General features: G+C 42.7%; 8 protein-coding genes and 6 non-coding genes across 16 annotated transcripts; 9 read left to right on the forward strand and 5 right to left on the reverse strand.

Annotated features, from left to right (window-relative positions):
- Positions 1-2,374: 2,374 nt before the first annotated feature.
- Positions 2,375-4,940, forward strand: LOC122012231 (fasciclin-like arabinogalactan protein 15). Its single transcript, XM_042568703.1, has 2 exons — positions 2,375-3,861; positions 4,667-4,940. The coding sequence occupies exons 1-2, from the start codon at positions 2,499-2,501 to the stop codon at positions 4,738-4,740; spliced, it is 1,437 nt and encodes a 478-aa protein (XP_042424637.1). The 5' UTR covers positions 2,375-2,498; the 3' UTR covers positions 4,741-4,940.
- A 484-nt stretch (positions 4,941-5,424) lies between these two features.
- On the reverse strand, positions 5,425-9,176 carry LOC122012230 (calcium-dependent protein kinase 10-like). The gene is made up of 7 exons (XM_042568702.1): positions 7,935-9,176; positions 7,369-7,512; positions 7,079-7,231; positions 6,736-6,851; positions 6,188-6,355; positions 5,780-6,004; positions 5,425-5,689 (listed from the first exon to the last, which is right to left on the reverse strand). Exons 1-7 carry the CDS (start codon positions 8,749-8,751, stop codon positions 5,579-5,581), a joined length of 1,734 nt encoding a protein of 577 aa, XP_042424636.1. The 5' UTR covers positions 8,752-9,176; the 3' UTR covers positions 5,425-5,578.
- Positions 9,177-12,789: 3,613 nt separating this feature from the next.
- On the forward strand, positions 12,790-18,255 carry LOC122012886. 2 transcript variants are annotated; one of them, XM_042569546.1, is made up of 4 exons: positions 12,790-13,427; positions 15,793-15,939; positions 16,292-16,933; positions 17,057-18,255. In XM_042569546.1, exons 1-4 carry the CDS (start codon positions 13,101-13,103, stop codon positions 17,990-17,992), a joined length of 2,052 nt encoding a protein of 683 aa, XP_042425480.1. In that variant the 5' UTR covers positions 12,790-13,100; the 3' UTR covers positions 17,993-18,255. The 2 variants fall into 2 exon arrangements, with proteins under 2 accessions (XP_042425480.1, XP_042425481.1); XM_042569547.1 differs by lacking the exon at positions 15,793-15,939.
- Positions 18,256-18,468: 213 nt separating this feature from the next.
- Positions 18,469-19,063, reverse strand: LOC122010481 (RING-H2 finger protein ATL70-like). Its single transcript, XM_042567022.1, has one exon. It carries the CDS (start codon positions 18,967-18,969, stop codon positions 18,469-18,471), a length of 501 nt encoding a protein of 166 aa, XP_042422956.1. The 5' UTR covers positions 18,970-19,063.
- Positions 19,064-20,359: 1,296 nt separating this feature from the next.
- Positions 20,360-23,323, reverse strand: LOC122012232 (dnaJ protein homolog). The gene is made up of 6 exons (XM_042568704.1): positions 22,954-23,323; positions 21,832-21,997; positions 21,620-21,761; positions 21,250-21,526; positions 20,957-21,155; positions 20,360-20,822 (listed from the first exon to the last, which is right to left on the reverse strand). Exons 1-6 carry the CDS (start codon positions 23,101-23,103, stop codon positions 20,503-20,505), a joined length of 1,254 nt encoding a protein of 417 aa, XP_042424638.1. The 5' UTR covers positions 23,104-23,323; the 3' UTR covers positions 20,360-20,502.
- Positions 23,324-23,887: 564 nt separating this feature from the next.
- LOC122012234 (peroxisomal membrane protein 13-like) lies at positions 23,888-27,461 on the reverse strand. 2 transcript variants are annotated; one of them, XM_042568707.1, is made up of 5 exons: positions 27,202-27,461; positions 25,044-25,268; positions 24,672-24,967; positions 24,447-24,539; positions 23,888-24,361 (listed from the first exon to the last, which is right to left on the reverse strand). In XM_042568707.1, exons 1-5 carry the CDS (start codon positions 27,299-27,301, stop codon positions 24,158-24,160), a joined length of 918 nt encoding a protein of 305 aa, XP_042424641.1. In that variant the 5' UTR covers positions 27,302-27,461; the 3' UTR covers positions 23,888-24,157. The 2 variants fall into 2 exon arrangements, with proteins under 2 accessions (XP_042424641.1, XP_042424642.1); XM_042568708.1 differs by having other exon boundaries at positions 27,252-27,459.
- Positions 27,462-28,509: 1,048 nt separating this feature from the next.
- On the forward strand, positions 28,510-28,583 carry TRNAI-AAU. Its single transcript has one exon. It is a non-coding gene; the product is annotated as a tRNA-Ile (tRNA).
- A 67-nt stretch (positions 28,584-28,650) lies between these two features.
- TRNAI-AAU lies at positions 28,651-28,724 on the forward strand. The gene has a single exon. It is a non-coding gene; the product is annotated as a tRNA-Ile (tRNA).
- Positions 28,725-28,792: 68 nt separating this feature from the next.
- Positions 28,793-28,866, forward strand: TRNAI-AAU. Its single transcript has one exon. It is a non-coding gene; the product is annotated as a tRNA-Ile (tRNA).
- Positions 28,867-28,933: 67 nt separating this feature from the next.
- TRNAI-AAU lies at positions 28,934-29,007 on the forward strand. The gene has a single exon. It is a non-coding gene; the product is annotated as a tRNA-Ile (tRNA).
- A 68-nt stretch (positions 29,008-29,075) lies between these two features.
- Positions 29,076-29,149, forward strand: TRNAI-AAU. Its single transcript has one exon. It is a non-coding gene; the product is annotated as a tRNA-Ile (tRNA).
- A 68-nt stretch (positions 29,150-29,217) lies between these two features.
- TRNAI-AAU lies at positions 29,218-29,291 on the forward strand. Its single transcript has one exon. It is a non-coding gene; the product is annotated as a tRNA-Ile (tRNA).
- A 1,400-nt stretch (positions 29,292-30,691) lies between these two features.
- LOC122012235 (50S ribosomal protein HLP, mitochondrial-like) lies at positions 30,692-34,287 on the forward strand. Its single transcript, XM_042568709.1, has 4 exons — positions 30,692-30,875; positions 31,267-31,328; positions 32,492-32,592; positions 33,774-34,287. Exons 2-4 carry the CDS (start codon positions 31,295-31,297, stop codon positions 34,146-34,148), a joined length of 510 nt encoding a protein of 169 aa, XP_042424643.1. The 5' UTR covers positions 30,692-30,875; positions 31,267-31,294; the 3' UTR covers positions 34,149-34,287.
- LOC122012233 (probable inositol transporter 2) lies at positions 34,239-36,645 on the reverse strand. The gene is made up of 6 exons (XM_042568706.1): positions 36,435-36,645; positions 36,201-36,271; positions 35,762-36,097; positions 35,571-35,678; positions 34,892-35,497; positions 34,239-34,823 (listed from the first exon to the last, which is right to left on the reverse strand). Exons 1-6 carry the CDS (start codon positions 36,643-36,645, stop codon positions 34,341-34,343), a joined length of 1,815 nt encoding a protein of 604 aa, XP_042424640.1. The 3' UTR covers positions 34,239-34,340.
- Positions 36,646-68,509: the final 31,864 nt, after the last annotated feature.

The following is a 68,509-nucleotide window of genomic DNA, read 5'->3' on the forward strand; positions in this document are numbered from 1 at the left end:
CATTGTTCTAAATATCTCTTACAATGATGATATTTTGACCTAGTCAGGTCCTATGAGTTTCTAAAATGAACATATGCATAATACATACCTTTGAAGATGATTAAGAGCAGAGGTTGAAACACCTGCCACACTTTCTCATTTCATTTTGAAAGGAGAGTTTGAAGGCAAACAAAACCCTAAACCCTTGATTGAATAGAGTCGATTTGTGTGGATTTCTTTGGAATTGATGGCTCCCGAGAGGGACATACAAAAACACTTGTGAAGGCTTTCGATAGGAGGACGATCTCGCCAACTAAAATCGAGCATCGTTTTTTTTTTTTCAATTGGAGATTTAGATTAAGTTTGCACGTGTTGAAAGAGGGAGGGAGCAAAATATTGATGTTATATGTATCTGAACTATTAAAGTTATTTTCAAATTAAAACGATGTAAATGTGACTGGGATATTTTAGAAAATGACGTATGGAAAGCGGAGGCCGGTAGGAGGATAGAAAGAACATAACGCATAGTGAGCTCGTCCTTTAGAAAATAGCAAAGAATACTGCACCTTTTACTCAATATAAAATTTTGAGTGCGCGTTTGGTCAATTTCAGTAGAAGTAAGAAAGATGATTTTGTTCATTAGTTCTACTCCAAAATTTTGTTTTTAATTAAATCTATTTCATTTTCAAATTTGGAGACCGATTAAAATATCATTTTTTAGTTTTTGAAATCATAAGTTTATATATATTTGGTTTGATTTTAGGAATTTTATAGAAGTAATATTAATTAGTTTTTTCACTCCAATTTGTTTTTTTTAGTGTTTTTATAAATCCTTGGAATCAAAGGATCATCATACACTACATTTTTTGATTTAATCATAATCTTATTTATTTATCATCATATACTGGTAGTTAGATTAATTAATTAATGTGCAAGAGAGATCCTTTATTTTTTGTTCTCATCTTTATATAAGAAACTTATATATTACATAATATTTAAAATCAAATATCAATATATAAACATTTTCGTGTCACATTTACAATTCAATTTATTTGAATTAACTATACTTTTATACAGTTAATTCAATATATAAGAAGCTTATATATTTACATTATATTTAACTTTTGCAACTTCTTGAACTTTTTCGATCATTCGTGTTGATTAGAATGAGTTCCTAAATATTATTTCTTCCAATTTCAAACATTAAATCCGACTTACAAATTTTAATATCTAGCAAAAAAACTTTGATTGTGTAGTAATTTTTTTATAACATTGAAAAAGTCATTTAGATTGTGATAACAACTTATAAGGCTAATGCTTAATTTTTGTTGACGGTCTAATTTTACATTTAGTAGAAATGGGCCTTCCGGTTCCATGCTTGGTTAGGTTAATCAAACATTAAATAAAAAAAATGTGTCAAAATATTTGTTTTAAAGACCAAACTAAAAAATCCATATTAATCGAAAAAAAGCAAAATATTGCCATGCGAGACAAAAATTTAGAATCATCAAGCCTCAGCATCATTCCCTTAAAATTAGAATTATTTGTCGGTGAAAATTTTGATTTAGTATTTTTTTTTCTATTTTATTGAAATTTCTTCACATTATTGGTGAAAATTTCCCTTTGCTTAGTGCAGCACATTTATTTATCTGTCTGAAATTCAATATTTGAAGTAGAAGCAACGCGGAGAGAGAGCGCCACCGACACCGACACCCACACCGACAAGTTCCTTACTCCGACTGCCCATAATAAAACTACCACGTTTAGGACCTTCACTTAATTATCCTTCAATCAGTTGGGCCGACATATTTCACCAATTGGATCGACAGTATGCAATGGGTGACGGATGAACGAGTACCGGTGAAATTGCCTTTGCCTTCGAACAATCGGGCTGGAATTAAAATGGAAAGGATGGCTCACCTACCGTTGCACCCGTTCGTGAACTCCATCTCCGTTTCGGTCATGGACCCCACTGCGTGTTAAAAAATAGCTTATATAGAAAGCGGCTTCCCTCTGCGGGTAAAACGTCTCCATCAGTTACTTACCACGCATTTCCACGATCTCACGTACAGTTATGTTATGTCCACCCAGTTATTCTTGCCATAGCATTTAATTAATTCAGAAAATAATTAAGAATTTATTTTTTCATATTTACTAAACTTTAACGGAGAGTTACGATGATGACTGAGTCAATTTACCATTTAACCCATAATGGGCAGAAGAAGAGAGAGGGGGAATAGCCGTAATTGTGAGAGTAAATTGGTCTTTTTGGCGATGGATTTATTTACCTCAGCGTAGCAAAAAGTGACCGAGTAAAGCTCGCGTGGGGACCATCCGCCATCACCAGCCTGTTGCGATGCGTTTCATTGGGCCTCGTGTTCATTTGGCATCCCGGTTCTACCCCCATCATCAAGTCGTCTTCGTCCCCCCTCTTCTTTTTTTCACTCGCTCCTAATCAGGAGGGGAAGAAATAGGCGATAAGAGGGATCACAGAGATCTTCTCCGCTGTACTCGTCGCCATGAATTGCCCCTCCGTCGGTGGTGCTTGTTCTCGGTTACTGCTTTGCGTTCTCTCTGCTATCGCCGTTGCTGTCTCTGCATCGACCTCCTCTTCTTCTTTGCCAGCAACTCCGGGATCTGAGTCCTCCGCTGTCACATTGGCCGGCGCGTCCAATTCTAGCGGGCAGATTAACTCCAATTCCGTCCTCGTCGCCCTTCTCGACTCCCACTACACTGAGCTGGCGGAGCTGGTGGAGAAGGCGCTCCTTCTCCCTTCCCTCGAGGCCGCCGTCGGAAGCCATAACCTCACCATCTTCGCCCCTCGAAACGAGGCACTCGAGCGTGACCTGGACCCCGAGTTCAAGCGCTTCCTTCTGGAGCCTCGCAATCTTCGCTCCCTGCAGACCCTGCTCCTCTACCACGTCGTCCCCGCCCGTATCGCTTCTGGAGGCTGGTCTCAGACCCGCCATGCCACTCTTGCTGGCGATCACCTTCATTTAGAGGACAATAAAGTGGGCCTTGCCGCCGTCGTGCAACCGGACGCGGTGATTCGCCCCGATGGTGTGATCCATGGAATCGAGCGGCTGCTGGTGCCTAGATCCGTGCAGGAGGACTTCAATCGTCGGCGGAGCCTCGCTGCCATTTCTGCTATACTTCCTACCGGTGCGCCAGAGGTGGACCCGCGCACCCATCGCCTAAAAAAGCCGGCGCCGCCGGTTCCGCCTGGTGCTCCACCCGTGCTTCCGATCTACGACGCTCTGGCCCCTGGCCCTTCTCTGGCACCTGCACCCGCGCCGGGGCCCGGATCTGGCAAGCATTGGTTCGACGGGGAGAGCCAGGTTAAGGACTTCATCCAGACTCTCCTCCTCTATGGAGGCTACAACGAGTTCGCAGACATCCTGGTTAACCTCACATCGCTCGCTACGGAGATGGGTCGGCTGGTGTCTGAGGGTTACGTGCTTACCGTGCTGGCGCCGAGCGACGATGCGATGGGGAGGTTGACGGCGGACCAGCTCAGCGAGCCCGGGGCACCGGAGGCCATCATGTACTACCACCTCATCCCTGAGTACCAGACGGAGGAGAGCATGTACAACGCCGTCCGACGGTTCGGAAAGGTGCGCTACGACACGCTGCGGCTGCCGCAAAAGGTGGTAGCGCGCGAGGCTGACGGCTCCGTCAAATTCGGCTCCGGTGAGGGCTCTGCCTACTTATTTGACCCCGACATCTACACCGACGGACGCATCTCCGTACAGGGTATCGACGCCGTCCTCTTTCCACCTGACGAGGAGGCGCCACCCGCCACTCCTCTCTCCCCTGCCGCCCGCAAGGCTGAGCTCGCCCAGGTCAAATCCAAGTCCAAGCTCAAAGCCAAGCTCAGAAGAGGTAACATCTATTCTCCACTTCTTCTTACCTGCCTCTGGAATGTGGTCTATTATTTTGCGGTGCCTTCCGCTGGCGCGCGCATTCCGGCATATTCCGTTTTTATATTATTTTTTCTCTATTCAAACTCACTAAATATTACCATCGATCGAACATGTTGCAGTCCTTTAGATTAGACTTATTAGTAGTTTGATTAATTGTTATACCTATTGGCCTGTGCAATGTGGTTCGTATTAGTTCGCTGCTTTAGAATTGGTGGAAAGCATAGTCGTCGGTGGAATTTTTGCTTTCTGGTGAAGAATCTCTTTCATCTTTCTTGCAAATAAAGTCTTTCGCCCTTTTGCAATTTCATTTTGACCTCCATAATGTATCTATTTATTAATTTATCCTTTATAGTTTATATATCACATTTTTATTAGATACTATAAAGGTTAAAATTTTAAAAGTAAACTATGGGGGCCAAAACTAAATTTTCTCTTACCTTGTTTTTTTTTTGTTATTGCTTGTTTTTCACATAACATTGATTTGTGGATGTCAATAGATGCTAAAGATGAGAGTGTTTGTTCACCATCAGTTCTATCGTTTTTCATTATTAGCACGTTATATTGTTTAGTAGAAATAGTTGATTTGTCACCTATAACGTTTTAGAATAGAATTGCTTTTATACTTTTGGTAGCTTTTTGAAAACAACCCAGCCCAGTTTTGTTTTTAAAGCAAGCTGATAAATAGATACTTTTTCCATAATATTTTCTTGTTAATACGCAGTAATTCAGAATAATTAATACATGTTTGCTATCATTCAATGCAGGTAAATTATTAGAAATGGGATGCAATTTGCTCGGGGTGTTGGGTCAGCGCTCTAAGTTTGCCACCTGCCAATAGAGGAATCAAAGAGGATTGATGGTGAGAAAATGATGCACACCTGCCCTGCTCCATTCTTTATATAATAAAATTGTTGTTGCATAGTGTTTGTATTGTCGATACTGAGGTATAAGAATTTGTATAGGAAATGTTCATCATGTTTGTTTTGACACAAAGTCAAATTCCAAATAATGGCCTCAAAAGTTTTATTTTCTTGTTCATTTGTTTGTTTAACAAATATGTCTTGTCTGATCTTTGGTCATTCTGATTAATCCTTCAAGAATCATTGCCTTTACTTTCCATTTAGCAACAAAACCTGATAAAATCTAAGAAATGGACGACTTAGTGGTAAGGAACCGTAGGATTTATTTATTGACTACAAATGATTAGATTTATTGCTCAATGCACAACTAGAACACTAATTATGGAGTTTTGATCGTAATCCATAGCTAGCTGTCTTCATATAATATTTGTCTTCACTCTTCCGTGTTCAGCCAGCCTGGCTTACACATGGAGATCATTGTGTCCAGTTGTAATCCAATATAATTCTTTCCATTTGTAATTAAAAAAATGGCCATCTGGGAACAGAGGAAGGATAGTTCATGGCTATTTGTTTTAGTGCCATAATTCTGAAGTGCAAGAATTAGTTCCTAAAGTCATAACTCTATGAATGATAATTACAAAATAATAATAATAAAAAAAAAACAAGAACTAGTCATCTATGTGTTGGATACTGACACTCGAACAACAAAACACCGAGTGAACATTTGACTTTCCTATCGATCGATCATATGTAAATATTTCAGAAATAATTGTGTTGGAACATTTAGTAGTCCAAAACTACCTTGTTAACTAATCTTTAAAGCCCCCCAAAAACAGTGCCTAAATTAGATTGCTTCCCTTTCTTGCCGAATCCAACATTTCCTTTATGCATCATTGCTACAAATTCGTGGTAATCTATGCGTCCATCCTGCAAAGAGGTAAAAGATGAAAGGTGAGGAATTTCTTCTCCTAATAGAGTTTATCGGCAAAAGGTTATAGTAGATGACATAAAATTTACATTATCTTGATCGACGTCTTTGATCATATCCTCTAGCTTGACATCTTCTATACCAAACTCTTCACAAGCTTTTTGTAGCTCATCTTGAGTTATGTAACCACTCCCATCTTTGTCGAAATAGGAGAAGGCAGCAAACAAATGGTCCTCCTTCTCTATCTTGTTTAGGTGCAAAGTGGCAGCGACAAACTCACGGTAGCCGATAGTGCCACTATTATCAAAATCTGCCTAAAATTTCCAAAGTCCAAGAAATAGAAACAAGATGATAAGAAAGAGTTTTGAGTTAATATATTTTGATGAAGTTAATACACAACATCGGTAGTGGACGATAATGGCAAAAGGATATGTTTCTTTAACAGAATCCTTGTTGTTAATTACACATCATGATAACTTGCATTTTTGAATACTTACCGCCTGCATAAGTGCATAAATCTCGGACTCCTTTAGATTAGCACCAACTCTCTCTAGACCAGCCTTGAGTTCTTCAAATGTTATTTGTCCACTATTGTCTGTGTCTATCATCTTAAACATTTGCTTTAGGCCAGCAATTTCATCCTCCGAAAGTTGTTCAGCAATTACCTTCAAAATCTCATCTTAGAAAACAGGTTGAACCAGTGTAATGACAAGGAAAGAAAATAAGATGTTACGTTGGAAGAACATGAATATGGTTGAGTCAACTTGTGCATTGTGGCAATAAAACTGAGCTTCAAATAATCACAGGAATCATTGCCATGTCAATATAATAAGTAATGAGAAAAGAAACTACAGGAAAACTATCTTTGTTATGTAACATGCATACGTACGCATGCAATGATCATAACCAAAGCTGGAGAAATACTATGATTTTTTTGGTGTTAATTGATAAGCTCTTCAGTTGATTTGTCCAAGAATCATCCGTAAGTAAACATCCTAGTAGTATCAACATCTACTGCATTTTCCCCGACAGTTTGAAAGCTTACTCTTATAGCCATCTTTTTCAGCTTGTTCATTGCACAGAATTGCTTCAACCGAGATAGGACAGCAGAGTCCAGAGGCTTATCAGGAGCCACTCCATCTATCTGAACCCATGGATGACCTGATCAGGAAACCAAGAACAAGTTAAGCAAATAAAATTCATCATAAAACTAGATCATCCATTGTTCTCGTGAAATATCTAAGTGCTGCTTAATCAGACTCAAAGGTACATTTACCGAGCTAGTCAAATTACTTGTCATGTGGATGTGTTTTGTATCATGAAATAGAGAGAACGAGACCAAACAACGGAACTACATTGATGCATCTGAATTAATAATAATTACTTACGCAAAACATCATGAGCATTTAACCGCCTCTTGGGGTCCCTAATAAGCATTCTTCTTACAAGATCTTTGGCGGTTTCGGAGATGCTTGGCCATGGGTCTGACTCAAAATCAGGAGTACCATGTAAAATCTCTTCAAATATACCTTGTTCGGTTTCTGTGAGTGTTGTGAATTACAGAAGATATTAGATCAGAAAATTATAGACAAAATGGTGCTTATACAAGTAATGGGTAATATATAAACAGTATAAATTTGCTAATACAAACTGACAAGAATAGAGAACAAATTCTCACCAGCCCAAAATGGAGGAACACCACTAAGAAGAATATAAATGATAACCCCAGCACTCCAAATATCTGCCTCAGGACCATAACGTTTTTTTAGGATTTCAGGAGCAACATAATAAGGGCTGCCGACCACATCAGTGAATCTCTCTCCTGAACAAGAGAACTCGCCCATCAATAAACTAGTTGAAAGAATTTAAGCAACTTCATCCATTTAGATGTTCTCAGATGATACTGGGTATTTGGAAGGACAACAACAAAAGCTTTGTAAGTGAGACAAAGCAACTAGTGAAAATATGAACAGCATCTGAAGTCCATGATAGAATAAAATTCTTTTACCTCAAATTCTATCTATATAAGCTAATCAATATCTACATGGATGTTGAATAAAATTCTTTTAGCTCAATTTATATATAGCTAATCAATCCAGCATCTGAAGCCCATGATTAGGACCATAATCTATCTAGATGCAAAGTAAAGCTAACTACTAAAACTTTTGCGTGATTCAAAATAAAATCACAAGCAAAGATGCATCTTGAGTTGCATAACAATATTAAGAAGAAGAAGATCAGCACCTGGTTTGAAGAAAATAGACAATCCGAAGTCAATTGTCTTGAGAGGTGAATCCTCCATTTGGTTGACAAAAAGAAAATTTTCCGGCTTCAAATCACGATGCATGACCCCCATCGAGTGGCAAGCTTCTACAACACCTATGATTACCCTCGCGAGCTCTGCCGCCTTTCTCTCTGTGTAGTGCCCCTTCTGAATGATTCTGTCAAACAGCTCGCCCCCAGCGCATAGCTCCATGACAACATGAACAGCCATTGCGTCTTCATAAGCCTCCTTGATGGAAACGACAGTGGGGTGGCCGGCCAAGTGATGCATTATCTGGATCTCCCTCCTAACATCTTCCACATCCTCCTCCGTCGTCAACTTTCGCTTCAAAATGGACTTGCAAGCAAACTCATTGCTAGTCGCCTTCTCTACGCAGAGATAGGTGGTACCAAATTGTCCTTGTCCGAGCTTCCTACCTAAGCTGTAAACATCCTTCAAATTCTCAGTTTGGCGCTTCAAAACGAATTCTGCTTGAAGCCCTGCGATACTGGTGGCTCTCTTGACATGCGTGGGCCTGTTGGGTCGGTCCGTTGACGACCTGTCGGGTGCCGGTTTGACAGGCTTCTGCTGCTCATCTTCATGGATGTTGACCGGTCGGGGCGCCTGGGTGTCCGCTTTAGCTGATGAGGACGAGGTTGAGGAACCTTCGCCGGAGCCTTTGCTATTGGAAGTTGGAAGAGCGTCCTGATTTGCACGGCTACGCCAAAAAGTAGAAGACAGTGATTGAAAGATTGCACTTCTCGAAAGGGTCGTCGGTCCAACGCATAAATTCCCCATCTGGATTCAAGAATCAATGTTCCCGGCGATGCCTCTTCGGCATTGGATCGAACTGCTCGTGGCGAATCCAAACGAAACTGAATCCCACGCCCTAGGTCGGTCGATCAGATTCCTTGCTTTGCTGGAACTCCGAGACGAGACCACGTAAAAATTGGATCTTGCAACGCGGATGCGCATTCAATTTTACAAACCGAGAAAATCCCCTTCATGCGTAAAGAAGCGATTCAAAAATCATTTCGAGGCATCGAAACAAAACGAAGGGGGAGATGTCGACAAATCCCCCGTCCGGTTCACAAGGGGCCCTCTCTTGCGACTAATCCCGCGAAGAGAATGCGGAGGAGAGGAAGGGAGGCGGAGGAGGAATCAGCGGAAACCGGCAGCTTTCCGTCGCATCGATTGGGCGATTGCCAACCAATTGAAGAAAATTGATTGATTAATTTTTGCTTAATAATCATTCACATTAAGGAATTGGAGGAATATGCATGGTCGAGTAAATGATAGTATTATAGAATGAGAATAAGAAATTATAGAATGAGAATAAGAATAGAATGATAGTATTATAGAATGAGAATGAATATGAGTTTGGGTATCATTCTTATAAATGATGTTTGGTTAGTTAAATATTTTCAATCTGAATGAACCTAAATTTCTTTTTTATCCTTACAAGAAAATAAGACAAAGAATTAGATGGGAGAGAAAGTTGAATGTGTGATGAGAGAAAATGATGAAAAAGAAAGTGTGATGAGAGAGAAAGTGTGTTGGGAAAAAATGAAGAGAGAGAAAGTGTGTTGGGAAAAAATGAAGAGAGAGAAAGTGTGATGAGAGAAAATGAGGAGAGAGTACATAATAGGAGAGATTGAGAAGAGAAAAAGTATGATGAGAGAGAAAGTGCACTGAGAGAAAAAGAGTGATGGGAAAAAATGAAAAAAAGAAAATATTATGAGAGAAAATGAAAGAGTGAGGAGAGAGAAAGTATGATGAGAAAGAAATAGTGATGGAAAAAATGAAGAGAGATAAAGTATGATGAGAAATTGAGGAAAGAGAAAGTATGTTGAGTGAGAAAGAGTGATGGGAAAATTGAAGAGAGAGAAAATATTATGAGAGAAAATGAAAAGTGAGGAGAGAGAAAGTATGATGAAAGAGAAAGTGGGTTGAGAGAGAAAGAAGGAGGGAAAAAATGAAGAGAGAGAAAGTGTGATGAGAGAAAATGAGAGAGAAAGTGTGATTAGAGAAAATAAAAAAAAGAGTGTGATGAGAGAAAATGAAGAGAGAGAACGTATGATGAGAGAAAATAAGGAGAGAGAGTATGTTAAGAGAGATTGAGGAGAGAAAGTACGATGAGAGAGAAAGTGTGATGAGAAAAAAAATATGATGAAAAAATAAGGAGAAAGTGTGATAGAAGAGAATGAAGAGAGAGAAAATGATGAGAGAAAATGTATGATGGAAAAGAATGTAGAGAGAAAATGATAGAGAATGTGTGATGAGAGAGAATGAGGAGAGAGAAAGTATGTTGAGAGAGAAAGTGTGATGATAAAATAAGGAGAGAAAATATTTGAGCAAAAGGTGGAACCGCCACCCTAGCGGCCCCCTGAGCTTGGCCCCCCAGGATTTCAGAGGGAGTAAATCAAGGTGAGTGCTGGGCTGGAAAGTTGACTGAGGTCTTAGGAGTTTTTAACCAGCAGACCAGGAATATTATTCCCGTGTGCAACTGGTGACCCTCGACCTTTGGCCATTTGAGCAAACAACCAGGCAACTTACCAGCTGATCCAGCCTGTGGGGGCAATAAGGAGAGAAAATATGATGAGAGAGAACAAGGAGAGAGAGTGTGAAATTAAAAAAAATTGAACAAATATACTAAGGGTATTTTTGTTTAAAATTTAATTCACATTCCTATTCCATCAAAACCCAAGGGAGTGAGTAAGTTTCAACCATACCCAAATTTTTAGGTTTCATTCCAAAATCTTGATTCCATTCCCATCAACCAAACACAAGGTTTGGGAATGAATCTATTCCCTCATTCCTAAGCCCATAAACCAAACGTTTGGTTAAATGATGGGATTCACTATGGGTATGAGTTTGATAGTAGGGTGGAATGAGAATAGGAATGGAAATGAAATCCATCAAGTTATATGAGTTTGGTTGATTCCCATAAATCTAGTAATCATTCTCAAATCTACAATCCAAACATTATTTTTTACTATCAGTTCATTTCCTCATTCTTAAACTTATCAACCAAACACCCCCTAAAATTTAGAAATGAAACGGAAGTAGAATGACTTTTATTCCATATTTTAGAGATTAATCAATAATGTCTTTACAAGACCACATTCCATCTTAATAATTCATTAAAAAAAACTACAAATCACCACCAATATTGAAATTGATATAATTTCAGCTATATATATATATATATATATATATATATATATATATATATATATATATATATATATATATATATATATATATATATATATATATATATATATATATATATATATATATATATATACCTGTAAAAAAAATTAAACTTTCGTACCGTAGCATTGCCCGGGGCTCCAATAATTTTCCTTGGTGGTCCTTGCTACGTGCGTTCTGGATTTTTGTTTTCTCTTGTGATGGCAGTGGCTGTCAGTTTAGGACTAGATGCAGCTCATCTTCTTTTGCCCTCTCCTTTTGGACCTTTCTTCCTTCAGCTGTCCTAAGTTTATATGACTGCCCATCATCTTTATTTGTTCTGTATATGTTCGAGGATCATTTTGGATTTGCTTGTCTGTTTCACGGAGTTTGTAGTAAAAAGCGATCCAGTAATTTTCAGTATCATTTAATCGTTAATAAACAAAATACAAAACCTGATTGAATTGATTATATTGTTAATTTGTGAAACTAAACCCAAGATAGAGAAGTAAACAAATATTAATTAGTCTATTAATTCCTAAACATATTTATTTTACTTTCTTTGAACCATTTTATGTAAATATTTAATTCATTATCCATTTCATTAATTAATTAGTATATTATTGTCCAGGATCAATAGTGCAATGATTAAGTTTTCTATTAAATAATTAAGAAATTTAATATTTGAATTGCAGCAGCGCCCACTAAAAAAGATTTCTTTGTCTAAGAATATTGATCATTTAAATGAGATTTCATGAGAACTTATCGTTTTATTTTTGTGGTCAACTAAAAATTTAATTATTAGATTATTATACTGTCTAAATCATTTTGATTTAATTCTCTACCATTATAATATTTATATTTAAATAAATTTTATTTTATAATCATTAACTACATTTTCTTTAATTTTTTCTATTAATATACATATTTATCATAATCTTAAATCATCTAATTAAAATATTTATTAATTATTTAAATACATATCTATATTATCTCTTAAAATTTTTGCAACTCCAACTTTTTAATTTTTTATTTTATTATATCCACATATTCATCTTTATTTTTATAACTTTTGTGTACTCAATTCATAATCAAACATTCAATTTTATATGACATAATAGGTCTAAATATCATTTTATAAAAAAATTGTTTAATTTTTAAAAGTGTTTTACTATTATTAAAAAAACTAAACGTGTTTCTCCATTTTAACTAATTTACCGAAAAATGAATCTTGATTTTTATTTAGTGTTGATTTGACATACATATATATTATTTTTACAATTTTATTACATCATATAATGGAGTCTTAAATAGTTGTATATTATAACTTCAATTTTAAATTATTATGATCTTGAAATATTTGTACTGTAGTTTTACATTTAACCATGTACAAAATTATAGTATATTAATAAATTATGTGTCCATCTATTTATGTCATTATCAAAATGAGGCTAAAGCCATAGTTACGCAACCGGAGAAAATAATTTCACCGCCGTTAATTTGACGGAGTTCTACCCTCGTTTTCGTTGAGAAATATTTAAAAATTAACGGCATTATAACAACGTCACGCCGGCCGTGACTAACCGTTTGTTTTTACTAATTTGTATTTATTTTATTTTCCTAATATTTCTCCTCGTGCCAATGCAATGTTCACATCGTTTCTTTGCATATTTTCTGCTCTTGGTCGCGGTCCTTCTCGATTCCTTCGATCTCTGTACAAATTTTCCCACAAACCTCTACATTTCTTCCTCCTGCCGATCGATCCATGTGCTCTCGGCTCCCTTTGATCGGAAAGGAACAGTTTTGTCTCACGATTTCAAGCGCATTTTGGTGGAAAATTGGCTTTTTTTTCTCAGCAATTAGGGGGGGATTCTCGGTGCTTCCGTCTCGAAATTGTCCGCCAGCGGAAATTCTAGGCATTCTTCTCCTAGGCGGTTGGATCATCTGCGGTGATGGTGGGAAGGATGATGCGATGGCGGTCACGGCCACCGCTGCCGAATAAGTTCAAGGTGAGGCTACAGGTGAAGAGGGTCGAAGGGGTAAGAGCTGAGAAGGAGCCGGACGTGGAGAGAAAGGTGATTGCGGAGGTAAGATGGAAGGGGCCGAAGGTGACCCTGAGCTCGCTCAGGAGGACGGTGAAGAAGAACCGGACGAGGGAGGAAGAGGTGGGCGATGGAGGCGTGGTAGAGTGGAATGAGGAATTTGAGTCCGTGTGCACCCTGACTCCTAACAAGGAGAATGCATTTTATCCATGGGAGGTTGCCATCAATGTGCTCAATGTGAGTCTAAAAAGGCCTTCTCGAATTCTGCTGTCTGTTATCATTTTTGCTCTTCGACCTTCTGCAAACATTTCTTCCAGAGTTATGTCTGAAAAATGGTGATTGTTAGGGTTTTCTTGCCCAGATTGCATAGTTTGGGTCCATAATTATAGTTGATGCACGATTCATCTCAACACTGATGTCGAATTTCAAAATTTTCGCATAGGTGAAAACTCTTAATAGTTTCAGGTTTTGAATTGTCATTTGTGAGTTTTCTGGTTGATGCATGTTAAGTAAATGTTATTCTTTGTCGTTGAATTGTGAAATAATCAAAATCTTGCAATTTTAATCTGTATGCATGTTCTATTCTCTTTTCAATTTATTTTGTTTAATCCTTTTCTTCCCTATCCTTTTCCTTTCCCCAGATTTTTCATTGTTTTAAGTTTTGCTAATCTGACTCTATCGTTTTCCTTACTTATTCTTCTTATTAATTTTGTGAAGCCTGACAGACTTTAATTAACAGTTCTCTTTTGAGAATTTTATATGTTTAAATAATACTGTTAGTGTTGGTATCTTACAGCTGGAGATACTCTATGCTTTATTTTAAAAGCAACAATTTTATCCTTGTCTTTCCTGCTTAGTCAACTATTGCATGTGTCCCCACCGCTTCACCATGTTTACTACCATTTTCCTGATAGATTTGTTTAGAATCGAAGATTTAGTTTGGCCATTTTCAACATTTCCTATCATCATTTTCGAACATGTAAATTGTTTAGACTTTGATATTTGTCAAAATGATTAACACCATCAACAATTCTTTTGCATCCATTTTTGAGTTATTTGGTGGATGGTTTCAAATATATGCATATATACTGATCCAATCTGAAATCGGAGGAGACGGCGTGTTGGGTAGATGACTCTGATATAGACCGTGAGAAGATTTTGAAGTGAAAGAATATGGCTTTGAATGCTCCTTTTTGCACACACTAGAAAGAGCAAATGGAAACGTTAGAGTGAGAACCAGGGAGGGGTCCCTGCCGCAGGCACTTCGACGCTCAAGTCAGAATAGTGGCCAAAAATAGAGAAGAAGATAAATAGTAGTGTAGATGCGTGTGTCCGTGTAGTGTAAAAGTTACCTGGCCAACGTAGAGGACTCCTTTTTATACCAACCCTCAGAACCTCCATAACAATGAGCGTCAGAGAATGTTTGGTGTCAGAATATGTCGAATAATGAAAGATGTACAGTCATCCTTCGAGGAAGGTTCTATTACATGTATATGAACCGTTTTTCATAACCTCCGCAATAATGAAGAATGTCTGATGTCAGAATATATCAGGTACCATCGGGTAATGGAAGAAGTACGACCACCTTTAGAGGAAGGTTCCATTGCAAGTATATGTTATGATAGCGGAATATTCTTTAATGAATAGCTGTTATTTTATGACAGGTTGTTGCGATTCTCTGACAATGTTGTCTCCTAGAGCCAGTTCGACCGGATCTTTAATCGACTGGTTATATACTGTGACATTTGCCTTTGAAGAGCAGGGAGCTAAGTCCCAGAAGGTCCAACTGGCACTCTGGGCCGACCAGCCATATGTTGGAGGCCTTGTCTCTAAGGAGTAAGGAACTGATCTTTGAATGCTCGACCGACGCGGGGTCCGACCGGCTATATGTAGTGCACCTTGGCACTGAGAAGTAAGGCACTGAGCTCTAAATGCCCGACTAGTGTAGAGAAGTGAGGAGTTGAGCCCCATAATTCCAATCGGCTCTAGGGTCGGCCGGCTATATGCTGAAAGAGGTCCAACCGACACTTTGGGCCGACCTGTTGTATGCTAAGAGTCTTGGCGATGAGAAATGGAGATCTAAGCCCTAGTGAGAGTTACTTATTCAGCTGTATATACTCTGACCCTGACCATCATCTCATCTTTACTTTGACTGCCATATCATCTTGACTATTGATCCTAGGTTACCTTTGGGACCACTCGGAATACACCGTATCCTATACCTTTTACTTTTTTGTTCCATTCTCAAAATGAAAAATGGAGAACGGGATCTTGTTTTTTTGTCTCACAGTCATACAAATTTTTTTTTCGGCAATAAGTCCTAACTTATAAGGTTGAAATTCGCTATGTGCTGTGAACTTGATGGCTTAGTACTTCATTGAAATTCTTAAATCCTTTCATTCTTAGATTTATTTAATTTTTTCAAGTAAATAAGTTTGACTCCATTCAAACCTTCTTGAAAGAGTAATGTAGCCAGTTTACTATCTGGAATACTAAACCTACTTTGCTTGAAAACATATCACATAATAAATATTTTCTTGGATCTACTTATGTTTGAACTCAGTATCTTTTACTAACTTAAATAGATTTCCTTCTGGTCTAGGGCTCAATCCCTGTTGCAAAGAACAAGGTATCTCTTCTTGGGGTGGCTTCAATGAACATTGCAGAATTCATAACTGCTGAAAAGGAGGTTGATCTAAGTCTTTCGTTGTCATTGCCTAGTGCTGCAGAGTCTCAGCTATCCCTTCACGTATGTTAAAAGCTTGGTCGATACTGAAGTTTGATGTTAGAATGTATAATATTGCTATTTCATTATATCTTACAATTAATGATAGAGGCTAGTAGAATAGTAGACTAGTTCCTCTTAACTTGCTTAATTTCATTAAAAGTTGTTCTTTTTTTGGTTTGCAACGTGAAATGCGTGGTAATTAGTCACAGTTTATTTTTTTTAGAGTAATTTTCATGGAACACCCTCCCTTATATGCCTATGCTTATTTACTTTCTCTTTCAATTTTTGCTTAGCTTCTATGAGCATTGTCTTGAACATTTTATCAAATTGCACACTTCCACAATGTGACATTTGAGTCGGGTTCATTTTACAGGTAGCTCTTAATATATTGGAATTTAGAGTTTCTAAATATTCACATGATATGATACAAAGGCCACGTACATCTCCCGTATCACCTCCCTCTGTAGAAGTTATCCCTTTTGAAAAAGACGAGCTTCCTACTCTCAAAGCTGGATGGAAGAAGTTTGTGTCTATTCGGAGATCCAGTAAGGCATGCCAAGATGACGATGGCAGTGAGAAATGCTCTTCTAGGAGTGATGATGCAGAGTATACTTATCCATTTGATATGGATTCCACTGATGATGATGATGACAAAGAAATAGAAGAGAACAAGGAGGATATTAAAATTAGGAAGTCATTTAGTTATGGCACATTAGCAACTGTTAACAATATTAGTTCTGAGATGAAATCAGATGGAGAGTTTGAGGATTGGGTATATTACAATCATCGAAAATCAGATGTAAATTCTTCACATGTGCAGGAAATATCATCATCAGTTCCTGAACTTAAGATGCCAAAGAGGAGCATCCTTTCTTGGAAGAAAAGGAGGTTGAGATTTATATCACCTAAGCCTAAGGGGGAACCATTATTAAACAAAGCAAATGAAGCGGGTGGAGATGACATTGACTATGACCGGAGGCTGCTTAGCTCCTCAGATGAATCTCATTTTTCAATCGTATGTTTTTTCCCTCTTGTTTGACTAATTTTTTCCTATCTATTGTCGGTGAATTTCTTATGCATGTAGTAATAAATGAAGCATCCGGAGGGAAATCAATAATGTTATCATGTTCGTTTGCAGGGTTACAAAGGAGAGGAGGAGGATGCTACAGACCAATCATCCGTATCCAAATTCGACAATGACTGCTTTGTCGTCGGGAGATGGGAACCAAAAGTTATAATGAACCGTGACGGGAACATGAAGCTTGCAACTGAAATCTTTTTTGCATCTATCGACCAGAGGTGCGAGAGTGCATCAGGTGAGAGTGCTTGCACTGCTCTTGTTGCAGTTATTGCTGACTGGTTTCTAAGAAACCAGGATATGATGCCTGTCAAATCACAGTTTGATAGCCTCATCCAAGAAGGCTCCCTTAAGTGGAGAAAACTTTGCGAGAACCAGGAATATATGGAACGCTTTACCGACAAGCACTTTGACCTTGAAACAATAATTGAAGCAAAGATTGGGTCAGTTTCTGTGGTTTCAGATAAATCTTTGATTGGTTTTTTCCATCCCGAAGGCACTGACTGCAACAATGCCTTTAACTTCCTACATGAAGCCATGTCTTTTGACAGCATGTGGGATGAGATCTGCCATTCTGGTTCAGAATGCTCAAGTAATGGAAGCAAAACCCAAGTATATATAGTCAGTTGGAATGATCATTTCTTTGTCCTCAAGATTGAACAAGATGCTTACTATATAATTGACACACTTGGTGAGCGGCTCTACGAGGGGTGCCAGCAAGCATACATCCTAAAGTTCAATGACAACACATCCATTCGTAAGGTTTCTAGTAACACTGAGTCTGCAAGCGCCGTTGCTGAGGGCTTTGATCAGGAGAATGACATGTCTATGGAAGGAGATCTTGTGTGCAGGGGGAAGGAGACATGCAAAGAATACATCAAGAGCTTCTTAGCAGCCATTCCAATCAGGGAACTGCAAACCGATGTCGAGAAAGGGCGGATCACTTCAACTCTCTTTCATCAACGCCTTCAGATTGAGTTCCATTACACTCAGTGATCCAGTGAGCTCAGTCGCTCGACTCCGTATCAACATGCAGATGCTACAGCTCGAGAATTTACGCAACCGCCAGATGTTCTTGTTGTATAGAATTTATGATCTTCCAGGCTATCATTTTTGTGGTTTTGGGTGATGGCTAATAGAGATTAGTCTCTTTTTTTTTTTCACTTGACCTCAACTAACAATATAACTTTGTGGTATGTTTCCGGCCCTATTATGAAGCTGGTCTTCTAGTAACAAATGAATACAGAATTTGGTTGGAATTTGTTCTTTAATTTGCTTGGTTTGGATACATATTTTGATGTTTAATTTTGCTAATTATGTTTCAATGTAAACAACAGAATAATGTGTCAATTTCAAAGCTCAAACTCTTACACTGATCAATCAAATGTCATTTGTGCGCAGGTCAATCGAACAAGACAAAACTCCTACCACGACCTCGCAATTCTTACAATTGATTTCTTCCTTCCCCGGTGCTATCCATGTCTTCCCTCACCGGAAAGAGGCACAACCTCAGCGAGCGGCGACGGCAGGGGACTGGGGAGCGGCGACGTTCGGCAGAGCGGGCACGTCGGTCGCAACCTCAGCCACGGGTCAACGCACCGCAAGTGGAACACGTGCCCGCACTCCGGCAGCACGCGCACCACGTCCGACTCCTTGTAATCCGACAAGCAAATCGAGCAGCACGCCGCCGCCGGCGCGCTGCCACTGATCCCCGCCACCTTCGCCTGCGCGTACCGCATCTTCGGGTAGCTCTTCAACGTCGCTTCGTCGACGCCGCCCTCCACGTCCACAGCCGGCGCCGCGCCGTCTGCTGCTGCTGCTGCAGTGTTGGCCCGAGTACAGAAATAGGAAGCGAGAGTAAGCGTGGTGATGAGGACGAGCATGCCGATGGAGACGCCGATGCCGTAGCCGAAGCCCCCGATCTTGTCGGATACGAACACGCCGGCGCCGCTGGGCGCGGTGGCGTTCTCCATCAAAGATTGCTTATTGAGCGTCCACAGCTATTAATCAGAGAAGGTAATTATTACATTCTGGAGAAGATTTGCACCAGATGAAGCTTCTGCGTCCAGGGAGTTAAGATCTGAGAACAGAGCTGGAATTAGCTGAGTTGACTGCATGGGGGAACATGAAGGAAGAAGCAAAAGCTTGATCGGCTTGAGGATGGATTCATATAATAAACTGAAATAATAATAAATTAAACAAGTTGTTGCATTAATGTAGATTTTTAAAATAGAAGTCATGATGCATATGTGATCGTGTTCCATAGAGTTGCAATGGAGATGATATCTGGATATGTATGAAATTTGCTTGACTCTATGTTTTTATCTACCGCCATTTGTGCAGTTGATGGATGCTGCCAGATGAGATTTCGTGCTCTTTCTTGGTTTCATATTCACAACAGCCTTGTTTTCTTGTAATTTGGTCCTACTGACCTCGTCAACTAAAAGATTTTTTCTTTTTTTTTGAAGGAACGTCATTTTAACTTGTAGGAGGAATTAAACCAGGGCTACCATTCGGCATACTGCATCGTACCCGGTCGTGCCCCTTTCCTTCGATAATATTTATGATTGAGTAAAAATAATAATAATATGTAGACCTCCTGTGGGGAAGGTGAACTTGAATGCTGCAAAATGGGAAAAAAAAAATCAGGAGCGGCCAGTCAGGATTTAACCTGGTTCGATCTTACGGCATGCGGGCTCCTTCCATGTGCTTAGTTCTATTATATGAGATAAACATAAGTATGAAGCCTTCCGGCTCCAACTTCTTTCGACGTGTGGCTCACGTTGCACTTCACGCACAATGACCACCGTCCCTTGAATACTTTTACACAAAAATCATCCCTTATTATTATTTTCCTCAAAAGTATCTTCTTGAATTTTTAAAATTAAAATAATACTTTACTATGTTTATAATCTTTAAAATACTCTTATTCCATCTGCTTATAGGACATTTGCCCCACCACTTTTGTCTTCCCATTGATAATTTGTATGAATAAGCCATTTTTAGTTAATCTTTCTATAATCAATTTATCCGCCCGGGTTATATTTGCCAGACTACTGCCTCTCCAGTCCCACGTTTGATTTGTAACCGACCTCCGGGAGCCACAAATTGGCCGTCCCCTTTTGACTGCAAATGTTTTCTCAGAAAAGAATAAGATTTTAAATAAGACCAACTCCCCAGTTGACTCCATGTAGTCAATCGCATAGTAAATAAACCAAGAATTCGTTAACAAATGTTCAAACTCGCTCCGATCGAACAACATTTTCTCAACAGCATCTAAAACATCACTTGAAACATAACTAGAAACGGGATGTAATGGTGTAAAGCCAATCCAAGCATTAACCAAACAATGCACAAGAAATGTAATTCAAAGGTAGGCGCAGATGGTCATAACTAGTATGAAGCTGCTAAGCACATTGCATTGCTGATATTGTACCAGAATTTAGTAAGTACCAATAGCAAAATGCAACAAAGCAAGTTTGAGGATTCAATACTAAGTATTCTGCCTATTGCTGTGCACATTGCACTCTCTGGGCACCACCTCCTTGGAGATCATCCTCTTCATAAGCTTCTTGTGCCTGAGCTTGCTTCCTTCGCATTTCTTCCTCAATATTAACATCATATAACGTTGTTTCTTCGCACTCATCCAGCTCCATATCGGTCATCTGTGAATGGGGCCTTGGTGGGAGTACTGCCTCGAGAGCTTTGCGTTGTTCTGGTGCTAATGAATCAGGAAAATCAACATTAAAATGGATGTACAGCTTCCCCTTCATGAAGGGCCTCTGATACATAGGCATCCCCTCATCATTTATCGCTTTGAATTGATCTGCATCAATCATTAATTTTCAAGCAGCAAGGATGCGTTAGAACCAATAACAGAAACAAATATAAACAGATTTATAGCAGAGTTTTTGAAAAAAAAAAAAAAATACTGACACAGGGTTAAACTTCAATGCTTACCGGGCTTTACAACTTCACCAGGGTTTGATTTGATAAGCAATTGTCGGTTATCTAAGTGGGTCAAAACAAATTGGAAGCCACAAAGTGCTTCAGTGAGAGACAGATTGTGCTCATAATAGAGATCGTCTCCCTTTCTCTTAAACTTGGGGTGTTCCTTTTGTTGAAGGACAAATATAATATCTCCAGTCACCGTCTCAGGCTGCAAAACCATAAGCAATCATCATTAGATTCAATTTCTATTGAGTTGGATTGGGCTATTTGAATCGCTCAAATGCAACGGGAGTAGAACATACTGCTTCATCTGCCTCTCCAGGGAAGGTAACCTTCTGGCCGTTCTGCATACCCTTCTCAACCACAACCTCCATTACTTTCTTTTCCTGCACAACTTTCTCACCTTTACATTCTGGACATCTATCCTTCTCATCGATCGTTTCCCCAGTTCCCTTACACTCATTGCAAGGATGCTGCATTTGCTGGATCATGCCAGGCCCTAACTGCCGAATTGTTACCTTCATACCGGAACCTTGACAGCCAGAGCACTTCGTCGAAACACCAGACTTTGAACCTTTCCTGCAGAAAATTAAAACAAGAGTAAACACTCTTGTGCTAAAAAATCTTTGATATTAGCAATTGCCACAATTGCAACCACAACAGACAACTCACCCACTGCATTTTTGGCAAATGACGTTCCGAGAAAGAGAGAGCTTCTTTGAAGTTCCATTGTACAGGTCTTCCAAAGACACCTTAAGGGGATGGATGACATCCTCTCCCCTCCTTTGCCTGCGTCCTCGGCTGCTTCCACCTCCTGCTCAACAAATTATTGAGGCACATTAGCACACAACTTCTGTTGTTAACTGAAAGAACTCAAAACATACCTCCAAAAGGACTTCCTCCAAAAAATGACTCAAAGATATCAAATGGATTGTGATCACCGCTGCCACCACCCATTCCCTCCTTGAGAGCATCTTCTCCATACTGATCATAGATTTCACGCTTCTCGGGGTCACTTAGAACCTCATAAGCCTGGGCCAACTCCTTGAACTGTAAAAGCATACAATAGATCATTATCATCATCTCAATCTTCATAGTAAAATTAGTTAATTGAATTATCAATTAAGAGATTTAGAACAGAACAATCCATACAACAATAACCAAGTCTTATCCCACTAGATGAGATCGGCTACATAAATCCTTCTACGTCATTAGACTCTATCACCTACTATATCACCATCTATATTTAAAAAAATTCTATCTTATTTTATTTTCACTAATCAAATTATTATTATTTTTTTATCAATGTGCATATCTAATCGTAATTTCATATTATCTAACTAGAGTATTTATTGGTCGTTATATGTCCATACCATCTTAAACATGTCTCTTGGAGTTTTCTTTAAATAGTGCTACATCGACTTTCTCCCGACCCATGGAGGATAAAAACCAACACAACTTTAAAAATTCTAAGTGAGAAATCTATGCATCCCAGGGATTGTGAAAAACCTACATCAGAAGTTTGCTTGTTTGCAACAAATCAAATATTGAACTCCTCCAAGGGACAGACTGAACTACTGTTACTAGAACCTAGTGAGATGAGGGGAAAACTAGGGTTCCTCTAGATTGATCAGAAAACATGGTTAGGAGGCATCTAAAAACTATGGCCGAATGGGAAAAATGCAGAAATTGCATCGTATGCTCAAAATCATTATGTAAAAGAGGAATCTTTCGCGTGTTTTTTTCCGATCTCTAAGTGATAAATTTGAATGAGGTCTCATACAAGAAAATTCTTAAATTAGAACATGAGAAACGAACCAACTTTTCGAAATTAGCATCCAATTCATTCACGGGTAAACATTAGTAGCATAGCTGCATAAAAAGCTAACACACAAATGGCAGTGGGCGGATAAAAAGAAACAACAAATGACAGAACAATAAAACTACATGCATATAAACACAGATCGCGTCGACGACCTTCTGAAGAAAGATCAGCAAATCCTTACCTTCTCGGGATCGCCACCCTTATCAGGATGGTTCTTGATAGCAGCCTTCCGATAGGCCTTCTTGAGATCCTCTTGCGAAGCCGTCTTCGGCACCCCAAGGATCTCGTAGTACTTGGTGTTGTCGCTCTTCTTCGGCGCCCTCCCAAACATCTTGCCGACGAATCCTTAATCGATCAAACAAAACCAAGAACAAACGAAACGAGGAGCCGCAAGATTAGCACCGCAGTCCGGAAGCAGCTGATACAATGCCACAGCAGCTATCACGGTCGCAGAGGCAAGGAAACCGCGCGCTCGAGAAAACTCTATCGATGGGAGGCAGGAAGGGCCAACCCGGAAGATAATATGGCGTCGGTGATAGATTTCGGGTCCAGAAGACTCCAGAAGGAGACGATTCATCGAGTTAGTGTCCGGGGGAAGAGCATTGACCGTATGATCTGTGATGGACAGTCGGATTACGGTGTTCTAGAGGTTTCTAATCGTCCTTGTTCCATGTGGAGGATGCCTCCGTCCGCCCAACCACCCGTTTTATCGGTTTAATATAGCGCTCAAATTTGACCGTACTGAACAATCGAGAGCCGTCGAAGTTGACTTGACTTTTCATGTTTCACGCTAAAGTTTTATGAGAAGAAAATTTGAATTGGTTAACAAGTCGGGTGGGGTCCATAAAATTCTAGTTATGAAAGCATCGAAGCCCATAAAATTTTATCTATAAATGGATTGATCCATCCTCTAAACCGTACGTTATAATCCAAAGGATCGGTACTCTCAACTGAGGCAATGGCATGCCATGATTTTATTTTGGTCGCTTTTTACCTGTGAAATCTGATCAAGTCAACTTGCCTACTCAATTGATTTACCGTTCATGACATCTGCGTTAGTTATACTGCTGTAAAACTAAGTTAACAGGAAGATCCTCGACGTTTAAATCAACAAATTGGATCAAAGCATTTCGTCCTTGATTAACTTAATTGATGTTTTCTCAAAAGCTAAACATGATTTGACGATCGACAGCAAAATATTAAATATTTTATTTACTAAACCAAGACAAACTGAAAGGTGCAGGTTTTACTTCGTCTGTGACACGGTGCTCCAACCATATGCTGTCATTCCTTTCTTACAAAGGGAAATATTGCGCAGGTCTTAGAAGGAAAGTAACATGCCGTTTTATTATTCACCATTCCGCTTCCAGACGCATGGCGTTTGTCTAAGAAAGCCCCTTCTTATTGTCAGCCCAAACATTATCCCATGAAGCACTAGTCTTAGGGCCCTTGAGGAAATTCTGGCCAGCACGGTCGAGCAATTTGCCCTGTCCCAGTTGCTTATGTTTGTTAGACTTTGTTCGGAAGCCCAGTATCCTGAATACAAATCTCGCAAGCTCGCCATATAACATTCCAGATCGATCGAAAAGCTATAGGTGTTAAACAATTGGTCAACAATCTCCAGTAAAAGTAAAGATAGAGACAAATTTGGCTAAAAATAAAAAGAAAACTTACCTGGAGAAGAGCAGTCATGAACAAATGAAAGGCCTGAGTATTCTGATCGATGAGTATAGCAACTCGACCAAAGAAACTCACAACGCCTTGCATCTAGAAAACACATTTCCAAACCGTAAGCAGAATAATAACAACCAGTTAGCATTGTGCTGAAACAGAGAGATAATTCCAAGTTGGTTTTGATAAAACTAAACAGATAAGTTTACAATGACAAATTTCTCTTACCACACGAAGAAGGGACATCCAGAAACTTGGCGGGGATGGTGGGGAACCAAATGGATTATTTGGATCTTGGTTACCATAAGGACCTCCCATGCTCATGCCATAACCGCCTATAGGGCCACCAAAAGGTCCAAAACCGCTATTGTACATGCCACCTCCATACATTCCAGAACCTCCATACAAACCCCCATGGCTGGAGTACATATTGTTACCATAAAGACTGCCGTATGATCCAAGACCCCCATAGGAGCTGTACATGTTAGAACCATAGCTCGAATTGTATATACTTGATCCATAACCTACAATACAATAGGAGCTTCAAGGCATAATGGTGTTGAAAAAAAAAACAATTTGAAGAATATCCTGACATGGTACCTCCATAATTGGCCCCATTGGTTTGCCATGGCCTTGCTGGAACAGGCATTGTTAGAGTACTGTTGGTAGTAGTGACATTCCTGTCAATGGTTGGAACAACTTCACCAGGTTTTGCAGTTCCGGATGCTTCAACAATATCACTAGTGCTGCCAGAAGATGGGGGCTTAAATGGCCCAGGACCTGATGAACCACCAGCTCTTTCCCAGGGCTTTGGAGGTGGAGCACCTGCAGAGAGAGAGAGAGAAAAAAAATTGCAATTCAATTCACAATTTTTTGCATTTGTGAATCCACAAATAAACAGTTGGAGGCTTGATCTAATTTCTGTATCCTTACACTTGACCATAACATTATATTTTGTATACATTTTTTTTTTTAAAAAAAGAAGGTAGATCTGATGTAAGAATTCGCAGTCAGTAGAATGCTGAGTCATATCTCATAGAATGAGAGTGGTGGTTGAACAAGATTAGCAGCTGTGTAACATTCAGAAGCTATGTATGACCGATTTCTCAAACTTAAGAAGACCAGTTGATATTTTAGATTAAATAGACAATATAAATTTAGATGCTAATGTCTTAGCAGACAATATACTATCCAATACTTCACCTTTAGAATAAAAAATTAATTATGACAAATAACCAAATCGTAACTCAGAGCTCAAAGTGAGTAAAACTCTGAGGTTACAAGGGAGCAGCACCTTTGTTCAGATTTATTTATTAGAAAATAAATAAATATTAATCAAGCACACATTTTTATGTTTTATCTTGTTTGAGATTGAACTCACCACAATCTTTTTACCAAGCTTAAGTAGACACAATGTTATCCTTATTAGCTATCCAATATTCAATCCAGGAAATAACTGAAACTTATTTTTAGATAACTTGACACAAATAATATCATAAATAAATAAACATGAACTTTGTATATGAGTATACGATTATATTATATTCTTTTATAGCATAGACAAACAATATAAGACCAAAGAGAAATCCTAGAAAAGAGTGTAAACTAGTATATTCATGAATATAAGCTAAGTTCACAAGAGTAAAGTCTTCAAGATTATTCATTAATTTTATCAAGCAAAAAAAAAAATGCTCAACCTTTTTATTTATTTCTCATAGTGATCAAGCATAAATCTGCTTTTATTGAATTATAAGATTGTTCACAATGCTTGGCTCATTTAGATCCATTAATGATCACTTGATTTCCATAGTCCATTCAAATTTAGGCTTACTATGGTCACATAGATGGCAAAGGTGATGATCATTAAAAAGATTCAACAAAACATGCAACCCAGACTTATGGCCAGAAATCAGAATACAGAAGGTCTTGTACAGCAAACATCAGCAGGTTAATGAGAAGCCGTATGTCTATAGCAAAGCAACCATTTCTGGCTACCCTGGACACTATAGTTACTAATGAGTTGTCTTGGTATAATGAATGTAGCATTAGTACAGTTGCTTTCCGATATCTGCAACATTACAATGTAATTAGACTAATAGCAAATAATAACTGATTTATCAGTAACCTAGTGACCTATATAGTAGGCAGACTAACCAGACAATCTCATCGAAAAGTCAAATTATTCTAGTTTCATTGAATTTTATAAAGGAGAATTTTGTAGGCAGAAACACGTCTAACAGGAAACCCAAAAAGTGTGCTTAACGATAACAGAAAGTACCAGAGGTGAACCTATAATATTACAATTAGGTAAACCAAGCCTCGAACTCTTTTCATGATTGAGGGAATTGGAGAAAGGAACGCAGGGAAAGGAATTGAACTACTTGTTTAAGAAGCTCAAATAAATAAGGGAGAGGCCAGGAGCGTATGTCTTTACTTTCATCTTCACCCTTTCTCTCCCTTGCTCAAATCCCAATCAGGAATCAGATATACCAAGGATCCGTAGAAAGATGGGAAAACAAACCTTGAAATCCATTTGGAATATCAAGACCCAAGAATTCCAAAAGTAAGACCTTTCTTTTGAGTTATCCTAATTTCATCCACTTTCGCATACACGCTACCTCTACATGTATCGGAATCGATATATCAAGCATGCGAAACCTAAGATTAGATTCGAACAGCATATAGAAAAAATCGATCGAAACCCTAATAAGATCCTTGCACAACGGCTTCAAAAATACAGGGAAGAATGCAAGATTACCTGAGCGGGGAAAAAAAAAGAGAGGAGAAAGTAACCAAAGAATCACCAACCTGCAAGTGGAGAATTGGATCCCATGTCGATGGCACAGCGAAATCCACATAAAGTGCCCACTACAATCGCATCGTCCTTCCCCCCCTCACCTTTACTCCTCTTTCTCCATCCGACAAAACCGACGGCCGACGAGGAAATCGCCGACCGCTTCGCCCCACCAGTGCGCGAAAAAATAATACGTCTAGTGATTCATTATTCAGACCCCTTCCGAACCGATACGAATAGCATCATGATTAGGGATGGCAATTTTCCCCGCGGGTTTGGGGCCCCGCGGGGAAAACCCGAAATGGGGATGGAGATTCCCGATTTTTCGGGGATGGGTTGGGTTTGGGGCGGATATGGGAATGCTATCCCCATCCCCGAACCCGCCCCGAATATTATTATTATTAATATTAATAAATAATAATATGATTTTTTAAAAAAATACTAATAATAGTGTTAATATTAATATTAAAATTTTCGAAAATATTATTAATAATAATATTATTGATATTGATATTAATATTAATATTATTATTAATAATTATTATTAAATAATAATAATAATAATATAAATTAATTTAGAAATGGGGCGGGGATGGGGAATCCCCGAACCCGAAAAAATGGAAACGGGGCGGGGATGGGAATGGCAAACCCGACCCCGCCCCGCCCCGCCCCGCCCCGTTGCCATCCCTAATCATGATTCAGATCCTATTGATCTGGAGTTCGAATTTTAATAAAATCGAGATAAATAATTTTTTTTTAATGTTAGTTACTATTTCAAAATTAATAATCGTTTATGATTTATCTTCTCCCCGTATTATCCAGAGACAAATTGATGAAGATATTAGGGATAAATGTATTCATTTTTTTTTTTCAACAATGATTCATATCCCATTGGGCACTTTAGCTAATGCGGTCGGATTAAACTGATCCATAATTACCGCTATGGACTGGATGAGCATCATCAATTTTTTTGATAGTTTTAAATAATAAAAATGAAATTCTTTAAACAAGTAGTGAAAATTTAAAAGAAGATTCTAGTTTTTTGAAAATATTAAAATAGTACACTTTTAAAAACCAAAATACATTTCATATCTAAGTTCTTTTCAATATCTTATCAGTGTTATTTATTCAATAATTAATAATAATAATTGGCCTATTAATTGGTTAGAGCGTTTGCTAATAACGCAACCTTCAAAACATGCATGGGCCATTAAAATTTTCTAATAGTTCGATTTAAATAACATATTTTAATTATTTTTAATTCAATGTACTGGCCTATTAGCTCAGTTGGTTAGAGCGTCGTGCTAATAACGCGAAGGTCGCAGGTTCGAAACCTGCATGGGCCATTATATTTTTTCTAATAGTTTTATATATATACTATATTTGAATAAATTTTAATTACTTTAACGCGCTGGCCTATTAGCTCAGTTGGTTAGAGCGTCGTGCTAATAACGCGAAGGTCGCAGGTTCGAAACCTGCATGGGCCATTATATTTATTTCTAACAGTTTGATAGAAATACTATATTTGAATAAATTTTAATTATTCTAACGCGCTGGCCTATTAGCTCAGTTGGTTAGAGCGTCGTGCTAATAACGCGAAGGTCGCAGGTTCGAAACCTGCATAGGCCATTATGTTTTTTCTAATAGATTGATATAAATAGTATATTTAAATAATTTTTAATTAACCTAACGCACTGGCCTATTAGCTCAGTTGGTTAGAGCGTCGTGCTAATAACGCGAAGGTCGCAGGTTCGAAACCTGCATGGGCCATTATATTTTTTCTAATAGTTTTATATAAATACTATATTTGAATAAATATTTAATTATTTTAACGCGCTGGCCTATTAGCTCAGTTGGTTAGAGCGTCGTGCTAATAACGCGAAGGTCGCAGGTTCGAAACCTGCATGGGCCATAATATTTATTTCTAACAGTTTGATAGAAATACTATATTTGAATAAATTTTAATTATTCTAACGCGCTGGCCTATTAGCTCAGTTGGTTAGAGCGTCGTGCTAATAACGCGAAGGTCGCAGGTTCGAAACCTGCGTAGGCCATTATATTTTTTCTAATAGATTGATATAAATAGTATATTTAAATAATTTTTAATTAACCTAACGCACTGGCCTATTAGCTCAGTTGGTTTGAGCGTCGTGCTAATAACGCGAAGGTCGCAGGTTCGAAACCTTCATGGTCCATTATATTTATTTCTAATAGTTTGATAGAAATAATATATTTAAACAAATTTTAAAGAACTTAATGCATTGACCTATTAGCTCAGTTGTTTAGAGCGTGGTGCTAATAACGCAAATGTCGCAGATTCGAAACCTGCATGAGCCATTTTATTATTTCGAATTGTTAACTTAACATATAAAAAACTTTATTTTGTTCTTTATAACATTCCAAATGACCTGCCTATTAGTTCTGTTAATAAATAATATGTCGCAGGTTTGAGAGTTGAGACCTGCATGAGGTGACCTAATAAGTCGCAGGTTCCAAAATGGGCTTTTCTGAGATTCTTTTTACTATTTGGTCCATTTTTTTTATTGAAATTTCAGTTGGTTATTGGCATCGTAGAAACCTTTGACGAAACACATAATATTTCATTTAAAGTAGTTTTTATAAAAAAAAAATATCTGCCCTAATCGTGTAGTTAATAAAGTCTCTATATTACTCTAAAAAAAAAATAGTGTCCCAATATCTTAAATCCTATTGAATCAGTATGGTTAACAGTTTAAAATCATTTTAATTATTTAGAATTCAAATCACGGCCCTTAAATTATAACCTAATGTTCCGACTTAATTAGATAACTTAATCCTGCTTAATTCAAAATCTAAATATTGTCATGATATAAACGAAATATATAAATTGATCGATGCAAATCCAAGTGTTTTAAAAGTCAACCACTCGAGAAGTCTTCCACACACTAGTGTCAAATTCGGGAGCAGATCCAATCACAATTGGATTATGATCGTGATCCAATCGTAATTGATTATGATTTCTCATTGAATTTGTCATCCCCATTAAATTATAGTTTGGGTCGAAGGGTACGGCCGGATCTCACCTGGAGGTCGTCCCTCACTCGACTCCTGGTAACTTGGACATTTACCTACTTTCGACTGCCTCTGTCCGTCCGGTCTAATCTAAACTATAATATGATGGGGATGATAAACTTAAAAAAAGATCACATATAATTATGAGAGGATCATGATGATTACGATCTAACCACAATTGAATCCGATCCATATTTCAATTCATTTTTTCATGGACCAGGAGATCTGGTCTCACCCAATTCAGTCCGACTCAATCCATGGAGAAATTGGTCCGATTCATTCAGATTTGAAGCATTTTATCTTGACAAAAATTAATTCGCTGTCAAAATTATGAATTTATCATTTTATCTAATTTTGTGGTGAATAACTTATTTCAACTCTTTTAATTATTTGGCATGATTCGTAAAATTTATATTTTTGGAAAACCCTAAGCCCATTTTTGTTCCAGCGTCTGTCCTGCAACCGCCGCGCTCCTCCCTGGTGCTCCCTTCCTCTCGCGATCTCTGTCTCACTGCCGTCCTGCTGCTGTCGCCCGCCTCAGTCTTCCGTCCACCCGGCTCCGTGGGTCATTGTCCTATCTCTCGCAGGTCAGTCCTCCCATCCTCTTGCTCCGTCGCAGGCCAAATCTCCCCCTCTCGATCTCCTCTCCTCTGCCCTCTTCTCTCCGTCGACATAGTTCTTCTTCAACTCTGTCGCAGCAGGATTAGGTGATAGAATCTTTTTTTTTTGTAGTGGATGTATGTTTTGGAAGTATGTGTATTCATCACTTATTTTGGTCAAACATTTTATGATTTTGTTGGAAGAAGAATTTTCTGGATTTAGATGTTCGAAGATCTGGATACGAGTCCTTCAGAAATTGTTTAGATGGAATAATAAATAGCTTTAGACACAATTTTTCATTAAATTTTAGTTTGCTTTATCATCTCAGACAGCCATTTTAACTCTTGAGCTAAGTCGTCTCATACTCTCATGTTTCAGGAAAGAGGAATTCAATCAATTTAGGAAAATGAATGCATTATTTTCTCAAAGATTGTCCACAGGTTTGTGCCACCTCGCTCTGTGCTATTTCTCATCAAATCATTTTTATTATTGTCATTCTTATTCTGTCTTGTTTTATTTTATATTCTGTGTTCATGGAAATGGTCAGTTGGTCCATTTGAATCCATGTTTAACGATTTTGTTCGAGTAAATGAGATGAAAGATAGATAATTATATGGTTCAATGTAAAAGTTATTTTTCAGTAATGAGTTGGCCTTCACTTTTCCATGGCTGGGAAAATTCTTCTTTGTCGTTACCAGTATTTGGGTCATTTATAAGAATGCCCTTAATCTTTATTGCAAAGGGGTGCCATTGTATAGATTACAGATGCTTGAATGCATGTGAAGCCTTTGGTTTGTTAAATGATCTTTTCACTCTAGATGATAGGATTGAATTCATAAGTTGATGATTTGCAACTGTGAGAGTCCAATAAACTACTTACTGACTTGACATATGCACTCAGAAAGTGGGTTCTTATGCGATGTCGGAGTTTCTACATGGTTCCTATTTGTCTTACAACTTTTGCTATCTGACTTTTGGGTATAAGCATTTATGCATGATCATTGATGGAAACATCATAATTTTATTTTATTGCGTTTTTCAAAATGAAGGTAAAGGTCAAATCCTCTTGGATTTGTTAAATCTGTTTGATATGTAGCCATTGATATGAATCATTTAGAGTCAAAATTGATAGGAGACTAAATTTTGTTTAATGTGACTCAGTGATTTGAAACTATCTAGATAATAGGAATAAGTAACCTTATTTAGACTTTGATAGCCTACCCTAAATAGTTGAGACTCCTAGCTCATCGTTGTAGGTAATTTAGTTTTTTTTAAGAAATATTCTCGGTTACAGTTTTGGGAGGAAAGCCAATATATATTACTATGTAAATCATCAAATGAATATCATACTTAGTTGACTATATTTTGAAATAATTCTTGTAGTTTTGACTATAGTTATATGTTAACCTTAACAATGCTACGTTCAGTGATTTTACATTTAAAATAAAGTTCCAAACCTATCAATCAGTTGTGAGACAGTTTTCTCATAGAGTTGAAAATATTTTTGCATTAGATCAATGTGACATTGATTAGTCTGCTTCATGTGTTATTAAGCAAAATATGGTACTTCACATCATCTTAACATCTGTGCGTACATATGTAGTTGGGCGTTCTCTATTTGGGAGCTTTGGCAACAATTTGTTAGATACAAAGCCTTCTTTCGAGACAATAGGCAAGCTAAATTATCAGTATATCTTCTCTCAGGTATCCTAATGATCTCTTACTGTTCCTTTATTCCTTTATGGTAAATGTTTATGCTGCACTATGATATATTATATTTTCATTTTGCATGTATATAATAGATTTTCTGGATTTTTTTTTGCCAAAACTGACATGTCCAAATTGTTGTGTTTCTCTCTCTCTCTCTTTTTTTTTTTTGTTGTTGTTGTTAGCTTTTAAATAAACTGTACAGGCTTATTAACTCAGGAGACTTCCTCCTATAAAGTGACAAAACTACAAATTCCCCAAACATAACTGACTTTTTAAAACCTTGTGATATTGACTTTGATAGAATGCTCTGTTTAATTCTTGAATATACGACTGCTAAGAAACACACATCAGCTACTGTTTTACTAAAGCAGTAAACTCATGTTTCTTATTCATTGATAGTCTCTACCATTATTCTAGCTACTCTTCAGACACCACATAAGTAGTTTTTTATCTTGATACTAGTAGCTATTCCTCTGAATCCTCTCCACCCGGTCAGAACTTCCAAATAATGTCTCTCCTACCTTTCTAGCTCGACCACTAGCCTATTGTCTGTTACTCGTGAACCTTTGCGATTAGTGAAATGCAAAAAATGAATGAAAGAAAGATTGGTGAGAATGAGAATTTTTTAAAGAATGCCTTTGAATTTCAAGATACTATTAGCATCTTATATATCAATTCGACTTTTCTTCTAGATTAGGGAATATTAATAAGGATTTATTAAATGCCCTAGTTGGTTTCTGAAAGAAGCAGATTTGTTACAAACGATTTTCCTTCAGAAATTTATTGGCACCCTTTCCACGTGCTAGATTTTAGTTGTCTAATCATTGTCTCTAAATTTATGGAAACATAATATCTTCCAATTGCCCCAAAATTTTCTTCATTCATCTACAAAGTTACAGATCAATGACAAAAGAACTATAAAACAAGAAACATTTGAGGTATGAGGTGTGTTTTGGAGTTGAAATTCTGTACGTCTGAACATGTCTTTTCCATGCCTTGATCGCATGCACTAATGGTCAGTAGTTACCCATAATTTATTTCTTTTGTATTAGTTTAGGGACAAGTTAGCAGGGATGTTGGGATGAGCGAATTGCCTTTTCGCTATAAGAAACATTTTATCTATAAATAATTTGTGAATTAAGAAATGCTGAGGCTTCACTTTCTCTTTGTTGCAGCAACAAAGATCATTCATACAGATGAGGACTAAACTCAAGGTGGTCGACAACTCTGGTGCAAGACGAGTGATGTGCATACAAGCTCTGAAAGGAAAGCGTGGAGCCCGACTCGGTGACACTATAATAGCATCGGTCAAGGAAGCAGCACCTCGCGGTAAAGTAAAAAAGGGGGACGTTGTTTATGGCGTAGTGGTACGTGCTGCCATGCAGAAGGGACGCTGTGATGGCAGCGACATCAAGTTTGATGATAATGCCGTCGTCCTCGTCAACAAACAGGGAGAGCCCATCGGCACTCGGGTTTATGGGCCAGTACCCCATGAGCTTAGGAAGAAGAAGCACATCAAGATTCTAACCTTGGCGGAGTGCCTAGCTTGAATATCTCATATCTTGCCATGCCCCCCTTTGACTTATGTTCAGGGTTTTGCTAGCTAATTCAATTCTGGCTCGAGAGATCTTTCTATGGGATTTGTGTTCATGCAACCATAAACATGATAATGGGATTTGTGTTCTTTCAGTCTAGCCGTTTCACAATCTGTGATCGAAAAGTATTCATAAATTATTCTCATCTTACGCACTCGAATTCTTCCTCTCATCATCATTCCCTTTTTTCCATAGCCTGAAACGAAGAGCCCTGTGCTCCAGCATCTTCTCCACCTCCTCGATCGGCAGGCCTTTCGTCTCCGGCACGCACGCGATGACAAAAACTAAAGCCACCACGGATATCACTCCAAATATTAGGAAGGTCCACGAGGCCCCGATCGCTTCGGTCAGGGAGAGAAAAGATTGTGCGACGATCAAGTTGGAGATCCAGTTTGCCGTCGCCGCGATCCCGCCGCAAACTCCTCTGAATCTCAATGGGTAAATCTCCGAGTTGACGATCCACGGCACGGTCCCCATCCCCGGGGAGAAGAAGATGATGTAGAGCGCCAAGCCTATGAGAGCCAGCCACCCGTACCGGCTCGGGCATCCTCTCGTGTACCACAGCCTGCTCTCTCCGTGACACAAGTCCTTCACCGTGGAGTTTGAGATCAAGCATGCTCCCGGATTCAGCTGCAGATTTACGATCACACTCTTACACACCAAAATGCAGATGATTAGGACTAAAGTTGCGATCGCACCTTATCGGCCGAAGCAGCGCAAAATCCACAGTCAGGAGAAGACGCCGTCAAGCACTTCATACAGTCCCAACTACTGCTACCGCTACCGGCCGAATCGTAAGCCGGGCAAGTGTAGCCCCCAAAGCGGGCCGTTTCCTGCCGGCCGATCGCCGGCGAACTCGAAGTCGTCTTGTGAAACACCGTCGACAGAAGCCCCAGCGAGAGCACGACGCCGCACAGACTCACGATCAGGAGCCGCCGCCTCCCCGTCCGATCGATTAGGTAGATGCTGACGATGGATCCCAGGGCGTTGAGGCCGGACGTGACGAGGGAGAGCGCGAGGGCGGTCTGGTTGGAAGCGAAGCCGGCCAATTGAACGATCGTCGGGCTGTAGTACATGACGGTGTTGATGCCCACGAATTGCTGGAACACCTGGAGTCCCACGCCTGCGACGAGCCCTCTTCGCACCGTCTTGGTCTTTAAGAGCTTGCCGATGTTGATCTTCTCCGACGAGCCTCCTTCTTCGATCTCGGCCTCCACGGATTCTTTCAGGGCTCTGATTTCGTACTCCAGCTCGTTGGTTGGATAGATTTTGCGAAGTATGGCTTCGGCTTCTTCTACCCTTCGCTGAAGATTACGAAAATTGATTAGGGTTTCCATACTTTCTTTCAATTGTATTTGAAAACAGAGACAAAATTACCTTTCGATAAAGCCACCTTGGTGATTCAGGAAGTAACAGCATCAGAACAAATTGTACCATGGCTGGAATCGCAGCAACTCCAAGCATCCATCTCCATGTTCCTGGTGCCTGAAAAAAGAAAGAAAGAAAGAAAGAAAACATCATCATCATCATTATTTGTTATTATTTTGAGTGACGTACTGATTCTTTACCTTTGTGAAGGCCAAGTTGATGAGATAAGAGAGAAACTGTCCCCCGGTGATGAGGAAGCCATTCGTGCTGACGAGAGCGCCGCGGATGCCGGCCGGCGAGGCTTCCGATATATAAAGCGGCGACGTCATCGAGGCCATGCCCACGCCGAGCCCAACGAAGACGCGGCCCACGATTAAGACCCCCGGATTGGGCGCCGAGGCCATGATCACGGAGCCGACGAAGAAGAGGAAGTCCGCCACCAAAATCGCGCTCCGCCTCCCGAGCCGGTCGTTGGCCCAACCGCCAATCGCCGCTCCGATGATCGCTCCGGCCACCGCCGTGCTCACGATGCTCTCCTGTAAGTGCCTTCCGCGTTATTTCACCTTCGACGGCGATGGCAAATCTAGGGCTCGTTTGTTATCTTGATCAAGTAGATAATTCTAGGGTTCATTTCATCACCTGAAGCCATGTCTTTCTATCCACTGACGAGAAATCGTCTCGAATGTAAAGTAATGCTCCCGAAATCACACCTAACGAACAAGGATCAAAGCTCTATGTTTTAGCTTACTTTGTCAGAAATTTGCAGACTCAAGAATCTAATTATCCATCAGATCAGATCTAACCCTTTCAGATTTCAGAGGGAGAAAAAGGTTCAAACAAATTACGAAAGCATAGAAGAAACCAAGAGATTACCAGTATCATAACCAAAGAGTAGGCCTCCAATTCCTGCAGAGAAGGCCAACCTAAGCACATAAGGGTTCCTCCAGGCCAAGGAGAAACACTCCCTGAAGGCAGAGGCATCTGCTTGATGAACTGTTCCTCCTTCCATGATGGCTTGCAATTGAAGAAAAACAAGAAAAGAGAGATCTTCAAGTGAGCATATACAGTGGCAACAAGTCAACATCAAGAAGGACGTGCAGCTCTGTTTGATTGCACAAGTCCACACTTTGGAGTGATATGATCTTTTGACCTTCTTTCACCACAGATTGGAAAAGAAATATTTTTAAAAGGAGAAGAAGAATCTAGTGAATGAGGCTTTGTCTGCGGCATGGCTTTGGCTTCTTGCTCTCGACGACCTCATGTAACTACCACGAGTTATCTGGTTTGAACTCTCCAGCTGCCAAATTGCAGCACGATTCTTTGAGGCCTTCAATTATTGGTTGATGATTTTAGTGTTGCTCGATCCAATTGAACTCTCGTAAGAGGATCAATATCTTTGTCTCGGCTCCAAGCATGCGAAGACAAACATGAAAAGACCTTTATCCAGATTTTCTTGTTTCTTCTAGTTATTTATGCATAATATCCAGCACGTCACACCCTCAGAGCAACCAATGCTAAAATTCACACAAAAAAAATACATCGGCATTTAATAATATACTGGAAACTTTATTTGAACAAAAATCTAAATTGTTTTGTATTGTATACAAATTCAATTAGACAAACCCGTTATTTGGAAGAAATGATAAAAAATAACAAATAGCAACGAGAAAATGACCTGTAATACAAATAAAATAGAATCAAATTGTAAAGAACTTGCTACTTGTTAAACGAATATGAGGAATATCATTTTCTATATGTCTTATTACATGATAGATTTGTAGGTATATAGAGATCCTTAATTAATTATGATTAATTATATTCATAGTCTATTTTTATATGTACATTAATACCTCCTCAATCTTAACGTGAAAAATCATTAAATAACTTGACGTTATAGACAAGATTTTGAGATCGTCGAGGTGGATGAGATTTGATAAAAATGCCTACGATATGAGCTTGTGATGATATAGAAATCAACCGTAAAGTACCATGAATAACATGATGTCATACCAGATGACAATCAATATCAATATATTTTGTATGTTTATGGAAGACATCATAGTGAGCAATCTACAAACACTGTTGTTATCACAAAGGAGTTGGAAAGCAGAAGACAAAGAAACACCTATATCTTGAAGTAATCACCGTAGCCATAAAAGCTCAGAGGTAGTGTTTGCAAGGGATCGATATTTTACTTCAGTACTAGCGCAAGACACAACAATTTATTTCTTGCTACACCTGAAATGAGAAATGTACTTAGAAAGAACAATATCTAGTGGTGTGTCGACTATCAGTTGAGTTACCAGTCCAATCAGCATCAAAATATACTTGCAACTCTAGAGAAGATGAGTGAGAAAAATGTAGCTCATGAAATAAAGTTTCTCGAATGTACTGCAATATGTAAAGAATTGTTGAAAAATGAGTGGTACAAGGGGTTGATATGAACTGACACACAATATGAACAATATAGACAATATTCAATATAGACATCCCCAGCTTCCGTCTCTTCGACTTTCGGACAGGATCAACTAACATAAAGTTAAAGTAATAATTTTGTAGTTAAAGTGCAAAAATTGAAAAAAGTTTAATCTACTTCCCCCTAAACTTAATCTTCCCTTTTCCCCCTTTTGATCGCATAAAAAAATGGGATATCAAGAAAAATCTAAGGGTAACTTTTTCAAAAAACTTTTTGAAAATAATATATATATATATATATGATTTTCAACATTTTGAAAAACTTATCAAGTTTTTGAAAATTTTGAAAAATAATTTTGATAGCAATTAAAAAATTATAATAATTTTAGAAAAAAAATTCTAAGTAAAAAATATTTTTGATGTCACAAAAATAAACATCAATAATTTTTTAAGTTTGCAAAAACTAATTTTGTAGAAATAATTTTGGTAAAGTAAAGCCGATACTTCCAAAAAAATTTTAAGCCTTTAAAAAAAATTCTAAGTTAAAAACATCGAAAAAAATATTTGAGTAACTATTTAAAGTATTATTTAATTACAATTAAATGTCTTATTAGTTAGTCAATTAAATATTTTATTTCATTAATTGACTTTCAGGCTGTGGCGAGACACTAGGCCTTCTTGGTTATTGGAGCAACGACCAGTTTCTAGACAAAGCCTCTTAAGTAAATTCAAACATTTAATTTTATCACTAAAAGCGCTAAGTTCAATTTAGACAAGACTTTGAAACCCAATATAGGTTCCAGCTAACTGGGTTAATCAAAAATCTGTTGGACCCCGTGGGTATTTTGATGTGATCAACCAAGTTAGGTTAGATCTTGCTTGTTATTTGATCCCTGTGTCTAAGTGTGCAGAAACTTAGGAACGTAGGAAGTTGAGCAGACGATGCAGCTAGCGAGAAGGACGGCACGGGAAGGGAGTCTATGGGCTCAGTGCGTCCAAAGGACGAAAGAGCTACGGAAGAGTACACCGGTGGACAAGAAGAACGTGCGCGACATTCGAGGGACGAGAAGCTGAGTCGGAAGCCTGCTCGAGGAGAAGGCCAGAAATTGGGTTCGAGTGAGCCCTATTTCAGTTGACTGAAATCACTCAAGCGATCGGAGCTCCGAAAGAAGAGGAAAAAGAGAAGCTGGAAGTTATTTATACCATGCAGGTTGAAGGCAGTATTTATACCATGCAAGTGGAAGACGCCCTCAACATCATTGAGGGCACCCTCAACATCATTGAGGGCGCCCTCAACATCATTGAGGTGCCTCCATCACCTTGAAGGCGCCTCAGACCAGTCTGAGGCGACTTCAAAGCCATTGGAGGTGCCTTAGACTCAGTTTTCGTGACCGTTTGCAATTGGATAGAGCTTTATCCGATCAAACTGCTTGGAGGCGCCCTCAACCCTCTTTGAGGCGCCTTCAGCATTCACGATAAGATTTCCAGAAGCTATATAAAGACCCCTGGAGCTAGGAAATTAATCAATCAACTCAGTATTCAATTCCTAGCAATAGTTTAGAGCTTTCAGTGTGTAAAAGGCTTCTCCGCCTTCAGAGAAGAAGATCTTTCTCAGCTTTTTCATTGTCTTGGATTAACAACCCCCTGGGTTGTAACCAAGTTAAATTCTCTGTCTCCTCTTTATTTCTGTTAGTTTATTTCTTTATTATTATTACATTTTTTTAGTTGAAAGAAACGAGGAGGGTATTTTTATTGTGCAGACAATTCACCCCTTCTTGCCGCCCCCGCTGCACCAACAAAATCTATTAGGAATATTTTCTGAGAAATTTTTCTAATTTGTCCCTTGTGGTAAGTAAAATACCAGTTCAATTTATTATATTTCCTAATATTTTGATTTTTAACATTTAAGCATGCATGATTTTTCAAGTTCTTTATTTCTTTTTGTAAATTATCATTTTCTAATTTTATTTTATCAAATTCTTCTAATGAACAAGATTTGCTAGAATTAATTTTAACTCTTTAATTTCTTTTTGTAATTTGTAACAATCTTTAGATAATAATTTAACAAATTTAAATAACTTGTTGGGAGGAAGAGATCGTATCTGACTTATCTTGTCGATCTCGTTATCCGTAGCTTTCCCTGAACTACTGCTCTCTTCCGATGTCGCTCCCCCTTCATTGATGCTCCACTTCTGACGATCTGGTCAACATAGAGGACAGCTCACCACCGGGTCAAGAGGATGCGGTCAACCCTCCAGACACGTCATACCGGCAGGTTCGTCTTCTCAGCTTCCAAACAGGATCAAATTCAAATTGATCCTGTCCGAATGGCCGAACCAAAGGACGCTGGGCACGTGGCGCACTTCTAGTAGATGGTGTAGGCCTCCGTCTGGTCGCACGAATCTCCGGCAGACCTGCACAAAAGTCGGGCCGGGAAGGGGTTCCCGGCGGCGACCCTTCGACGCTCAAGTCAGGTAAACGGACAACAAAAGGGTGGCTCCCAAGCTTGTAGAATGCGTACCTCTGGCAAAGAAAGAGGCTCTTTATATAGAGCGATGAAAGAACTAATGCACGTCCCCCGGGGCGCATACGTGTCCGCAGCCCATACCTCGGTGTGTACCTGTCAGAGAGCTTACCTGACACCATACTGCTACAATTCAATCATGTCTTCGATGGGACAACAGAACACCTTGTTGTCAGACTTAGAGTATGGCCGGGCTATAGGACTTGACGGCTGTCAGAAGATGTTCCTACCCTTCACCCACCGCCCGGCCGGGACGTCCGTCCGGCCGACCGGCGTGAATAGCGTCGTCCGGATGACCTTAATTTCCCGCGCCAGCTGGGCGGCGCGCCCATTATGACCTGCCCTCTCTTAGCCCTTCTGCTCAGCCATTTACTACTTCATTGAGCGTCGGAACCCCGACCCCTGTCAGGGCGTCTTTCACTATCAGACGTGTATGGGCAGGCCGACCGGCCTGCCCTTTTGTCATACGTCCAGTCGGTTCACCCTTCTCCGACGGACCACTTGGCCCTCTGACCTCCACGTGGCACTGACCCCTCGTTAGGGGGTCCCGGGCTCTTACCACCGGATCACTTGCCTCCCCCTCGAGTCTAGTCGAAGGAGACGAAGTCCGACTGACTGGACTGCCGATCTGACTGAACAATGATTGCTGCATTGGGCCGATCGGCCAGGCGTAAGGATGCTCATCCGTTCGGCTGTATCTTGTCCATGCCTTTTGTTTTCTTGGCATCCTTGTCCGATGCTCTCCCATTACCCATTACGTGCGCTGCGCACAGTAAGGGGGTTCATTAAATGCGGCCAATATCCTGCTGACACGTGGCGATCGTGCGTTTGTCAGCGTATGGCAGTGGCGTCACTTCCGATGGGACAGCCGCCGTTTGAAATGAACGACTGGATGATGGCCTCGTTATCAACGACCTGGATCGGACGGTGGAGGTTGCTCCCGGGCGGCGATATAAAGCTCACGACTTCTTTTCCGCCGCAATGTTGGTTCCTCCTCCTCCGGCGCTCCTCTGCCCGTTTTTTTCTCCGGCGACCTCGCCCCTCAACTTTTCGGCAATCCCAGGCCCCCGTCGATCATCTTTCTTGCTCGTAAGACCCTCTTTCTCGTTCCCAACATTTTCTTCTTGTTGTTAATCGTTTCCTTCATTCGGTTTTCCTCCATTCCTTGCTTGAACCTTCCCCCTTTGTCCCGCATTCCTGTCTTTCGATCATGGCTAGTACTTCGCAGTCAACCGGCAGTGCTCCGGGTCTATGGTACTCGACCATGGAAAGTCGTTTTGACGAGGAGGACGCGTTGCGTCTCGCTCGGACTTACGACATTCCTTCCGACCACCAAATAGTATTAGGCACACCGGCCGATAGGCCTCATGAACCGCCGATCGGCACAGTTCTTTTCTTCCGAGACCAATTTCTGGCCGGACTACGCTTCCCACCCCATGAATTTTTCCTGCAAGTCTGCAATTACTTCCGCATTCCGCTCGGCCAGGTAGTTCCCAACTCTATTAGGCTGCTGAGCGGAGTAATAGTTTTGTTCAAACTGAACAGCATCCCCTTAGACCCAAAAATCTTCCACTACTTTTACTATCCCAAGCAAGCCGAGTGGGGAACTTTTGTTTTTCAATCTAGGATAGGTTTCGTCCTCTTCGATGGCATGCCGAGCTCCAACAAACATTGGAAGGAGCACTTTTTCTATATACGTTTTCCCGAGCGGCCAACTTTTCGTACCAAGTGGCAGACGGCGATGCCAACGTAGCCGGAATTTAGAGGCGACGCGGCCTACCTTCATGCAGCCGAACGGCTAGTTGGCCAGCGCTATCATATTGACAAGCTACTCCTCCCGGGAGTAATGCACATATTCGGCTTGTCCTCTACCACAGCCGACCTGCCCTGCAGCATGAGTAAGTTCCCTTATCTTCCCGTTTGTTTTGTTCTAACTGATTTATTTTTTGCTTCTGCAGCTGAAGTCATGTGGCGCGCCAAAGCTACCGAGAAGCTCAAATTGAAGGCCGCTCAGATCGAGGCGGTGACGAACAAGGAGGCCGCCGAACGGGGCCTTTCTCCAGCTGATCCGGCCGGTGAAGAAGGTGAGGGGACACCAACTGTCCCCGAAGCCTCAGACGCCCCTGCCTCTCACGATGAGGCCGCGGGCGACATAGAACCTCCTACCGAAGCCGAAGTGGAGGGCCGTTCGGCCGATGACGTGCCGCTACGCACTCGTAAGCGCCGCCGACCAGAATCTGCGTCTGCCTCCACTCCACTTGATGAGCCACCGCCCGAGCGGGGCACGGATGCACCGGTGTTGTCCGAGACGGTTTCCCTCGAGAGTACTCCGACCCCTCGTGGTTCTTCGAGGGCCAGCTCTGAGGTGCCGCCATCCAGCCCTTCCAGAACTCTGCGCCGTATCAGGCGTTTGGGCGACCTCCCCTCCTCGTCCACCGGTAAGGCCGATGCCTCTCAGAGCGAGCCGAGCGGCTCAAATTTAATTAAGACTCGGAGGCGTACATGGCTGCTGCTGATCGGCCTGTGGTCCCCGAGTAGCAGATTACCTTGACAGGCCCTCTGGCCCAAGCTTGGGTGGACGCTCGGTGTCGAATAGCCAGGCTGACTCCCGGGCAGCTCGGCGACAACAATCTACAACAGGCCACCGGAGTATGCTCTGTTTCTTTTTTTGCGTATTTAAATTATGTTTCTAACCTGTCCACATTTGCTAGCAGAACTGGGTGGAGCAGATCGCCATTAGCGATCGATTGGCCGAACTGGAGGACGAGTTGAAGAAACAAAAAACTGCGGGGGGTACCGAGCAGTCGACGACCGCTCTGGAGAAGGCCAAAAAACTACTGGACGCCGAACGGAAAAGGGCTTCCGATTTGGCGAGCAAGGTCGTTCAGCTTGAAATGATGATCAAGCAACGAGATAAGGAGATCAAAACGGCGACCACTCGGAAGCAACAGGCTATCAATGATATGGACCGCATGAAGGTGGAGATCAGGGGGCTGGAACAACGCATCAAAGATTTGGACGCCCTGCTAGCCACCGAGAAAGAGAGCCGCTCGGCCGACCTCCAAAGATTTGATGGAGATTTGAAGGATCTTCAGGCCGCCAGCGACGCTGCCCACGCCGCGCTCAAAGAATATCAAGAGGGGGAGTCAAGAAGGGAGGAAGGCGTTCCTCCGCTCGGAAGACTTCGGAGAGAAGTTTACCGACAAGATATCCCTCACTTTCGAGGAGGCGATCAAGGTGGCGGTGGGCTATCTGAAGACCAAAGGCCACCTGCCTGCCGAGCTGACCATCCCTCCCGAGGACCTCGCGAGCGTGATGGACTCCATCCCCGACGCTCTTTTTGATTTTGATGCGTGAGGAGCGTTTTCATGAACTTTTTTTTGTATTCCCGCCGTTCGGCCCAACTTATGACTTGTTTGATTTACCCAATGAGTAATAGATGACCTTCTGCTCCTTTCACTTCTGTTTTAGCAAGGCATTTTTCCCTCGTAACGCCAAGGTGTTCTTTATATCCTTTCTGCTCGGCTCAATTCGATCGTCTTAATTACATCTATCATGCGACCGCGCAGCCGCTAAGCTTTTGAACGTAACCGCTCGGCATTTACATGCTAATATCCCTAGCTTTCACCCCAAAGGGATTTTCCATACATTTTTGATGAGCGAGCCGCTCAGCCGTATAACCAGGCTATCGTTGATTGTATCATGTGACTGGCTATCCGCTCGGACGTTTATAGACGCCGGCTCGTCTCTCGATATTTAACGTCGGAGCTCGACGACCTTCCGCTCGGACGTTTATAGACGCTGACTCGTCTCTCGATATTTAACGTCGGAGCTCGACGGCCTTCCGCTCGGACGTTTATAGACACCGGCTCGTCTCTCGATATTTAACGTCGGAGCTCGACGACATTCCACTCGGACGTTTATAGACGCCGGCTCGTCTCTCGATATTTAACGTCGGAGCTCGACGGCCTTCCACCCGTTATAGACGCCGGCTCGCCTCGATATTTAACGCCGGAGCTCGACGGCCTCCGCCGGACGCTTATAGACGCCGCTGCCTCGATATTTAACGCCGAGCTCGACGCCTTCCGCCGACGCTTATAGACGCCGCCTCTCGATATTTAACGCCGGAGCTCGACGACCTTCCGCCCGGACGTTTATAGACGCCGCCTCGCCTCTCGATATTTAACGCCGGAGCTCGACGGCCTTCCGCCGGACGCTTATAGACGCCGGCCCATCTCTCGATATTTAACGCCGAGCTCGACGGCCTTCCGCCGACGTTTATAGACGCCGTCTCTCGATATTTTACATCGAGCTCGACGGCCTTCCGCCGAGACGTTTATAGACGTCTCTCGATATTTAACGCCGAGCTCGACGGCCTCCGCCGGACGCTTATAGACGCCACTCGCCTCGATATTTAATGCCGAGTCGACGACCTTCCGCCGGACGCTTATAGACGCCTCGCCTCGATATTTAACGCCGAGCTCGACGGCCTTCCGCCGGACGCTTATACGCCGCTCGCCTCGATATTTAACGCCGAGCTCGACGCCTTCCGCCGGACGCTTATAGACGCCCGCCTCGATATTTAACGCCGGAGCTCGACGCCTTCCGCCAACGCTTATAGACGCCGCCTGCCTCGATATTTAACGCCGAGTCGACGACCTTCCGCCGGACGCTTATAGACGCCGCCGCCTCGATATTTAACGCCGGAGCTCGACGGCCTCCGCCGGACGCTTATAGACGCCTGCCTCGATATTTAACGCCTGAGTCGACGCCTTCCGCCGACGCTTATAGACGCCTCGCCTCTCGATATTTAACGCCGAGCTCGACGGCCTTCCGCCGGACGCTTAGGACGCCTGCGCCTCGATATTTAACGTCGGAGCTCGACGGCCTTCCGCTCGGACGTTTATAGACGCCGGCTCGTCTCTCGATATTTAACGTCGGAGCTCGACGGCCTTCCGCTCGGACGTTTATAGACGCCGACTCGTCTCTCGATATTTAACGTCGGAGCTCGACGGCATTCCAGGCTAATTTTAATACTGCCGATCGGCGGACCCATGGGCCATCCTTTGAATTAGTTTTGATTCCTGCATTACAAGGACACGGGCGACTAACATATACAAAAATGATTTACATTCGTGCACCTTTCACCCCGCTCGATAAGGCTGGAGATGATTCGCACTCCACGGTCGATCCAGCTGCCGCCCGTCTTCATCCTCCAAATAATATGCTCCCGATCGGAGCTTCTCAATAACCTTGAAGGGGCCCGCCCAGGGGGCTTCTAACTTGCCAACGTCGCCGACCGGCTTAACTTTCTTCCAGACAAGATCGCCGACCTGGAATGATCTGGGGATTACACGGCGGTTGTAATTTTGCTTGCCGGTACGCCATCAGCCGAACGGACGCCTTGGCTCGCTCCTCGTCGACCAAATCCAGCTCCATGTTCCTCCGTTCGGCGTTGCCATTATCATAACTCTGAATCCGGACGGACTCGACGCCGACTTCAACCGGGATAACTGTCTCGCCACCATACACCAAATGGAATGGTGTGACACCCGTCCCTTCCTTCGGAGTCGTCCAGATGGCCCACAAGACGCCCGGCACTTCATCAGGCCAACTTCCTCCCAAATGGTCAAGCCGAGCGCGCAGGATACGAAGAATTTCCCGATTGGCTACTTCGGCTTGACCGTTGCTCTGGGGATAAGCCACGGATGTGAAGTGTTGTTCGATGCCGTAGCTTTTGCACCACTCCTCTAGCACCTTCCCTGTGAACTGCCGCCCATTATCGGAAACCAATCGGCGAGGGATGCCGAACCGACAGATGATGTGTTGCCAGATGAATTTTTTGACCATCTGCTCGGTGATCTTTGCCAGCGGCTCGGCCTCCACCCACTTGGAAAAATAATCTACCGCCACTAGTAGAAATTTTCGCTGTCCGGTCGTCATAGGAAATGGACCCACGATATCCATTCCCCACTGGTCAAACGGACACGAGACCGTAGATGCCTTCATTTCCTCTGCCGGTCGGTGGTAGAAGTTATGGTACTTCTGGCACGAAAGGCACGTCGTCTGCTTGTAAGGTTGGCCAGAAGTACCCGGCCAACAGGATCTTCTTAGCCAGCGATCGTCCGCCCGGATGTCCTCCGCACGATCCTTGATGTACTTCTTGGAGGATGTAAGCCGAGTCCTCCGAGCTAACGCATTTCAACAATGGGCGTGAGAAAGCCTTTTTGTAAAGCTGCTCACCGATGAGTGTGAACCGATCGACTCTTCTCCTTAGCAGCTGAGCTTCATACTCATTGGTGTTAGGATCGATGGTCGCGGCTAGAGAGGGGGGGTGTGAATAGCCGACCCCAAATTCATTCTTTTCGTTCTACAAATCAAGGTTAGCGCAGCGGAAATAAAACAACGAAACAAAGACAAGAAATCAAACCTCAATACGCGTCGACGTAACGAGGTTCGGAGATGAAACTCCTACTCCTCGGCGTGTCCGTAAGGTGGACGAAGCCTATCAATCCGTCGGTGGATGAGTCCCCGGAAACCCGGCTAATAATCACTCCTTCTGGGTGGAGAAACCTCGCCACAATGTCTTGCAACAGCAAGATGAACAGGAGTACAAGAATACAGCAAGAAACTAAGTACAATACACAAATGTAATAACCCTAGCTTGCCTTCTTGTCGACTGGTTGAAGCAGCAACTTCACGAGATGCCTACAACAGCAGGAACCCAGTCGAAGAAGCTCACATGAAGCTTCGGAACTCAGCAAAGCTCAAGAGCACACCAGCAGCTCAGCAGAAAGAAGAGGAAGAAGCGTTTTGAACAGTAGCTCCTCAATCCCTTTTATAACCTGCGAAGAAGACACAGAAGAAACTAGCCGTTGCTCCGCAACAGCTAGGATGTGGACCGATCAGGCTTCATCCTGATCGGTCCACAAGGGTCCTGATCGGTCACAAGACCGATCAGGCCCTTCCCTGATCGGTCATGGACCGATCAGGTCCTTCCCTGATCGGTCCCATGACCGATCAGGCCCTTTTCCCTCCCGAAGGTGATCTCCTTCTGATCGTCTCCTGATCGGTCTGCAAACCGATCAGGAATTTCACTGTATGCTACTGATCGATCACTGATCGGTCTGCTGACCGATCAGATAAGCAACAGAATGCTTCTGTTTGGTTACTGATCGGTCACCAGACCGATCAGATAACCCAGCGTATCACTGGATCGGTTACCAGACCGATCCAGGTTTAGAGCTCCCAGCCCTAAACCCTACCTCGTCCGGAGAACGAGCTACCGAGCCCTCTCCGACTTCGTCCGGTCCAGAGAACGAGCTACCGAGCCCTCTCTGACCTAGTCCGGAGAACGAGCTACCGAGCCCTCTCCGACTTCGCATGCCAAGCTTCCATACTTGGACTTTTCCCGTGCCAAGCTCCCTGCTTGGACTTTTCCGTGCCAAGTCTCCATACTTGGACTTTTCCCCGTGCCAAGTCTCCATACTTGGGCTTTTCCCGTGCCAAGCTCCCTGCTTGGGCTTTTCCGTTGCCTGGCTTCACTCACCAGGACTTTCACTTTCACCTAGCTTCACTCACTAGGATTTTCACCTGGCTTCACTCACCAGGATTTCCCGACTGCCTGGCTTTACTCACCAGGACTTTCCGAACTGCCTGGCTTCACTCACCAGGACTTCCCGAACTGCCTGGTTTCACTCACCAGGACTTTCCGAACTGCCTAACATCCCAGTTAGGACTTCCCAGTCAAGTATCCGGTCAACCTTGACCTACTTGACTCTTCTTCATCCAACCTGATCAGACCCTGATCAGTATCTCTCCGCATGGACAACTGTATCTGCATTGTCCATGTCTACATGTCTTTCTGTATTGTCAAACATCGAAACCATGACCAAGGTTTACGCTTGGTCAACTAGGTCAACCTTGACCTACTGGAAATTGCACCAATAATCTCCCCCTTTTTGATGTTTGACAATACCTTTAAGTTAGGCTAATCCAATAGCCTCAACTCTCTCCATGCCACTAGGTAATGAAGCATAAGTTACAACCTTACATTCTCCTTCTAAGAAGGCAACCTCCTTCTTAGATAATGAAGGCCTTTTGATGTTTGACAATACCTTTAAGTTAGGCTAATCCAATAGCCTCAACTCTCTCCATGCCACTAGGTAATGAAGCATAAGTTACAACCTTACATTCTCCTTCTAAGAAGGCAACCTCCTTCTTAGATAATGAAGGTCTAACTTAAACCCTCAATTCTCCCCCTATTGGCACACATCAACAAACTCTCCCCCTGAAAAGTAAGTTATCGTTGTTCACAACTTCACTCGTTGTGATCAACAAACTCTCCCACTAATTCCAATGTTCTTCCTTGAACATTCTCTAGACATTCTCCATTCTCCCCCTTTTTGACACACATCAAAAAGGAGTGAATCAAGGTCAAGAGTTTCTTCCTAATGAAAGTCCCATACCTTTCATTGAAACCCTTAATTTCCCCCTTGATACTAAATTCAACAATCAACTTAGTGATAATCCCATATCACTCAAGTCTTTAGGAGTAAAAACTCCCCCTAAACGTCAACTCCCCCTTGACCAATAGGTAAAACTCCCCCTAAAGGTCAACTCCCCCTTGACCATTGCACCAACAATGTCTTGGAGAGTTTCAAACCTTTAGAAATCCAAAACACCAACTCCCAGCTGAAATTTCAGACAAAACAGTCGAAAATCAGCAAGTTGGCACGCGCTGATCGGTCACCAGACCGATCAGCCTTAACTGGATCGGTCACCAGACCGATCCACACTCTCCTGGATCGGTCCAGTGACCGATCCAGAGTGACCTGGACCGATCAGGCTCCCCTCTGATCGGTCCCCAACTCTGATATCAGAAGTTTCTGATTTTCCTCCCGAAATTCAGAGACTCCTAGAAAATTACAGAAAATTCCAAAAATTGTGAAATTTTGAGGATACATTCCTCATAACATATACTATCATGGAAAAATAGTTTTCTATGAAAATAACTTCCATTTTTCAATCTTGATACAAAGTTCAAAAGTCTTTGAAATAGATCAAAGTTAAACCAACTTTGTATCAACTTACTCAATGATGAATGCTATCACAAGAAGAGCTTCATCAAGGTTTTTCAAATCAATTTTGAAATGATTTTCAACCATTTAATTTAGGACCACAATCTTAGGGCTAAATGTACATGACTTGTACATAAGCTTTCCCTATGATCCCCAATTAGAATTAGGCTCATCTAGGTACAAGAACTATGTACCTTGATCCTAACTCACAATCCTAATATCTCACACACATCTAAGGTGTATCAAACACATCCAAGTCAATTTTGATGTGAGATATGGGTTTAGGTCATCTTAGGCTAAGTTCTCATGCATTTTCTAAACAGCAATTTGATCTCCATATCAAATTGTGTTTTTGTCCTTAAATCAAGTTAATTGATTATAAATGCAAAAGATGATGACATGGCATATAATGATATCATAAGTGAAACATGTGTCAATGTCATGATGTCATGGCATAAAGTATGAAACTTAAATAAAGCATGACATTTAACTAACCTAAGCACTATCATGACATTTTAAATGATCATAAATTAAATATGATGTCATGACATGGCATATGGCAAACAATATATGGCAAATAACATATAAAGGTATAGAAAATACCTAACTCTAGCCTTAGTTGCCATGTTTGATGATTTTGATCATTTTGCCATAAATTCTATATTCCTAAGTGTGATAGACCTCAAATCATATACCAAAGATGTTTAGATCACTACGTGCCAACTAGCTTGACTCTAGAAAACTCCTCAAATTTGATTGGCACATTCTACTCACCTTAGGAATAATTCTTAATTTCATTTTCAAGGCTTGATTATACCTTGAAAAATCCTAAAGTGCCACCTTTTGCCATGATTAGGTTAACTACCTATTCAAGTGAGGTTGACACACCCTAACTAATCTAGCGTGATGAAATCACGCTCCTAGGAACCCAATACCTATTGGAGCTCATTGGGTTCACTAAGTATTCACTAGGGATGACTTCCCTAGCAACCCTCCTAATGACCCTCCTAGGCTTTAAAGCCTTGGTCATTTGGGACTCATCAAGATCAACCCTAGGGGTGACTCCCCTTGTGACCTTGGTGATGGTCTTCCTAGCCCTAGATTTTGTTCCATAATCGAATGGAACATTGTGATAAGTGGGCTTGACCACTTGGGACTTAGGTTTGTGACCCAAACCTTTCTTGTCCTTGGACTTGGATTTTTGACCCTTAAACCCTAGAGATGACTTCTCCAAGTTCTTAAGAGCCTTTTCCAAAGTATCAAGTCTTGACCTCAAGACTTGATTCTCCTTCTCTAATACCTCAATTTTTAATTTTTCATTATTCTTTGAGGTACTCCTAGGCATATGTCTAGTAGTTTTGGGATTCCTATCTAGGTTTTCCTTAACCTTAGATGAGTTAATCCTAGGGTTGACATTTCTAGAGTTATCCTTATCTAGGCTCACATGTTTGGCACCTAAGCATGTGTATCGATTTCTATAATTATCATGCTTATCATTATTGTCAATTGCAATCAAACTACTAGCATGCATCTTACTAGTATTGCAATAATGTGCCTTAGAGATTACCTTAGGGTTTGCCTTAGCTCCCCCTATCGATGTGCTCGGTCTCTTGTCCTTGTGAGATTGCCTTCCCCTCGGACATTGGCTCCTATAGTGTCCCCTTCGCTTGCATTGGAAGCACACCACGTGCTCCTTGCTCTTGCGTATCAGGACTCCGGCTTCCTTGACTTTTAGTGCCGGTGGAGTCTTCCTAATCCTCCTTGGACACTTACTCTTGTAATGTCCATACTCCCTACACTCAAAGCACATTATGTGTAATTTACTTGAAATTAAATGGCTTGAGTTACCTAGGGTTGAGGATGGATGTGAGCTCTCTTCTTCATCCCTTCCGGAGATAGAAGCTTCTTCTTCTTGCTCCGATTTTGAAGAAGAACTCTCCTCCTCTTCTTCTTTAAATGTTGAGTGACCCTCAACTTCTAAATCCATTCCTCCATGAAATGAACTCCTTGGCTCACTTGACTCCTCTTCATGACTTGAAGTGGAGTTCCCCTCATGGAACTTAGCCAAGTTGTTCCACAACTCCTTGGCATTGTTGTATCCACCTATCTTACACAAAACATCATTAGGTAAAGAAAATTCAAAAATTTTCAATACCTCATCGTTGACTAGGGATTGATGGACTTGTTCCTTGGTCCACTCCTTCTTCTCTAGGGTTTCTCCTTTCTTGTCCATCGGAGGCTTGAAACCTAATTGAACACAACTCCAATTTTCAATGTTAGTCATAAGAAAGTACTTCATTCTTACCTTCCAAAACGCGAAGTCGTCACGATCGTAGAAGGGTGGAATTGTGACGTCTTCTCCAAATAGATCCATTCTCTAGCTCGTGCTCCCCCGGGTGTTGATCCAACGAAGAGCGGCCCGACTCTGATACCACTTGTTAGGATCGATGGTCGCGGCTAGAGAGGGGGGGTGTGAATAGCCGACCCCAAATTCGTTCTTTTCGTTCTACAAATCAAGGTTAGCGCAGCGAAAATAAAACAACGAAACAAAGACAAGAAATCAAATCTCAATACGCGTCGACGTAACGAGGTTCGGAGATGAAACTCCTACTCCTCGGCGTGTCCGTAAGGTGGACGAAGCCTATCAATCCGTCGGTGGATGAGTCCCCGGAAACCCGGCTAATAATCACTCCTTCTGGGTGGAGAAACCTCGCCACAATGTCTTGCAACAGCAAGATGAATAGGAGTACAAGAATACAGCAAGAAACTAAGTACAATACACAAATGTAATAACCCTAGCTTGCCTTCTTGTCGACTGGTTGAAGCAGCAACTTCACGAGACGCCTACAACAGCAGGAACCCAGTCGAAGAAGCTCACACGAAGCTTCAGAACTCAGCAAAGCTCAAGAGCACACCAGCAGCTCAGTAGAAAGAAGAGGAAGAAGAATAACAAGAAGTAGAGCTCAATCCCTTTTATAACCTGCGAAGAAGACACAGAAGAAACTAACCGTTGCTCCGCAACGGCTAGGATGTGGACCGATCAGGCTTCATCCTGATCGGTCCACAAGGGTCCTGATCGGTCACAAGACCGATCAGGCCCTTCCCTGATCGGTCATGGACCGATCAGGTCCTTCCCTGATCGGTCCCATGACCGATCAGGCCCTTTTCCCTCCCGAAGGTGATCTCCTTCTGATCGTCTCCTGATCGGTCTGCAAACCGATCAGGAATTTCACTGTATGCTACTGATCGATCACTGATCGGTCTGCTGACCGATCAGATAAGCAACAGAATGCTTCTGTTTGGTTACTGATCGGTCACCAGACCGATCAGATAACCCAGCATATCACTGGATCGGTTACCAGACCGATCCAGGTTTAGAGCTCCCAGCCCTAAACCCTACCTCGTCCGGAGAACGAGCTACCGAGCCCTCTCCGACTTCGTCCGGTCCAGAGAACGAGCTACCTGTCGGTGCAACCTTAGGTCAAGGTTGACCTGGTTGACCCGACTCGAGGTGACTTGACTCGAGTTGTATTTTGATGTTTGACTTGGGAAGATTGTCGGTGCAACCTTAGGTCAAGGTTGACCTAGTTGAGTTGCATGTTGATGTTTGACACTAGTGAGAGAGTTCTATTCTTGATGTGAGACAAGAATAGATGGTTGGGAGATTATTGGTGCAACCCTAGGTCAAGGTTGACCTGGTTGACCTGAAAAGTCCAAGTATGGAGACTTGGCACTGGAAAAGTCCAAGCAGGGAGCTTGGCACGCGAAAAGTCCAAATATGGAGACTTGGCACTAGAGAAGTCCAAGCAGGGAGCTTGGCACGGGAAAAGTCCAAGCAGGGAGCTTGGCACGAGGGAAAGTCCTAACTGGGATGTTAGGCAATTGGAAAGTCCTGGTGAGTGAAGTCAGGCAGTGGGAAAGTCCTAACTGGGATGTTAGGCAGTTGGAAAGTCCTGGTGAGTGAAGCCAGGCCGTGGGAAAGTCCTAACTGGGATGTTAGGCAGTTGGAAAGTCCTGGTGAGTGAAGCCAGGCAGTGGGAAAGTCCTAACTGGGATGTTAGGCAGTTGGAAAGTCCTGAGGTTAGGCAAGGGAAAGTCCTAACTGGATGTTAGGCGGTTGGAAAGTCCTAGTGAGAGCCAGGCATGGAAAAGTCCTAACTGGATGTTAGGCAGTGGAAATCCTGGTGGCAGGTGGAAAGTCCTGGTGAGTGAAGCCGGGCAAGGGAAAATCCAGATAGATCAAGGGTGATCGGACATCTGGTGTAGGGAAGTCCAAGTAGATCAAGGGAGTGATCGGATACTTGGCACGAAGAGGAAAGCCCAAGTGGGTCAAAGGGATTGACCGAACACTTGGTGGAGAATTCTAGCAGGTCAAGGGAGTGACCAGATGCTAGGAATGATGAACCAACAGGTCAAGGTTGACCGGATGTTGGTGGGGAAGCCTTAGGTTTAGGGCTGAGAAGTTTGGATCGGGCTGCAGAAAGATCCAATGATACATGACTCATCTGATCGGTCTGGTGACCGATCAGTGACCGATCAGTATGCTACTGATGGTTATCTGATCGGTCTGGAGACCGATCAGAAGGAGGTCAGAGAAGAGAAGCCCGATCGGTCTACGGACCGATCAGAGGCTTCCCAGCTCCTGATCGATGGTCTCCGATCGGTCCATGGACCGATCAGGGACGGAACAGAAGCGAAGGCTTCTTCCCTGATCGGTCCACAGACCGATCAGGCTTCTAGCCGTTGCGACGCAACGGCTAGTTTCTTCGTTGTTTCTTCTTCGCAGGTATAAGGAGACGAGGGCATCTTCTGTGTAGGTCTCTCCTTCTTCTTTGCTCCTAGAACTTCTGTTCTGCTGCTGAAGTTTCAGCTTCGACTGAGCTCTGTTGAGCTCACTTCCGAAGCCCCGCGTGAGCTTCTTTCGGCTGAGCTGCTTGTTGGCATTCGTCCTTGAAGTTGTTGCTTCCAGGACTTCAGTCGACGACAAGAAGGCAAGCTTGTATTGTTACATTCATTGTATTTACTTCTTGTATTCCTTGTATTCTATCTTGCTGTTGCGAGTTATTGTGGCGAGGTTTCTCCACCCACAAGAAGTATCTATTAGCCGGGTTTCCGGGGACTCATCCACCGACGGATTGGTAGGTTTCGTCCACCTTACGGACACGCCGAGGAGTAGGAGTTCATCTCCGAACCTCGTTATATGGTTTGTCTTTCTTCTCCTGTTTTCTTTCTACGTTGTATTTCCGCTGCACTAACCTAATCATAGGAAGAAACGCGAAAGATTGGGGTCGGCTATTCACACCCCCCTCTCTAGCCGAGTACAAAGGATCCTAACAAGTGGTATCAGAGCGAGGTTCGCTCTTGATCGGATTCACACCCGTGGGAGCACAAGCTAGAGATGGATCAATTCGGAGAAGACATCACCATTCCACCCTTCTACAATGACAACTTCGCATATTGGAAGGTAAGGATGATGTATTTTCTTAGGACTAATATGTGGAACTGGTTTTGTGTACAAGAAGGGTTTACTCCTCCAATGGATAAAGAAGGAGAGCCTCTAGAGAAGAACAAGTGGACGAAGGAACAAGTCCACCAATCCACGATCAACAATGAGGTAACTAAAACAATTGAATTTTCATTACCTACTAATGTTTTGTGTAAGATAGGTAAATACAACAATGCCAAGGAGTTGTGGGATAACTTGGCCAAGTACCATGAGGAGAGCTCCACTTCAAGCCATGAAGAGGAGCCTAGTGAGCCAAGTAGCTCATATCATGGAGGGAGCGAATTGGGAGTTGAGGGCTACTCAACATCCAAGGAAGAAGAGGAGGAGAGTTCCTCTTGTTCAAGTTCGGAGCAAGAAGAAGAAGTTCCCACCTCCGGAAGGGTTGAAGAAGAAAGCTCATCTCCACCCACAACCCTAGGTAACTCAAACATTTTAATTTCTAGCAAATTACACATAATGTGCTTTGAGTGTAGGGAATTTGGGCACTACAAGAGTAAGTGTCCAAAGAGGGTTAGGAAGACTCCACCGGCGCCAAAGGTCAAGAAAGCCGGAGTCCTGATACGCAAAGGCAAAGAGCACGTGGTGTGCTTTCAATGCAAGCGAAGGGGACATTATCGGAGTCAATGTCCGAGGGGGAGGCAATCTCACAAGGACAAGAGACCGAGCACGTCGATAGGGGGAGCTAAGGCAAACCCTAAGGTAACATTTAAGGCACATTCTTGCGATAATAATAAGACTCATGCTAGTAGTTTTATTGCAATTGTCAAGAATGATAAGCATGATAATCTTAGGAATCAATATATATGCTTAGGTGCCAAACATATGAGCCTAGATAAGGATAACACTAGGAATGCTAACTCTAGGATTAACACTTCTAAGGTTAAGGAAAACCTAGGTAGAAACCCTAAATCAACTAGACACATGCCTAGGAACACCTCAAGAAAGAATGACAAATCAAAACTTGAGGTATTAGAAAAGGAGAATCAAGTCTTGAGGTCAAGGCTTGATACCCTAGAAAAGGCCTTTAAAAATTTAGAGAAATCAACTCTAGGGCCTAAGGGTCAAAAACCAATGTCCAAGGACAAGAAAGGTTTGGGTCACAAACCTAAGTCCCAAGTAGTCAAGCCCACTTATCATAATGTTCCATTCGATTATGGAACAAAATCTAGGGCTAGGAAGACCATCACCAAGGTCACAAGGGGAGTCATCCCTAGAGTTGATCTTGATGAGTCCCAAATGACCAAGGCTTTAAAGCCTAAGAGGGTCATTAGGAGGGTTGCTAGGGAAGTTATCCCTAGTGAATATTTAGTGAACCCAATGAGCTCTAATAGGTATTGGGTTCCTAGGAGCATCTTCTCTACCCCATAAATGGGTTAGAGAGTGTCAACTCCGATTAGAAGGGTAGTTAACCCAACTTTGAGGAAATTGACACTCAAGGAGCATTTTCAAGGTTTTGAGAACTTTTGAAAATGAAATGGAATTATCATTTACTCCTTTGAAGAGTTAAATGTGCCTAAAGATTGGAAATTTCATTTTTAATCTCAATTGGCACAATTTGGGAAAATCTAGAGAACTCTCGAGGAAAAATGAAACATGCTAAGTTTTGAGGATAAATTTGATCTTTAAGTGGCATGAATTAATCTAGAGTTCAAGAAGTGTCAAAATTAGGATTTTGGCATTTTGGGGCAATCTAGGATTAAATTTGAAGTTATCCAAGTGGTTAAGAATACTTAGATAGGTAATCTAGGTATATTTATTTATGCTAAATCTTGCCATGATTGTTTGCCCTCACATGTCATGACATCATGTTTAGTTTTATTATCATTTGAAATGTCATGATAATGCTTAGGCTAGTTCATATGTCATGCTTTATTCAAGTTTTCAAACTTTATGCCATGACATCATGACATTGGCACATGTTTTTACTTATGATATCATTATATGCCATGTCATCATCTCTTGCATTATAATCAATGAAATTGATTTAAGGACAAACATATAATTTGATATTGAGATCAAATTGGTGTTTAGAAAATGCATGAGAACTTAGCCTAAGTTGACCTTAATCCATATCTCACATCAAATTGACTTGAATGTGGTTTGATACACCTTAGATGTGTGTGAGATATTAGGATCATGAGTTAGGATCAAGGTGCATAGTCCTTGTACCTAGATGACCCTAATTCAAGAAATTAAGGATCATAGGAAAAGCTTGTGTACAAGTCATGTACATCTAGCCCTAAGATTATGGTCCTAAATTCAAATGGTTTTAAAAGCATTTTAAAATTGATTTGAAAAACCTTGATGAAGCTTTTCTAGTGATAGCATTCATCATTGAACATTGTGATACAAAGTTGAGTTAAACTTGAACTATTTCAAAGTTTTTGAACTTTGTATCAAGATTGAAAAATGGAAACTATTTTCATAGAAAACTATTTTTCCTTGATAGTGTATGATATGAGGAATGTATCCTCAAGGTTTTATAATTTTTGAAATTTTCTGGAATTTTTAAAGGGTTTCTGAATTTCGGAAGAGGAAAATCAGAAATCTGTGTTTAGAGCCTTGATCGGTCTGCGGACCGATCCAGGGAAGCATGGATCGGTCTGCAGACCGATCCAGTGAGGTCCAGTGCGATCAGTGAGGTGTGGATCGGTCACTGGACCGGTCCAGATGAACTCTGATCGGTCTGGGGACCGATCAGGGCGTGCCAACTTGCCTGATTTCAGTCTGTGGTCTGAAATTTCAGCTGTGGGAGTTGAGTTTCGGGTTTCTAAAGGTTTGGAACTCTCAAAGACATTGTTGGTGCAATGGTCAAAGGGGGAATTGATCTTTAGGGGGAGTTTTACCTAATTGTCAAGGGGGAGTTGACTTTTAGGGGGAGTTTTTACTCCTTAAGACTTTTGAGGATTAGTGATATGGGATTATCACTAAGTTGATTGTTGAGTTTAGTATCAAGGGGGAAATTAAGAGTTTCAATGAAAGGTATGAGACTTTCATTAGGAAGAAACTCTTGACCTTGATACCCTCCTTTTTCTGTTTGATGTGTGTCAAAAAGGGGAGAGTGTTCATTGGAGAATTATTGGAGAACCCAAGTTAGGTTATCATGTTAACCTAAGCTAGGGGAAGAATGTCAAGGAATGTTCGAGGAAGAACATTGGAATTCTTTTTGATGTGTGTCAAAAAGGGGGAGAATTATTGGAGACCCCAAGTTAGGTTATCGGGTTAACCTAAGGGGAGAATGTCCAGAGAATGTTCAAGGAAAGAACATTGGACATTGGAAGATGGTTGGAAAACCTAAGTTAGGTTATCGGGTTAACCTAACTTGATTATGGGTTTTGTCAAACATCAAAAAGGGGGAGATTGTTGGTGCAACCTTAGGTCAAGGTTGACCTGGTTGACCCGACTCGAGGTGACTTGACTCGAGTTGTATTTTGATGTTTGACTTGGGAAGATTGTCGGTGCAACCTTAGGTCAAGGTTGACCTAGTTGAGTTGCATGTTGATGTTTGACACTAGTGAGAGAGTTCTATTCTTGATGTGAGACAAGAATAGATGGTTGGGAGATTATTGGTGCAACCCTAGGTCAAGGTTGACTGGTTGACTGAAAAGTCCAAGTATGGAGACTTGACATCGAAAAGTCCAAGCAGGGAGCTTGGCGAAAAGTCCAAGTATGGAGACTTGGCACTGAGAAGTCCAAGCAGGAGCTTGGCACGGAAAAGTCCAAGCAGGAGCTTGGCACGAGGAAAGTCCTAACTGGATGTTAGGCAATTGGAAAGTCCTGTGAGGAACGTGACAGGAAAGTCCTAAGCGGGATGTTAGGCAGTTGGAAAGTCCTGGTGAGGCAGCAGGAAAGTCCTAACTGGATGTTAGGCGGTTGAAAGTCCTGGTGAGTGAAGCTGGGCAGGGGAAAGTCCTAACGGGATGTTAGGCATTGGAAAGTCTAAGTGAAGCCAGACGGTGAGAAAGTCCTAACTGGGATGTTAGGCGGTGTGGAAATCCTGGTGAGTGAGGCTGGTGGAAAGTCCCGTGAGTGAAGCGGGCAAGGAAAATCCAGATAGATCAAGGGTGATCGGACATCCGGTGTAGGGAAGTCCAAGTAGATCAAGGAGTGATCGGATTCTTGGCACGAAGAGGAAAGCCAAGTGGGTCAAAGGATTGACCAACACTTGGTGGAGAATTCTAGCAGGTCAAGGGTGACCGGAAGGAATGATGAACCAACAGTCAAGGTTGACCGGATGTTGGTGGGAAGCCTTAGGTTTAGGGTGAGAAGTTTGGATCGGCCGCAGAAGATCCAATGATACATGACTCATCCGACGGTCCGGTGACCGATCGGTGATCGATCAAGATGCTATCGATGGTTATCTCGATCGGTCCGAGACCGATCGGGAGATCGATGGCAACTAGCGAGAAGAGAAGCTCGATCGGCCTACGGACCGATCAGAGGTTCTGATCGGTCCGGACCGATCAGAGGTTCTGATCGGTCCATGGACCGATCGTGACGGAACAAAAGCGGTTCTTCCGATCGGTCCACGCATCGATCAGCTTTAGCTGCCACGCAACGCTAGTTTCTTCGTTGTTTCTTCTTCGCGGTATAAGGAGACGAGGCATCTTCTGTGTGGTCTCTCCTTCTTCTTTGCTTCCGACACAGGAGATCGTTGCGGAGAAGTGACTGCGCCGAAGCCCCGCGTGAGCTTCTTTCGGCTGAGCTACTTGTTGGCATTCGTCCTTGAAGTTGTTGCTTCCAGGACTTCAGTCAACGACAAGAAGGCAAGCTTGTATTGTTACATTCATTGTATTTACTTCTTGTATTCCTTGTATTCTATCTTGCTGTTGCGAGTTATTGTGGCGAGGTTTCTCCACCCACAAGGAGTATCTATTAGCCGGGTTTCCGGGGACTCATCCACCGACGGATTGGTAGGTTTCGTCCACCTTACGGACACGCCGAGGAGTAGGAGTTCATCTCCGAACCTCGTTATATGATTTGTCTTTCTTCTCCTGTTTTCTTTCTACGTTGTATTTTCGCTGCACTAACCTAATCATAGGAAGAAACGTGAAAGATTGGGGTCGGCTATTCACACCCCCCTCTCTAGCCGAGTACAAAGGATCCTAACACTACCGAGCCCTCTCTGACCTAGTCCGGAGAACGAGCTACCGAGCCCTCTCCGACTTCGCATGCCAAGCTTCCATACTTGGACTTTTCCCGTGCCAAGCTCCCTGCTTGGACTTTTCCGTGCCAAGTCTCCATATTTGGACTTTTCCCCGTGCCAAGTCTCCATACTTGGGCTTTTCCCGTGCCAAGCTCCCTGCTTGGACTTTTCCGTTGCCTGGCTTCACTCACCAGGACTTTCACTTTCACCTAGCTTCACTCACTAGGATTTTCACCTGGCTTCACTCACCAGGATTTCCCGACTGCCTGGCTTCACTCACCAGGACTTTCCGAACTGCCTGGCTTCACTCACCAGGACTTTCCGAACTGCCTGGTTTCACTCACCAGGACTTTCCGAACTGCCTAACATCCCAGTTAGGACTTCCCAGTCAAGTATCCGGTCAATCTTGACCTACTTGACTCTTCTTCATCCAACCTGATCAGACCCTGATCAGTATCTCTCCGCATGGACAACTGTACCTGCATTGTCCATGTCTACATGTCTTTCTGTATTGTCAAACATCGAAACCATGACCAAGGTTTACGCTTGGTCAACTAGGCCAACCTTGACCTACTGGAAATTGCACCAACAATTGGATGGTGTGGCGCCCGAGCGGAGGAACTCTATGATGGGTGTTCTCCAGTCGCTCGGAATCGTGAGTGTTGATACAGTCTGACCTGGCTGTTGTTTTGATGTTGACACTGATTTAAGTTTGTATCAGATGTTAATTGAACTGATCAAGGGTGATCAGGTGGAAGGAAAAAGTCCAAGTTGGAAACTTGGCACGTGGAGTCGGAGAGGGCTCGGTAGCTCGTTCTCCTGACTAGGTCAGAGAGGGATAGGTAGCTCGCTCTCTGGACCTGACTAGGTCAGAGAGGGCTCGGTAGCTCGTTCTCTGGACCTGATGGAGTCGGAGAGGGCTCGGTAGCTCGTTCTCCGACTAGGTCCGAGAGGGCTAGGTAGCTCGCTCTCGACTCGACTAGGCCGAGAGGGCTCCTGCTCGTTCTCTGACCGATGGAGTAGGAGAGGCACCAGGCTCGTTCTCCGGATTAGGTTAGAGAGGGACCTAAGTGGACATTCCATGGCTGATCGGTCGGTAGACCGATCCGATGACACATGAATTAGTGGATCGGAGACCGATCCAAAGGAAACGAGTTCCATGGATCGGTCGATGACCGACGATGACACCGAGCACATCGAGTGAATCGATCGGTCCGCATCGATCGTAAAACACCCGAGCACACTGCAATCGATCACCGTGAGACCGATCGTGAGAAGAGCCCGCAGAAGAGAGGGGTGGATCGGTCCGTGACCGATCCACACTCAACTGATCGGTCCTCACGATCGATCGAATTCGCATCGATCGTGATGTTGCTGATCGGTCCATACCGTGATCGGCCCGTGACCGATCCACACACTCGATTTGTTCATTTGATCGTGATTCCTTCAACGCTTTTGATATACCTCATTCATTTATGTGATATAATCCTCTGTGCTGTTTGTAGGTTAAAAGGTATCATTCCAAGCCTAATTTCAAATTAAGTTCATAAGAGGAATGCGACAAATGGTCTTTCTGCTGGTTTCAGCGGCGCATGGTGCATTTCATGCATCAACGATGCTTGACTCCTGGGGATTGGTTCGAGCTCAGAAGACGCCTGTGATGACTGTGACATCATTGGTGTGAGTTCAGAGAACCAGGTAAGGAGGAAGAGGGATTGGCTGCAGCGCTGATTTGCGTAGTTTTGGACCAGATCGGTGACAGCAGAGATCAGGTTTGAGAAGCAATAGAAAACAGCGAGAGGAGAGAACAGAACAACAACAAGAAAGCTTGAAAGAAAAGTCTGTGCTGTTGTGCGAAGTTCTTGAGCTCTCGGGTGAACTGCGATCTCTGTTCTGCTACTGATCCTCGCGTGGTTGTAAGCATTTTTATTCTCCTTTGCCACCGAGCTTCTGTAAGTCTCGTGCTTTAACTTAGATATTTCTTGAGACGTTGTGGGGAGGTTACTCCACCGAGAAGGAGGATTTGTAGCCGGAAGTTATCCGGGGTGCGATCTACCGAAGATCAAGGAGTCGTCCACCTTACGGACACGCCGAGGAGTAGGGGCAAGTTATCCCCGAACCTCGTAAATCCTAATGTTAGTGTGCTTGTGTTTTTGTTTTCCTTTAGTTGTCTAATTCCGCTGTGCTAACAATTATCTGTGTAGAAGTTTTGTTTAAGTTTTTAAAAGGGGCTATTCACCCCCCTCTAGCCATCTAAGATCCCAACAGTGAGGCCTGCCATCCGGTCGACATGCGCCACCAACAATACTTTTTCAATTGGCTGCTGAATGGCGATCGGCGTTATTGAGCTTGTCAGCTTGGCTAACTCATCGACCGCTTGATTTTCTGCTCTGGGTATCTTCTGAACAATAACTTCTCTAAAATCGGCTTTGAGCTTTTCGAAGGCTTCAGCATAGAGCTGGAGGCGAGCATTATTAATCTCGAAGGTACCAGAGAGCTGCTGAGCGGCCAACTGCGAATCCGAATGAAGCGTTACCCGACCAGCTCCCACATGTCGAGCAGCCTGCAAGCCAGCTATGAGGGCCTCATATTCTGCTTCATTGTTGGTAGCTTTATAATCCAGCCGGACGGATAAGTGCATCTTTTCTTCTTGAGGGGAGAGCAATAATATTCCAATTCCGCTTCCGAGCCGAGTGGACGACCCATCCACATATATTCTCCACCTAGCTTCCGGCTCCGGCCTTTGCACCTCAGTCACGAAATCGGCCAAGGATTGCGCTTTGATCGCCGAGCGGGGCTGGTATTGGATATCGAACTCACTTAATTCCGTCGTCCATTTGATGAGCCGTCCGGATGCTTCTGGATTTAGTAGGACACGTCCGAGCGGGCTATTGGTTTTAACAATGATCGTATGCGCCAGGAAGTATGGACGAAGGCGCCGAGCGGCCAGGACCAGAGCGAAAGCCAGCTTCTCAAGCCCAGTATAGCGAGATTCGGCATCTTTTAAAATATGACTAAGGAAATATACAGGCTCTTCTCCGCTCGACCTCACTAAAGCTGAGCCGATTGCATGCTCGGTTGAAGACAAGTACATATGAAGTGGCTCACCCGCAGTCGGCTTGGCTAATATCGGGAGAGAGTTCAGAAATGCTTTCAAATCTTCGAACGCCCGGTCGCATTCTTCGTCCCAGTAAAATTTTGTAGCCTTGCGTAAGATCTTGAAAAAAGGAAGGCTCCGGTCGACGGTTTTGGAGATGAACCTGGACAGAGCGGTGATCCGACCGGTCAAACGCTGCACTTCCCTTGTATTTCTTGGAGGCGGCATGTCTTGTAGAGCTTTCACCTTGCTGGGATTTGCTTCGATTCCCCGCTCGGTCACTATGTACCCCAGAAAGTGCCCTCCTTTTGCTCCGAACACGCACTTCTGGGGATTTAGCTTGACTCCATATTTGCGCAGCGTTTGGAAGGTTTCCTCCATGTCTTTGAAGAGATCGTCCGCTCGGCGGGACTTAATGAGAATATCGTCCACATAAACTTCTAGATTCCGCCCGATATGCTCTCTGAATACTTTATTCATCAAACGCTGATATGTGGCCCCCACATTCTTCAATCCGAACGGCATTACATTATAGCAATAAGTGCCGTCGGCCGTCACGAAGCTAACCTTTTCTTGATCTTCACAGGAGAGCGGCACTTGGTGATAGCCTTGGTAGGCGTCGAGCATACAGATTAATTCGCAGCCGGCCGTAGAGTCCACCAGCTGATCTATCCAGGGCAGAGGATAAAAATCTTTCGGGCAAGCTTTGTTGAGATCCCGAAAATCAATGCACACTCTCCACTTGTTGCCTGGCTTGGAGACTAATACTACGTTAGCCAGCTAGCTCGGGAACTGCACCTCGCGTATATGGCCGGCTTTCAGAAGCTTTTCCACCTCCGCCCGGATGATGGCATTCTGCTCGGCGCTGAAGTCCCTTTTTCTTTGCTTCACTGGCCGAGCGTCCGGTCGGACATGCAACTCGTGCTGCGCTATGCTCGGCGAAATTCCGGGCAGCTCATGTGCCGACCAGATGAAGACATCATGATTTCTTCGGAGGCATTGGATCAGCTCATCTTTCTGTTTCTCCTCCAGATCGGACGCAATAAAAGTCGTGGCACCCGATCGGGTCGAGTGAATCTGCACTTCCTCTTTTTTTTCATAAATTAAAGAGGGTGGCTTTTCGGTGATGGCGTTTACCTCAATCCGAGGCGCCTTCCGAGCGGAATTGGCTTCTGCTCGGACCATCTCGATGTAGCATCACCGAGCTGCTAGCTGATCTCCCCGCACTTCTCCCACTTTGTCCTCCACTGGGAACTTGATCTTCTGATGGAAGGTTGAGACGACCGCTCGGAATTCGCCGGTCGCCCCAAAATGACATTGTAAGAAGAGGGAGAGTCGACTACCATGAAGTTTGTTGTTCTTGTCCTCCTGAGCGGCTCTTCTCCCAGCGAGGTGGCCAGCCGGATCTGTCCGACCGGCTGAACTTCGTTACCAGTGAACCCATAGAGTGGAGTTGTCATGGGTAGCAGTTCGGCTCGATCAATTTGCAACTGATCGAACGCCTTCTTGAATATAATGTTGACTGAGCTCCCTGTGTCAACAAATACGTGGTGAATTGTATAATTGGCTATTACCGCTTTGATGAGCAGAGCATCGTCATGGGGTACTTCAACTCCTTCTAAGTCCCCGGGCCCGAAACTAATTTCGGATCCTTCCGCTCTTTCTTGGCTACAGCCGACCGCGTGAATCTGGAGCTGTCGGACGCTCGCCTTCCTAGCTCGGTTGGAGTCTCCTCCGGTCGGCCTGCCAGCAATAACGTTGATCTCACCTCGGGAAGTATTGCTTCTATTTTCCTCTTCCCGGGCGGATGGCCGAGATCGTTCTCTGGACGCTCGGCGATTCTCCTTCCTTGGGGAACGATGCCGATCGGGAGTCTGTTGCTGGGGCCTATCAGCTCGCGTCCGATCGGCTTCATGAGTTCTCTGTCGCCTATCGACTGAAGGCGACCGTCGCCCGGCATTCCGGGGCACGGGATGAGCCACGCTGGGAAAACTTCGGCAATCCCTTGTGTTGTGCGTATCCGTTCGGTGGAAGGAGCAGAACATCGGGGTCCATTTCTTCTTTGGCTTGGGCCGTGAGACCTGGCGTGGGGGGATCGGATTGCTTCGGCCCTTGGTCCTCTAGGCGGCTGATGAGCGGCTTGCTGTTTCCGCTCGGCTGGAGGAGCCCGCTCGGTTGGAGTTTCCTTTTTCCTTGCCGCTTGTGCTTCTTCCACGTTAATGTATTCGTTCGCCCGGTGTAACATGTGATCATAGTCTCGGGGCGGCTTTCGGATGAGCGATCGGAAGAAATCCCCATCCACTAGGCCTTGTGTGAAGGCATTCATCATGATTTCCGAGGTGGCCGTTGGAATGTCCATCGCCACTTGGTTGAACCGCTGGATGTAAGCTCGAAGCGATTCACGGGCTTCTTGCTTGATGGCGAACAGGCTCACGCTCGTTTTTTGATAGCGCCGACTGCTTGCAAAATGATGGAGGAAGGCCGTTCGGAAGTCCTTGAAGCTTGTGATGGATCCGTCTGGCAGCCTCCGGAACCACCATTGAGCCGATCCTGAGAGAGTGGTGAGAAAAACTCGGCACTTTACTCCATCTGTGTATTGATGGAGAGTGGCTATGTTATCGAATTTACCCAGATGATCATCCGGGTCGGTCGTCCCATTATACTCGCCGATCGTTGGAGGCACGTAGTGCTTGGGCAGAGGGTCTTGTAGAATGGCCTCCGAAAATTGGCGATTGATCCGCTCGGGAGATGCGTCCGGTCGGGGGGCTTTCCCTTTTCTGTTGTCCCATCTTGGTATTTCATCCAAAGATGATCCCCGCTCTCGATTAGTTGCTACAGCTTCAGGAGTGCGGAAGAGAGCCCGATGGAATGGCACTGTCGCTGGTGGTGCTTCCGCTCGGCCACCCAACGCTGATGTTGCTTGTTGCTCCGGTTGCTCGGCTGTGGCTTTTTGTTTTTGCTCCACTAGCTTGGCGGCCCTCATCTCGATCAGAGCGTCGAGTTCCTCGTTCGAAAGCGTCACCATGTGTTGTCGTCCAGCCTCATCCATTGTTCCCGTTCGGATGCAGGAGCGTTCCCATAGACGACGCCAAATTGATCCTGTCCGAATGGCCGAACCAAAGGACGCTGGGCACGTGGCGCACTTCTAGTAGATGGTGTAGGCCTCCGTCTGGTCGCACGAATCTCCGGCGGACCTGCACAAAAGTCGGGCCGGGAAGGGGTTCCCGGCGGCGACCCTCCGACGCTCAAGTCAGGTAAACGGACAACAAAAGGGTGGCTCCCAAGCTTGTAGAATGCGTACCTCTGGCAAAGAAAGAGGCTCTTTATATAGAGCGATGAAAGAACTAATGCACGTCCCCCGGGGCGCATACGTGTCCGCAGCCCATACCTCGGTGTGTACCTGTCAGAGAGCTTACCTGACACCATACTGCTACAGTTCAATCATGTCTTCGATGGGACAACAGAACACCTTGTTGTCAGACTTAGAGTATGGCCGGGCCATAGGACTTGACGGCTGTCAGAAGATGTTCCTACCCTTCACCCACCGCCCGGCCGACCGGCGTGAATAGCGTCGTCCGGATGGCCCTAATTTCCCGCGCCAGCTGGGCGGCGCGCCCATTATGACCTGCCCTCTCTTAGCCCTTCTGCTCGGCCATTTACTACTTCATTGAGCGTCGGAACCCCGACCCCTGTCAGGGCGTCTTTCACTATCAGACGTGTATGGGCAGGCCGACTGACCTGCCCTTTTGTCATACGTCCGGTCGGTTCACCCTTCTCCGACGGACCACTTGGCCCTCTGACCTCCACGTGGCACTGACCCCTCGTTAGGGGGTCCCGGGCTCTTACCACTGGATCACCACATATAAAATTATTTCCAAATTTATCACTAATTTTATCTATATTTCATATCAACATATTATTTTGCAATAAACGATCATAAATTTCAAAAATATTAAAAATAACTAATTTCTAAATTCAAAGTACAATACAATTGCCATTGAGATAAATAAATATTTACATCGTCATGAGATAAATGCAATCACACATTACGATTCCAATTTCCTTTTCCTTTTCCTTTTAATAATTTTTTCCTCCATCCTCTTGCTAGTAGAGGATGCATATCTTCAAGTTCTTATGATAATTCTTTGTTCTTCTCATCAGAGTAAATATAAAAACTTTAATCGCATTGAAATTCTTGGATCTTCCAAACTCCAAAGTGTTGATCGCATTGAAATTCATACACCCTCCCCTTACACGAGTCACCCAGATCACATTATTGTAGCTAATCTGTCACTATCTAGCAAATTTGCCACCTACTACATGACATTATGATTGAAGATTGAATGAAAAAGGAGTAGCATAATCATCAACATTTTGTCTCTCTTTATTGTTCATGTTCATATTATAATAACTTATATTAGTCTAAGAAATATAAAAACAAACAAATAAGATACCCATGCGAAATAGATAAAACTTTAAGATGGTTACTTGAGTTGTAGTTTGTTGCTGGTTAACATTACAAACATTGTCACTTTTTCTGCACTGACACCAACATAATTTCCAATTCTGCTACTAGTGGCAACACTAGCAACCTAATTTTACAACATAAACATAAAAAATCAAAGTAATAAAGAAAAAATTCATGTTACTTAAAATTATATACTTATTTTGATAATGCTTGCAAGAATATAAGATTACTTCACGTGTTTTGGCATAGTTCCTAGCTTGTGATAGAAATTTCTGAACCCCATAGGCTCAAACTGGGGATGTGTCGCTCAGACTTGAACGAGCATCTCGAGTTCTTCTTGCTTAAGCGTCACGGTGGTGAGTCGTCCAGCATCCTCCATCTTCTCGGCTTGGATGCAGGTGACGTTTCGACAGATGACGTCAAATATGATCATATTTGAAAGTCAAAAAGACGAAAATCTGGGGATGTGGCGCTCACGGTGATCTCCTGTGGACTTCGCGCAGACCTGCAACACAAACTACGTTAGTGTTGAGCAAGGGAAGGGGTCCCTAGCGTTGGCCCTCTGATGCTCAAGTCAGTCACCGACGATGAAGTGGAAAGCGGAGCAACAAGAAGACTGTAGCACAAAAAGTGAATATCGCATAACTCCGCTGATGCTTGGACCCCCTTTATATAGAGCTCCGATAGCGCGCGTGCACGCTTCTCAAGATGA

The sequence above is a fragment of the Zingiber officinale genome, chromosome 8A (genome assembly GCF_018446385.1).
Source record: "Zingiber officinale cultivar Zhangliang chromosome 8A, Zo_v1.1, whole genome shotgun sequence".
In the NCBI taxonomy this organism is placed as follows: domain Eukaryota; kingdom Viridiplantae; phylum Streptophyta; class Magnoliopsida; order Zingiberales; family Zingiberaceae; genus Zingiber; species Zingiber officinale.

Excerpts from the sequence above, each read along its gene's own strand:
- LOC122012231 (XM_042568703.1), top strand. The coding sequence starts at position 2,499 with ATGAATTGCCCCTCCGTCGGTGGTGCTTGTTCTCGGTTACTGCTTTGC. Across the intron at positions 3,862-4,666 it reads CAAAGCCAAGCTCAGAAGAG|GTAAATTATTAGAAATGGGA; the intron begins GTAACATCTATT and ends CATTCAATGCAG.
- LOC122012230 (XM_042568702.1), bottom strand. The coding sequence starts at position 8,751 with ATGGGGAATTTATGCGTTGGACCGACGACCCTTTCGAGAAGTGCAATC. Across the intron at positions 6,852-7,078 it reads AAATGCTCATGATGTTTTGC|GTCATCCATGGGTTCAGATA; the intron begins GTAAGTAATTAT and ends TTTCCTGATCAG. Across the intron at positions 6,005-6,187 it reads TTTATGCACTTATGCAGGCG|GCAGATTTTGATAATAGTGG; the intron begins GTAAGTATTCAA and ends TGGAAATTTTAG.
- LOC122012886 (XM_042569546.1), top strand. The coding sequence starts at position 13,101 with ATGGTGGGAAGGATGATGCGATGGCGGTCACGGCCACCGCTGCCGAAT. Across the intron at positions 13,428-15,792 it reads TTGCCATCAATGTGCTCAAT|GGCTCAATCCCTGTTGCAAA; the intron begins GTGAGTCTAAAA and ends CTTCTGGTCTAG. Across the intron at positions 16,934-17,056 it reads ATGAATCTCATTTTTCAATC|GGTTACAAAGGAGAGGAGGA; the intron begins GTATGTTTTTTC and ends GTTCGTTTGCAG.
- LOC122010481 (XM_042567022.1), bottom strand. The coding sequence starts at position 18,969 with ATGGAGAACGCCACCGCGCCCAGCGGCGCCGGCGTGTTCGTATCCGAC.
- LOC122012232 (XM_042568704.1), bottom strand. The coding sequence starts at position 23,103 with ATGTTTGGGAGGGCGCCGAAGAAGAGCGACAACACCAAGTACTACGAG. Across the intron at positions 21,527-21,619 it reads ATTTGCCAAAAATGCAGTGG|GAAAGGTTCAAAGTCTGGTG; the intron begins GTGAGTTGTCTG and ends AATTTTCTGCAG. Across the intron at positions 20,823-20,956 it reads TGGTGAAGTTGTAAAGCCCG|ATCAATTCAAAGCGATAAAT; the intron begins GTAAGCATTGAA and ends TGATTGATGCAG.
- LOC122012234 (XM_042568707.1), bottom strand. The coding sequence starts at position 27,301 with ATGTGGATTTCGCTGTGCCATCGACATGGGATCCAATTCTCCACTTGC. Across the intron at positions 25,269-27,201 it reads CTTTTTTTTTCCCCGCTCAG|GTGCTCCACCTCCAAAGCCC; the intron begins GTAATCTTGCAT and ends CTCTCTCTGCAG. Across the intron at positions 24,362-24,446 it reads TCATGACTGCTCTTCTCCAG|CTTTTCGATCGATCTGGAAT; the intron begins GTAAGTTTTCTT and ends TAACACCTATAG.
- LOC122012235 (XM_042568709.1), top strand. The coding sequence starts at position 31,295 with ATGAATGCATTATTTTCTCAAAGATTGTCCACAG. Across the intron at positions 31,329-32,491 it reads TTCTCAAAGATTGTCCACAG|TTGGGCGTTCTCTATTTGGG; the intron begins GTTTGTGCCACC and ends GTACATATGTAG. Across the intron at positions 32,593-33,773 it reads ATCAGTATATCTTCTCTCAG|CAACAAAGATCATTCATACA; the intron begins GTATCCTAATGA and ends TCTTTGTTGCAG.
- LOC122012233 (XM_042568706.1), bottom strand. The coding sequence starts at position 36,645 with ATGTTGACTTGTTGCCACTGTATATGCTCACTTGAAGATCTCTCTTTT. Across the intron at positions 36,098-36,200 it reads ATAGAAAGACATGGCTTCAG|GAGAGCATCGTGAGCACGGC; the intron begins GTGATGAAATGA and ends AGGCACTTACAG. Across the intron at positions 34,824-34,891 it reads GCGCTGCTTCGGCCGATAAG|CTGAATCCGGGAGCATGCTT; the intron begins GTGCGATCGCAA and ends GTAAATCTGCAG.